The sequence below is a fragment of the Bidens hawaiensis genome, unplaced genomic scaffold, assembly GCF_021521415.1.
Source record: "Bidens hawaiensis isolate Kalapana, Puna unplaced genomic scaffold, B.hawaiensis_p1.1 tig00005028_1, whole genome shotgun sequence".
Taxonomy (NCBI): domain Eukaryota; kingdom Viridiplantae; phylum Streptophyta; class Magnoliopsida; order Asterales; family Asteraceae; genus Bidens; species Bidens hawaiensis.
In genome coordinates this window covers 1-55,771 of record NW_027491319.1, presented here as the reverse complement: position 1 = coordinate 55,771, position 55,771 = coordinate 1, and the positions used below count along the sequence as shown (strand labels likewise).

Below are 55,771 nucleotides of genomic sequence, written 5' to 3'. Positions count from 1 at the left end.
TTAATTGTTTAGCTCACGTAGGGTGGGATCAGTTCGTTTAATATTATCAATCTTTTATTACCGATTACAGAGTCGTTCACTATCCTTTATATTATTTTTATAATTGTTCGATCGTTTGTTTATACCGCACCCGTCTCTATCATTTATCAAGAACAAAATCCGTTCGTTTGTCCGATTTCAGGACCTACAACAACTTATTGACTTATTGCTTAAAAGTTAATCCAAACACTTTTTTTGAAAACTCATTTTCAAAAAGTCATACATTAAAAGTTCTTTTTACAAGAAGACCTTTTGGACTTGAATAAGGAATCTCAAACACACCCTAAATATTTTTTATTAAATACTTTCCTTACTTTTCTTGTTATTATATATGATCCTTGTGTTATTCATTGTTCCATTCTTCCATTCGTCTGGTCTTCTATTGTTCCATTGTTACCCTATGCTATTCATTAGACATGGAATTTAATAATGTCGTGGGTTAGTTATGGAATTGAACAATGTACTCGGTTCCAAAAGTAAAATGTTGTCGTCGTAACAGAAACCAATGAACCCAGGACCCATATCAATAACCTACACATGATCGCCCCTCTTAAACTTCAATTATTTTTTATGTAAAACAAAAGGATTACGAAGAGATTGAAGATCAAAGAACAATGAGAAGGAACATTCAACATATATATCTTATAAAAACATAGGATTTGGACTGACCAGGAAGGAAAAACATAAATGTCGTATCCTTGGAACAAATTGTCTCAAATGTGTCTGTACAACGGAATTTAAAAAGGAACAATCTTCAAAAATTTGATAATTTATACGGATCAGGTAGGAAACATTAAAAATCATATGAAAAAACTGCTTTTGAGAAGATTTAGTTAAAAAATATGGACAGCTCCCTCAACATTTTCAAAAATTTAGCCGGCTTGTCAGATTATTTTACACGTGTCAATATATAATTGGTGTAGAAATCTCGTCGGAACTTTTTCCAAAGCGACGTCCCAGTCCATATTTTTGGTTCATTTTGAGAATTTTAAGGATTTGTGAGGGCAAATACAATTTTCTCTCTTCAAAAGGATTATACTGGGAATTCTCCCATAAAAACTAGGTGGAGGGGCAGAAAGAAAAGTTTGTATCATCATGGACTAATAGAAACCTCAACTTTGGTTCGCATATAACCAACATAGTCGAGAGCTAACATGTTAACTTAAAGAGAGACATTAGAAATGGTAACAACTCGTTGGATGGTTGGATAGACTTGTGGAGATACACTCAAAGGAAAGTTTCAAACAAGCCCGTCCAAGACAATGACGCTTCACATAATGTTGGTAATTTTAATAAATATAGGCTCATCACGTGCAGGTGACCACGTTGGATATATTGGGTTCATGGAATTTATTAATGGTGTAATTGGTTTATGGGGTTGCAATTGAGCTTTATATTTGGTAATTACTTTTAGCCAAGTTTGGGTCACCTTATAAATACATAGTCATGGTTAGGATTGTTGTATTGTGAGAGAGATTATTGTATTCAAGTTTTGAGCTAGTTTATTATAATAATACGAGAGGTCTACCCTAAATATCATGTGCTCGTTTGTGTTTCATTTATCAATTCGTTCTTGAATTGATATTAGAGCCTTGTGCTCTTCGTGTTTATTAATCAATCAAAGTCGTGATTGATTATATCATCCAAATTCATCTCGCCGTTGTGGAGTTCATTATTGCAAGAAAAGGAAATTTATGTATTGAATATAGAAGAGAGGGAATTCGTTGATTGGCTGTGTGGTAATAAAAGTCAAAACAATAAAAGGTTGGATAACAGGATATTTGTTTTCCAATTCCTAGCAGGTGCCGACAACGAGTTCAAGGAAAATAATAATAATATTAATAATAAAAATAAAGGTTGGTTTTATTATTTTCTCTTAGGTTCAAAAGGATTTGATCGATTTCTTTTCACGGTTGGATCGAGTTTGACGAAGAACGACGGGTGATAAAGAAACAATGAGTACTACAAAGTTTTGATATCACAAGTTAAGGGGTGGTTGTAAGGATAATAATTTGTGACTTGCGACATCAAAATGTGAAACTCGTTAAATGTATTATGGTCAAGAAAATCATTAATGTGGGCGAGAAATCCGGATACGAGACAAGAGCTTCGGTTCACGAGTTTAACTTCAACGGGAAGGAGATCTTCTAGAACGTTTGGTTTTAGATATAAATAGAACTTCATTATTAATTTTTATGTGTGTGTTTTGTATGGTGAAATCACTATGGGAGCTCACGTTGGGGGGGTCGATTCATTTATTAATATATCAAATCTTTAATCGATAACGAGATCGTTCACTATCCTTTAATTATCTTTATATTATATGCTCGGTTATTTGATTTACCGCACCCGTCTCACACGTTTATCGAGAATAAATCCGTTCGTTGTCGGATTCAATTTCGGGACCTACATCCAGCAAATTGGATACCAAGTTTGTTCCACCCAAACTTTAGGTTGCGGATTTTTTTACAAAGAGCGTTTCTCGAATGTAAGTTGAATTATATTGCTCCATGCTTGGTCTAGGTCCGTCACATACCGTTCTTCTTGAAGGGTTATTAGACACTAGTATTTATTTAATTCTGCATGTACACATTTTGTCATTTGCTTAAATTTTTATGTATGTGTAAATTGATTTTGTAAAAATATATAGCACCCTTCTACTTAATATAGAGTTATAAATTTTTAACAGTAGCCTTCCAAATAGATAGACCTAGAACAATTAATAACTTGTGCTATAAACTTGTTTTCATTAAATTCTTCCAGTAACAAGGAAATTAACAAAACTACCCGAAACACGTACAATTCCATTAACCCACTATTCTTTCTTATAAACCATAATTCTAATCAGGTGACACAGAATGTGGTTCGGGTATTGTTGGTTCATAGGGGTACGAGAATTGGATATCTTCACTGGTACCAAAATTAGGTAGTGTTGTTGGTCGGTATGCGGCAAAGGAAAAGTAGTTGGGTTTCAAAATTGACAGCAATGATATTATTGAACTCAGGTCTAAAGGAGGCTTATTAATCGGTTGAGAAGGATATTCAGATATGGAAGTTGACCGTGATTTAGGTTGCGTGGGTGGGGAAAAAGCAAAAGAGATTTTTGGACCTAGCCAATGTCTCTTCGATTGTCGGTATTTTATCGCGGGAAGAAAATTGGATCGGGAATAAAGCACCATTGATTGAGAGTCGATCGAGATAGCTAGTCTCATAAAGAAAGGGTGCTATTATCTTATTTTGACACCCTTCATACGCCACGTATAACGTATAGACCAATACGCGATTTATATCTTTCCAATTTTCAAACATATTGTATAGGATATGCGACGTATACGTTCAATTTTCATGTTATTAAACTTCATATGAGATTGCTTATTCTTTAATATATTACTGTTCAATTGATCGAAGATGTCTTCACTCGTTCAAATAACTCTTGGGCATTTTCAAGGAACAACTCTTGGGCATTTTCAATTTCCATAAGGATCGAATTCAATTTTTTATTTTCTGTATTCCAATTTTCGTTAACAATGTCATTTTTGACAACTATGTCTTCGGTGAATATTCTAACAAATAGGTGTTGCCAGTAAGAAATAGGTTTTAACAATTTTTCACTTATTTGTTGCTTTGTGTTCCTTTTTACCGTGCCATTGTTTCAGGAGGGGTCCGGCGTACAATCTTCTTATAGGGACATGACTGCTAGATTTGGAAAAGGCAAAGCATCACTTTATTTGTTTGTTTGTTTGTTAGCTTTATTAAAGGCCAACCATTAGGCTATGTGAGCGGAGCTCTACCAACTAAGCTATATCCCCCCGAGCCAAGTGTAGCATGCATGAAGGAGTCAGACGCTTCTTCTATTCTTTTCCCTGGCGCAGCTGGGCCATCCAACTCCTATCTTCCTTTCATTACGGTATTTCTGAACAAGTTCCTGGATAAAAAGTTTCAAGGTTTTGACGATATTGATGCTAGTGACGATATCCTTGATATGGAGCCGGAACTGCTAACTAGCATGAATGCGCTAACTATGAATATGATGCCTGAAGATGAAGACCTACTTTATATCACCCTTCATTTCGAATTAGCAAAAGCAATGTCTCCTTGCATAATCCCTACGGTAGTTCGTCTTGGGCCATATTTAGAATCGTTCTCAACAGTTTGTGTAGCCATAAATCCTATTTTATTCATTGAAATCTGTTGACTTTGTATACCATCCCATTGTAAATAAACGATCTTATCATAGATCCATTGTGGTCTTGAAATTATATAATAATGGAAACAGCAACCCTAGTCGCCATCTTTATATCTGGTTTACTTGTAAGTTTTACTAGGTACGCCTTATATACCGCTTTTGGGCAACCTTCTCAACAACTAAGAGATCCATTCGAGGAACATGGGGACTAATTGAAGTAATGAGCGTTCATAACTGTTTAGTTAAAGTAAGAATTGCTTTTGGTCCAACCATCTAGTTTCCTTTTACGGGGCGTGGTTCCTTTCAAGATTCATCGATTAGAATCCTATTTTTAGTACATCACTTTTGCTTTTTTTTTAGTTATAGTTAAAACTTAAAACTAACTATTGCTCTTATCCAAATTCTCTTGTTTTCATTTCAATCTTACCGAGAATTCTCTCTAAAGAAAAGGGATTCTAAATAGAATTCTCATTTTTTTTTTCGAATTTTGAATTCTATTTATTAGTTATTATAAATTGGAAGAAATTGAAGGGGCAAACGCTTACGAAAAGATCGCTTGGATTTAAGAAAAGTTCGCTTGGATTTATCCATGGTTTGGTTAGTTTATTTCTTATCCCTAAAATTCTATTTCAGCTGGATATATTGAGGGGCTAAAATTGGGCGAATTACGACACGTGGCGCCCAGTCAGTAAAGGGTAGGAATTTGTTTTTGGGGTGTAATAGTGTTGTAGCCCCCTTCAGTGCCACATCACCATTTTTTATTATTTTCTTTTAATAATTAAACTAAACAAATAAAAACCCATTAAATTAAATAATTAAATAAAAATACATTAAAATTAAAAAAGAAACATTAAAAAAATACATAACAAAAAAAAACTAATATCCATAATATTTGTGCATTTTTTCAACTCGTCGTCGTTGCAATAATACGGCCTCTTCGTGTACCCGTTCGCTCTGAATGATTCATAGTCTTCTTACATTTGTTTTAGTTTAAGCGTCTGAGCTACCATTCCCTGATATTTGGTGGTTTCTTTCATGTCGCTTCCCATACTCACAACATTTGTTTCGAAACGACCAAACACCTCGTTTAGATGTTCGAATTCTTCACTGCCCGCGGGGTTGAATCGTGACGACGACGAACCCTTCCCTTTTTTTGTATTATTTTTTTCTTGCTCTGTCGCAGGATCGAGCCAACTCAGGTACTTGGTCGTCTACGTCGTCTAAATTAACAGTGTCGTGTTCGTCAACAAGGCTAAAGTTACGAGCATCGGAGGGTGTGTGTATATATATATATTGTTTAAATTAAATTTTTTTAAAAATTTGACCGTTTCAACGGTCTTATTATTATTATATTATTATTTTCCATTATCAAACGGCGACAAAAGGTTTGCCCCCCCCCCCCCCTATCGCCCCACATTTCGCTGGGGGTGGGGGGTGTGCTCGCCTCTATCACCCAAGGTCTGTGCCCACTACGGGTGGCCTTACATTTTTTAGGAGTGATGTGCTAAAAGCAGTTATAAAAATATTAACTAATTAACATATTCTAAGCACTAAGTAATACTATAGACTCTCTAAAACTCGACTAAATTACTAACCGAAAAGTGAACCGATCGACTCTAGTAAGCTAAGTAAGTTCGTATACCGAACCCACGGGACTCTTTAAATTATGTAAATTAATTAATTAGACTCGACAAACTGACACGACTATTTATTTTTATATTTGTTTAAGGGGGAGTTTTAAAATTACTAATATTAAACTAATAAATTAACATAATTTAGAATAGACAAGTAAATAAAACGAAAGATAATTTAATTCTACTGACTCAAATGATGATGAAAAACCACATACGCTAAAATCCCCTAAATTGCAGTTATCTTTTGATTTTGAAAATACTTGTTATTAAAGTGGAATCATACTAAAAAGAAAACCCGATCGAACATGACCCATGACCCTTCTAAGAATACACCTACGGGTTCTAATGAGTTTTTAAGACACACCAGTTTAATATATTAGACTCCCTTACGGTTATCTAATTAATTATGAACGGGTACCTTCAATAAACTCAATTGACATGATAAACAATGTTAACCAATCAAACCTTGACGGACTCCTTACGAAGAACTAAATCTAGCAATCTTAATCAACAAAGATTTAACAAATAACCTATCACTTTACATCTCTTTAGGTTAGCAGCACACTTTTATTTGTTTAATTAATAATATCGTTCTTATGATCTTATTATAATTCAATCATAAACTAGTCAAAAGCACACAGTAAATGACCTAACAAAATCCTATTCTATGAAACAATCACCAAGGATAATATGAAACAATAAAATTAATCAATAAAAACCAAGCTCACATATGCATTAATTAAATAAAACAAAACCGTTTGCTAATTCATGAAACCATAATAAAAAAGCATAATCCAAATAAAATCAAACATTAACAAAGGTTCAGTGATAGCCTATGTAATCTATAAAGTTTAGCCTAGAATCGGAAAATCAAACAAATAATCATAAAAGAAATCATGGTGAAAAATATGAGAAACGAAATATTAAAGGCGATAAAACCCGTAGTCTTCAATTTTGATCAAATAGCACTTCACCGGATGATTCATGGCCTTCAAAACAGCCAAATTATGCAATCCTAAGCTCCAAGAAACTCCAAATTCGTCTTTGGTTCATAGGGTATTCTTCAGGTTAAGGTTAATGGTGTTTATATAATGCAACTAGGCCTTAAACCTGACAAATTGGCGAACATTATGGAAATATTAAATGTAGGCATCGCGCGACCAGGAAACCATATGCTGGTCGCGCGCCAAGATTTACTCCTTGTTTGGACGCCGGCTGAGGGAGAACCAATTATGTTTTCTGTTGGGTGTGACCGATGAATGGCCAATTGAAGAATGTCTTCCACTTGAGTGACTGGCCCCACTTGAGATCGACTGTCAGGCTCTCAGCGGGATGGAATATGCGTGGAGCATTAATCAGAACATCAGTGGTCGTCTGAACAATGTCAGGTTGATCAACCACAAATTCTTGAGCAATGGGGCCATCCCAAACATTTTCAACAAATGGAAAAACAACTACAGGAACAAGAGTAGAGGTAGTGTTGTCAGAATCACCAGCAACGGGTTCTTTAGCAGTAGCAACTTGTACATTGTCATTTGAAGAGGGAGGTGTGGGAACATATTCAACCACACTTGGTGCTGCTTAAACATTTGTCACATGCTCAGTCTAAACTGGTTCCACATTGTCAGCTGACTTAAACGAGTCATCTGAGTTTGAATTAGATGCTTCTTCAATGGCTACCAGATCAGTTGTATCAGCGGGTTCAGGAGCAGGATTAACAATAGCTAGAGTAGGGACTGTTGGCTGTATATTTCTGTTGAAGGGACCAACAGAAAAGTTTACATCATTCAGCCTTTCGACAAGAGTTTGCATCAACACTGGTTCAGGTACAGTATTTGGAACTTGGGTAAGTTGTTGAGGGTCGGATAGTCATGCCACGAAACTGATTGAGCATGTAGTCATAGTCAAACAAACATTTGGGTCCCGAGTGAGCATTAGAAGGGTTAAGTGCTTGCCACTCCACATTGAAGGACTCCACGATCAACTTTGTCTTCTTGTTGTAGACACGATAAGCGGTTTTGTTGGCTACATATCCGACAAAATAACACCCATGCGCCCTTTCAGCAAATTTGGGATATTGGTGAGCACATGTATGGAGAAAGGTTCATGGGCATCCAAAGGTTTTAAAATACTTGACTTGCAATTAGTCTTATAGTTGACTTCAAAGGAGTCTTCTTTAAGCGCTTGTTGATGATCACACGGTTTTGTATGAAGCATGCAACATTGATTGCTTCACCCCAAAAGAATAATGGAAGTTTTGAGTCTGACAACATGGTTCTTGCAGCTTCGATCAGCGTTCTGTTGCGACGCTCAGCAACCCCATTCTGCTGTGGAGTGTACGGGAAACTGAACTGGCGATCTATCCCATTTGAATGACAAAAGTCATTCACAGCTCTGTTGCATAATTCAGTTCCGTTGTCGCTTCAAATACACTTCACCTTCTTGTCAGTCTTTTTCTCCATAAGATTTATGAATCTGGTAAAACAACTATGTGGTTTCAACCTTGTGCCCTAGAAGGAAAGTCCAACTGAAACGCGAGAAATCGTCAGTAATAACAAGACAATGGGCTTTTCGGCGGATTGCAAAAGGATGAATGGGACCAAATAAGTCCATATGTAATAGCTGAAGAATGGAGTCTATAGTATTGACAGTCTTGGGTCTATGAGGTTGCTTGTGATGCTTGCATTTGGAGCATGAAATACATTTTTCAATGCAAGAGAAAATTTTAATACGCAAGCCCCTCTCATGTTCACATTTGACAAGTTTGTTTAAGTTTTTAAAGTTTACATGGCCAAGACATATATGCCATAGTGATGAGTCGTTCTCCGAGGCCTTAGAAATCAAACATGAGGCAGTTCGACATGAGTATGAACTGTTCTTGTCCAATATGTAAGCATCGTTATGCCTTGGAGTATGCATCAAAATCCATTTCTCTACGACTTTCAAACCAAGTTTTAAAAATCAAACATTCATTTTCTGTGAATAGCGTGGAGAACTATCGATCATAGATTTGTGAGGCACTGAGCAGATTGTGGTTGAGTTGCTCCACCAAATTGACATAATCAAACGTTAAGATACCATTTGATACCTTACCTCTCTTCGTGATATTTCCTCCCATGTAAACAGCAAAGGAAACGTGTCCACCATCGAACGGTTGAACGTCAAATAGTAAGGACTCGGCTGCAGTCATGTGTCGGGTACAGCCACTGTCTAGGTACCAAATACTATTGACAGGCCTTCTTGACTGACCCTATACACATTAGGAGTTAATTAGACTTGGATGTCTCGGGAATATCAACCATGAAGTCACCAAATTTAATCTTATTTTCTCAAAAAAAGAAAAGAAAATAAAACTTTGCGGTGAATCAGAATCAGAAGAACAGTCCTTAGGAACCCATGCAGAATCATGTTTCCTGTTTTTTAAAGATCATTTGGACCGTCTTCTTCTTGTTTTTAACAAAATCCTCCTCTCTCTCAATATTTGGACTTCTTTTCTAATTTGTTTTTGGTGGGTTAATAGATATCTCAATTTTAGAACCCCTTTTAGATCCTTTCTTCTTTGTTAACCAAAAATATTTTCTGGTTTCACACAGTCTTTGTCACGTCCATTTCACCGGCATAACTTTTAGATCGGTCAGTCCTTGTTCCTATGTTGGGTGCAGCTTTATAACGGGCTGATTAAACTGATTGTTCATTTACTTTTGTTGTTTATGCCAGTGTTTGCAATGTCTTGCAATGTGAGATGGATTACCACACACATAACAACATTTTCTTCTAGAGTCTCTATAGAACTCATTTGAACTATGATATATATTATGTAGAGGGAAAAGGTGATGCTTGGAAAGGAACATGAAAGTTGTCTGATCTGTAACCTCTATCATCAAAAGCATTTAAGTAAAATGAATCAACATAAACTTATTGATGAGGACCATAGTAGTTATTATCAAAGTGATTGTATAGTTGAAGATTTTTCCCAATGATTACCTTTTTGATAGAAAGTGTTTTTGTGAGGTGGAATATATTTACTCAAAGTACTAGCCTCTTCAGTTTCAGAAACCTTTCTTTTTTTAGTCACCTTCAATTTTACAATCCTTTAATGAGCAACTAGTTATGTTCGTCTCATCAACCACATTTGTATTCACATTATATTTAATGAAAGTTCATCATAAATAGTTTCACAATCACTATTTGAAACAATCTATCATTTTCATTTGAAGAATTTTGAGAAGTGCCAACATCAACACTCTAACAAATTACATGTTCATTCATAGATGATATCAATGTATTTTTCATGGATCTAAAAATATTATTATTACAGACCGAGTTAACAAATGATTGTTTTAGATTCACATTGGAATCAAAAAGTGAATTTAAAACTCTTTTCTTTCCAAAACATATATATCATTGAACTAAGATATATGTGATGTAGAGGGAAAAGGTGATGCTTGGAAAGGAACATGAAAGTTGTCTGATCTGTAACCTCTATCATCAAAAGCATTTAAGTAAAATGAATCAACATAAACTTGTTGATGAGGACCATAGTAGTTATTATCAAAGTGATTGTATAGTTGAAGATTTTTCCCAATGATTACCTTTTTGATAGAAAGTGTTTTTGTGAGATGGAATATATTTACTTAAAGTACAAGCCTCTTCAGTTTCAGAAACCTTTCTTTTTTTTAGTCACCTTCAGTTTTACAATCCTTTAATGAGCAACTAGTTATGTTCGTCTCATCAACCACATTTGTATTCACATTATATTTAATGAAATTTCATCATAAATAGTTTCACAATCACTATCTGAAACAAACTATCATTTTCATTTGAAGAATTTTGAGAAGTTCCAACATCAACACTCTCACAAATTACATGATCATTCATAGATGATATCAATGTATTTTTCATGGATCTAAAAGTATTATTATTATTACAGACCGAGTTAACAAATGATTGTTTTAGATTCACATTGGAATCAAAAAGTGAATTTAAAACTCTTTTCTTCCCATAACTCATGTCCTTTTTCATACACCCACTTTCTTCTACATGACCTGCTGAAGAAGATAAATCACCATTAGAACTAGCTGATATAGGAATGGGATAAACAGTTTTGAAGACAGGAGGAATGAATGTCTTAGGTTTTGGTATATGACCAATTCCGTAGACCATTTCGTCCTCGGGTGGGGTATTGAAACTAAAGTGAGGTAGGCTAGTGTAGTTCTCATTAAATGGAGGTGGAACTACTTTGTTATTAAAGCCTAAACCTATCTTTTGTTTCACCCCAATATGTGCCCCAATAATCCCATTCAGTTTATCAAACACCCATTTAATGCTTAAATTTTCATCTATTAAAGCAGCATTATGAGTTCTATAATTCTCTATTTTATTAATACAAGCTTGCGAGCAAAGTTTGTGTACCTCGGGAATGTTAGGAACGGTTTGGTATGCTTCGGAAACAGAGTTTGATGAGGGTTGATCTTCATTTACAAACGCCATCCCAGCAAAAGTTAGTGTATTGATCAGCTCACATAATTGGTCATCCTCCCAATCTGGTTTAGTTGAATTAGTTGACATGGTGATCATGGCCTTTGATGTCGATCTAGAGTTCCCTTTTGATGAATTACCTTGACTGATTCGAGGAACTCTCTGTTTTGAGGAGGTACTCTGATTAACTTGTCGTTTGTCACTTCTTCTTCCACCTTCGTTATCAGATACTGTAGTAATCTTAATGTCGTTGGCAGGCTTGGAAGGGTTTGTGCATTCCCTTGAGAAGTGCCATGTCACATTACAGTTGTAACACCTCAAAACCAATCCCATAAAGGCATGTCCTTATCAAAACTGAAGCTTGTCCTTATCAAAACCAATCCTGAAGTTTGGATGGGTTTGTGCAATCCCATCAGAATCCCTGAAGCTATTTCTTCCATACTTCTTAATGACGTTTGATGCATGATGAACAACCATGGCCATCTGGTACTTGATGTCCAGTTTCTTGAGATCCTTTTTGTTGATTTTGAGTATGCCTCCTTGTTAAAGAAGGAAGTAGAAGCTTTCCCTACAAAAACTCTTCATGACTTGCCATAAAGGCATGAAACAGTGCAACGTGTGATTCATAAACTTGAGGAGGGAGTAGGATGAACTACTAGAAGACTCTTTAACCCCATGAGCTTTCAATGCTTACTCAACAGCCTTGTCAACTGCTTTCTTGAAAAGAGTTAGAGCTGGATGGTGCTTGCTGACTTGTAGAAGTTTTGAAAGCAGAGTTTTGTGATGGTTGAGCAGAATGCATCTTCACCCCCCCCATCAACTGGATGAGTAGTGGGATGAGCATGACTGAGGGAAGCTGCTGACTCCTGACCAGGTAGATATTCCCGCATGATTCAGAGAACTGATATGGTTACGCAATCTGAGCTTATCATCCATTTCAAATGACTTTATAGTGGAAGTCAAGTCAGATAGAGATGTTATTTGCAAGTTCGGTGTTCTCTTGATGATGATCACACTACTATTCCAGGTGTAGGGTAAGGAATTCAACAGCTTCTCATTAATTTCAATCTAATTATAATCAATTCCATCACTCTTCATCTTGGTGATCAATGTTTCAAATATGTAGATGAGAGATCCAACAATTTCTCCTTGTATATGGTGGAACATATTGACTTCACCCTTCAACATAGCCTTCTTATTGTTTCTCATTTCCATAGTCCCTTCATATTTGTTAGCCAATGCATCTCATAGACATTTAGTAGTGGTGTGATCTCTTAAAGTTTGAGCAATTTCAAGTGAAAGGCACACACTCAAGACACCATAGGCCTTTTGGTCATCACTCAGCATCTTTTTGTCATCATCGTTATAGGCCGATACATGTTCAGAAACAGGTCTATTAGCAGTATCATTGGTGGGAATGTGAGGACCAATCACAATTGTCCTGAGAAGAGCATAATCAGTGAATCTTATATAGTTCTTGAAACGCCACTTAAATTCCTCAAAAATATTATCCCACTTGAGTAGTTTTGGGGGTTTGTTAGTGGTCCCGGCCTCGTTTTTAAAGATAATGAAGTTCTTTAATGCTTCAGTATCAGTCGTTATCATGCAAATTAGTAATTAGATCAAATAGTCCACTTAACAGTTTCTACCAAAAGTTCCAAGTACAAACGGATCGAGTTGAAAAGGAATCGAATCGAATGGTTAAACGAATCAAATAGGATTTGAATTGAATTGAATCAAATTGTAAAAGCAATCAAATCAAATAAATTCTCGATTCGATTAGTTTTGAATTCGATTCGATTGGTTTCTAAACTCGATTTGAATGGTTTTGTAATTCGATTCGATTCGCTTGATACTCGATTCGAATGGTTTGTAACTCGATTAGATATGGTTTCCAAAAGGTACGGAATGTACTTTTCACACGTATATTCACACAATTATACTTTTATCTACTTATAGAAACTTGATTGGAACCGGATGAGAACTTGTAGATCTAGAAACACGAATTTTTAAGATTAAACCACACACTTTTCTTAAATCTAACCACTTTTAACAACACAAGAACACACAAACACTCTTCGTTCAAACCCGAATACTTCAAACAAACTTATTTCAAGCCTTCAAACACACTTTTAACAAACAAGTGAACCCGTAGACGCACTATATCACTTGAATACAAGTCTTCAGCACACAAACAAGAGCAAAATCCAAGGTTGTGACCCAAGAACCACAACTAGTATAGCTGAAAGCTCTGACACCAATTGTAGGTCCTATGAACGGATCAAACAACTAAGAGTTCTTTAATCAATCTCTAACTATAAGCTAGCGGATTCACTAGTAGCCAACCGAGATCTCGGATCTTGTTTGTGATTGGTTATTACCCGAAATGGTAATATGAGAGGGAGCAGAGAGGAGTTGGTGAATGGATAAGATTGTAGTTTTTGAAAAAGGTTAGTTTAGCATGTTCATGCTTCACCTTTTATAGGTGAAGCAATCCCACGCTTCCATATATTATTTACGACCCATTGGGCTCAACATTCATCTTAGGCCTAAACATATTAAAAGAAACCAACAAACTAACTAGTTTATATTGTGAATAGTTCAAACAAATACAAATTAAAGACTAACTAATAAAATGGGGCCCTACAACAAATATGTAGATTTAGGAGTAAAATTAACGAACACTTAATTTAGCTATTTAAAAAAATGTGGTATTCATAATATCGTCTAATGCATATCAAATAACCATATCTCAATCTGATGATACGACAACAACAGCAGCAACAACAACAACATTAATAATAATAATAATAATAATAATAATAATAATAATAATAATAATAATGTAAATTGGATTTTAATAATCTCAAATTTGTGTGGTTAGCTAGTAGTCCCAACTACAAATATTTCTGTCGGATGTTCCATCTTTTGAAAAAAAAAATATCATTAGACCTCCGTTAAGAAAAAAACTTAATGTCGTTAAGTTTTATCTTAATTTCAAACTGATGTTTTAAGACTTTTAATCGGAAGGATGATACGAATCGATTAATGTAAAATTTATCAGTAGGATTAAGGGTCTTAAATTTTGAGGTAAATTACAACTTTGTCCTAAAAAGATGCTTAATAAGGGTAATAATATTACCATAGATATAGATTAATTGGTTATTGTTTTATATAAAGTTACTCTGGTTTATATATTAATTGATATTTTCTTTAGGATCTGAGAGAAAAATGGATGGATGGCAGAGAAGAATGATTAGGATTATATTTTGGCATTAGGTTTAGGTCTGTCAAGAAGAAGAAGTTGCCACTTTCTTTTTCTGTTAATTTGATCTACCTTCACCAATCAACCATTGTTTAAAACAAAAGGTATGGTTTCTAATTGTATTTTGATTAACATTATTTTTTGTTTTGAATTGGAATCCTAAATTAATTTCGTTTAGGTTTTAGTTTCTACAAACACATGCAACCCACCCGGCCATCCCATTCAATTCCTCTCGGTTCTATCTTTTTAGGTATTCAAGTTAGATTTTGTTTACTTGTATTTAGAATTAGATTTTCTAGGTGTTTAATTAGCATGTGTAAGTTGTTGGTGTTTGTGTTCATGACGTTAATATGGATTTGATAAATTTGTGACGTAAATTCGTGCGTCAAACTTTCTTCATTTTATTGCTAAGAGGAAACAAATATGGATCACGTCGATTTGCATGCAAAGTTTCCAAAACCATAAACCCCTTTTTAGTGGTGGAGAGGAAGAAACGGAGGAAAATGACTGGCTTACGATTAAAATAAAACACATACTTATAACAACAAGATCTTTTGCTGCCAAGATGTAACAACAAAAACATTAAAGTTTTTCTTTTTTTGTTGATACCACGTGTTTGATACGGTTCCCTTAAAAAAATTCACATGTTCTTCCATAGTAAAATAGCAAGAAACAGTTTGTCATGCTGGAAAATAACTACAAGTTACATAACGAGTGAATATATCAAAATTGCTAGAAACACCCTGTCAGGTAGTTCAGAATGTAGGTTTCGTACTTTCGTGTATTCTTTCACTACTAGAAAATAAGCCATTTTCCCACAAAAATTTCCTACATCAAGTAATTCCAACAGATTTTCAACAAAAAAAAAATAAGCTTCAACTTTGCTACAATATTATGTAATAAACATTAATACATTATGTTGATAGTTTTTGTAGGAAAGTTGTAATAAGTTTACAACCACATGTTTTTGTAGCAATTTTGTAAAAAAATTGTTGAAAAACAATTGTAAACGATTTTTCAAGCATGTGTTTTTCCAACATAACTTTTTGTTGGAAAACTGTTAGAAGCTGGATTTTTCTATGAATTCAGTTATAGAAAGACATCTCTTTTTCTAATAGTGTTTCACACGTCTACCCAAAATCATTTAACTACACTAAGCGAGGGAAATTAAATTAATCGGGTTAATGACTAGGTTTATGAACGACAAACTAACCTGCTCCGAATCTACTCCTGTTAAGCACTAATGCCTGCATTTCGTCATGAACATGCATGGCAATTTGTTTGCATTGGTTAAGGTGGAAGGAGCACTCATTTCAAGTACCCTCCAGTACATCAATTTGCACTAGCTAGCTGGTTATAGTTACTGTTTGAATAGCATTTAAAACAATACAAATAAAAAATAAAAAAAACGTGGTTGCTTAAAATGTCAAAAGGTGAAAATGGTTGATTTTCCAACAAGTAGACCTTATATAAGAACACGAGTTAAGCATATGTATCAGTTCCTTAGATATAACAAGTGTGTTTGTGTGTGAAAATAACAGAGTTATAATGAAGGATCAAAAGCAGCAGGAAGACTACTGTGTGAAAATACCTCTATTGTTCGAAGGTGGTGATGTGGGAACAAAGGCAGATGAGGTGCAATATACCAACATAGTCGGCAATGCCTCGTTCATGAATACTTGTTTCAATGGCCTCAATGCTCTCTCAGGTTAGTTTGTTCGTTCGTTTGTTTTATGATCAAAACCTTCAAAATACAGCCTAAATCCGGAGATTTCTGTTCTTTTATAAATCTTATATTTGAACAACGTATTATGATTTGTGAACAACAATGTTTAGTAAAGTTTTAAACCCAAAACGATAAAAACACAAACGATGGCAAGGAGGAAGACCGGAAACCGCCATGACTAAGGTGGACTTGGGCATTAGTGAGGAGGTCCCTTTTTTTATTCATTGGGAGTAGGAGGTTGAAACATTGGCTTGTTTAAGACTCCTTGGTCCCCGCTAAAGCTAAGAAATCTTTTGGAAGCAATCAAAGAGATAACGAAATTTAATGTTTTTATACTGTCTAGGCAAATTAATGTCCATGGCGGTATTGTTTCTTACCTGTAAGGATCATATTTGTGGGGGCAAACACCATATCATACCGCTAGATTAATAGATTATGGGTCGCTATCGTGTTATTTAAATTCAGACTTGGCCTTGGGGGGATACAAGTTTTACTATTTATTAATTTATTCATAACGTGAAACTCGTTTAGACAGCTCTACTATTTTGATAAAAGAAAATTTGTTTTGAGAAGTGCGTTAAAAATATAAAATACTAATTCTGTAATTTTATAAATTTATAGTCAAATAGTCAAAGACGCACCAAAAAACAATTGCAAAGTTAAAGTTTAAAGTTAAACTTGCCATTATTCTTTGGTGACTTTGGTTGTGTTTAGACTGTAAACTTTATAAAATGTATCTTGAATTTCATGTCAATTTAGTGATTTACACTTGCCCCTTTTCTGTTTTATTCTAATAAAGTAGCTGGTGTGCATACAGTATGCACATCTAGTCTCTGTCATAGTCACCATTGGCGCAAACACTGTAGATGTTGGCTCGTTGCTACCACCACCAACCGGGTCACTAACCACGATTAAAAAAAAATCAAATATACCGAGTGAACTAGCTTTAACCTGATCGCATTAACCTGCTTTTTATGTTCATTTTGACCAGGACCCATATGTTCCGATTTTTGAGTTGATGGTTTTGATTCAAATCCCATTTAGCATGGTACACAAACCAACTGAACAGTTGGTTTTGCCACCCATAATTAAATTCTGTATGACACGTTTTATACATCTTCGTCTCTAAGGAGGCTTCAACCTAAAGGGATGACACCCCAACTACATTCCGGTATACAAACTTCGGACCAAAACCATCCACCTCAAGAGCTCGAGCTCCAGACAGAACAAGTAAACATAGGTTTTGTTCCAGGCACGTAATGCCTCAGTACTTATAGCATACCACTGACGTCAGTAGTTAGAACTAGTGATGGTTCAAAACCATGTATATTATTCAAAACCGTATTATTAGCTGCACAATTTGGACTTCAACCTAAAGGTTTAATACACCATATAAGAGTATAAGACCATGTAGCATGTATATTCATGGCATGGTTCAAAATTATGAACTTGAACAATGGTCTTCTTGCATTTTTATGAGATAATTGCACTATATCTATCTGACTTGTTCATTTTGATTGATTTCTTAGGAGTTGGTATACTCTCAATCCCATACGCATTGGCATCAGGAGGCTGGTTAAGCTTAATACTACTTTTCCTAATCGCCAGCTCCACTTTCTACACCGGATTATTAATCAAAAGATGCGTGGATATCGATCCAACAATAAGAAGTTACCCTGATATCGGGGACCGTGCATTTGGAAAAACAGGAGGAACGATAGTATCAATCACTGTAAACATAGAGCTCTACATGGTTGCAACCGGTTTCCTGATCCTAGAAGGTGATAATATGAGTAACTTATTCCCGGGCATGGACTTTTACATTTATGGCACACATATTGCTGCAAAAACCGGATTTGTAATCCTTGTTGCCATCATTATACTTCCCACAAGTTGGTTAAATAGCCTAAGCATCCTTTCTTATATATCAGCCAGTGGTGTTCTAGCCACTGTGATCATCCTAAGCTCAATCTTCTGGGCTGGTGCATTTGATGGCGTCGATTTTGAAGAAAAGGGTAAGCTTGTAAATTGGAATGGAATCCCCTCCGCTATTAGCTTATACGCGTTCTGCTATTGTGCTCATCCAGTTTTCCCTACCTTATATACTTCTATGAAAAAACAGCATCAATTCTCAAAGGTATATATAACTATATAAGGATTTGAATGATTGAATTACTTGAAAACATGTTACTAAATAACTGTTTTTGTACTACATTGCAGGTTTTGTTCCTTTGTTTTGCCTTCTGTACAATTACTTACTCACTAATGGCGGTTCTTGGTTACCTAATGTTTGGTTCAAATGCGGAGTCACAGATAACCTTAAACCTTCCAACGCACCATATAAGTTCACAGGTGGCCATATGCACCACTCTCGTCACTCCAATAGCTAAATATGCACTAATGCTAACACCGTGTGTTAATGCTATCGAAGCACGGTTTCAGTCTTCTTACAATAAAAGGAGGTGTAGCTTCTTAATTAGAACAATGTTGATGACTAGCATGTAATTGTAGCCCTAGCCCTTCCCTTTTTCGGGTACCTGATGTCACTCGTGGGGGCCCTCTTAAGTGCCACGACTTCTATAACAATACCGTGTTTGTGCTACTTGAAGATCTCGGGTATTTACAGGAGATTTGGAGTTGAGGTGGTGGTTGTTGGGTTTGTTGTGTTGAGCGGGTTAGTAGTTGCAGTTGTGGGTACTTATGTATCATTGGTAGATATAATAAACCATTTATGAGCTGTTATACTTAAGATGATATGTTAAATTTTGATGGGAACCAACTGTATTGTAAGTTAAGTTCCTGAGGATAAGCATATGCAACTTCTTTACGTTTCTATAATTAACGTTAAGTTCTTCCAGTTTTTACATTATAAATTGTTAATCTTCATGTTTAAACTTAAACCGTCAAGTAACGAGTAAATATCAACACAAGTAGCATGAGAATCATGACCAGATAATAATCTAAAAGTGGACCCGTTGACCTCAATGCAGCTCTCTCCGGCTATCTTTTTCAGTCGTTTAAACCGCATACTCTTTCTCAGTCGGGCTGCATCTTCCCACTTGCATACTTCTGCATACTTATTCGCAACCATAACCAAGTTAGGGCTCCATCTTGGCTCCAATTCAAGCAATTTCTTTTGCACTTTCTCCCCAATCCCATCAAAATCACTAGCACTGTGAACACTGCAAGCACTGAGCAAAGCTCTCCACACGGTCGGATCAGGCTCAATAGGCATTTTCAAAATGAAATTGTGCGCTTCTATGAGATGACCGGTTCGGCCCAAAACATCCACCATTGCACCATAGTGAGTTAACCGCGGCTTAATCCCATAAACATGTTTCATCTCTTTAAAAAACCGGTACCCGTCCTCCACATATCCAGCATGACTACACGCACAAATAACACCAAGAAACGTCACGTGGTTCGGTTGGATTGAAGTGTTTTTCATTTCGTTGAAAAGTGCAATGGCGTGTTTAGCGACACCGTGTTGAGCTAAACCTTGAATCATCGCACTCCAAGTCCACACGTTCCGTTCAGGCATTTTGTCGAAAACTAACCTCGCATAATTCAAAGCCCCACATTTCGCATACATGTTAACAAGCGCTGTCCCTAACCGACAATCGAGTTCCAGTCGTTTCAAAATTATCCGGCTATGAACACATTTCCCGAATGTTAAGTTCCCTAGCTCGGCACACACCGAGAGCATCACCACCAATGTAGTACCGTTCGGCTCGATATTAACATCCCGCATCTTCATAAAATACTCTACGGATTCGTAAAACCACGAAACACGAAAGAAAGTGGAAATAATAGTGTTCCAAGAAACAACATTTGTGTGCGGCATTTCATCGAACACCTTGCGTGCATCAATAATCTTTTTACAAGAGCCATAGAAATGAATCATGGTGTTACGAACGTATACGTCAGGATCCAGCCCATGCTTAAAGCAGTCAACGTGGATTTGTCGGCCTTCTTCAAGGGCTAATAATGAGGCACAAGCTTTGAATAGAGAAGCGTAAGTAAGCTCGACGGACTTGATACCTGAACAGCGTGTCTGTTTGAAGATTAAAATGGTTTGTCTCTCCGAGTCCCTGTTATTATTTATTTTTGTTGTGTTCCATGAGGATGGGTTAGAGTGTTCAGAATGTCTGATCACATAAGTTAAGCAACTGTAATGGATTGTAGTACAGAATCGGGATGGTTTCATGAATATCTATTATTGGGATGTAGTCCACATATTCCGTACATCATCTCCACCTAGCACTCACTTTTTCTTTACCCGAATGCGTTATTGGTTGGTGAGTTCCCAATTTTTAAAACTTATATTTTGAAAAAAAAAGAAGTTTTCTTGGTTTTATAAATATCACTACGCCCATACGGCCCAAAGTCAACGTTTATTGAAATTGCAAAAATAGCATTAACGACTTACGGTCGTAACAATATTTAAAAGCAAAGTTCATTTGTTAAAATATTTATTCGTCCTTATTGGCATGAAACCAAAAGTCACCTTGAAACCATTCTTTGTCCCACAAATCCACTATACCTCTTTTGCTTAACGAAAGTGTCGTTTTAATACCATTTTTCGTTGTTAAAACAAAGCCAATAATTACACAAAGTCCCACTTTATTTATCTCAAAATTACTTTGTACATACTGGACCAAAGTTAACACAATACCTTGTCTATATAAGACCCATGTCTACTTTTGTTCCATACTTAGAAAGTTAATTTAAAATTATCCTCGGTCCTCGTTTACTACGACAGACGAATTGACCCCCCCCCCCCTCACTATACTAACGAAAGTGTCGAAACTTCAACATTTTATTTTCTAACAAATGTGATAGTTATAAACTAGCTAGGAATATAACAAATGTATGACTCCCTAAAACTTATAATCAAAGCGTACAATAATTCGAATTATTTATCATTGTGTGGAGCCATACGACCCGTGTTATATGGGGCCCCAAGTTTTTTTTAATTCACATATAAAAATAAAACTTATTTTAAGTTTTGGGTTGGGTCAAGAATGAACTAAATATTTTGACGAAATGTATTTGAAAATTATAACGTCACTTGAAGTAGCGGGATCGTTGAAGCGAGAGACCGAAACGCAATCGTACGTAAAACTCATTTCAAAGCGCACATGTATAAGGTGGGTCACCCCACTTTACATTCATTTAACATCATATTTTCTGCATTTTAGAGAGATAAAGGTAGAGAGAGGTTAGAGGATTCTGACAATGCGAGCCATATAAGGTTATATTGCTTGTATAATTTAACTAAAAAAGGCATGGTGATTTAAGTTGTCAGTTGCTTATAAATAGTACGTTTGCAGTGTACGTATGGCTACTACCGAATTGTACGATATATGGAACCAAGTAAACGTTGTAGATCATTTATATATGTACATTTTTAATGCGGTTGAACTTTATACTTTTTTATTTTACTTGGATGGATTTAGAAAATGGTGTGTAGTAAATACGCATACACCAAATGTCTACAATACTAAAATAGCATCATGACATGATAAACCAAACTTGAGGTCCGGACGACGAGGGTTTTAGCTTGGTTCAACTAGCCAATGTGAGGTTTTTTAATATAAATAGCAGGACGTATAATATTTAATTTTTGAACAATATACCACCTTTGAAATTTTAGAGAAAAACCAGATCAGTCTAACAAGAACATTAATAACGTCTTTGACAAAGCCTTTAATCCCATGGTAAATAAGCAACTAATCAAACAAAAAATGGGGAACCAAGAGTCACCGACGTTGTATGAATAGACTTATTACCACAGAATAAATATCCAAAATGTTACCAAAATCTGTGTAAAACCAGCCTCAGTCAGACTTTTGCTTGCTACCATCTACTAACTTTGCCTTTTTGATGGTCGGCATTTTACCAGGAAAAGCCCACCTCAAGAACCTTTCCCACGTATAGCACGTCAAGAACATCAACGCTGCCCATATCAAAAGCTTGTCACGCAACTCCGTTGGCAAAGGCACCAGTTTCAACCAATCGTTTAAATCCCGAAACATATCAGAAGTAATCACGGTAAAGAACGCAACCGCACCAAAAAGTGCAATCTTAAACGGCTTGTTTTCTGATATACTCTGGTTAAAAGGATGACCCATGTAGTTAACCGCAAAGGTAGCTACTTGGATCATCATACTGACCATGTAGGACACCGTGTTCACCAGATTACTCTCAAATTCGGAATCAGGTTCGATGCATTCGTCTGGCATGTGTTTCTCTGCTTCTTTCACTGATGAAATCAAGAAAAGGATGTGGATAGCAAACTGGCCGAGTAGAGATAAAAATACGTAAAAGCAGAAGACGTTCAGGTGGGGCCGCTCGGCAGAGAGTGTCGGCAGTGGCCGGGCGTGTGAGATGAATAAGAAAAAGGCAGCGGTGAATACGCCACTAATGGTGGCCTGAACGTCTCCTAGTTTAACACCGTCTAAGTACATGACACTCAACACGTACGCAGTTGCAAGGCAGTTAAGTCCAAGAATCTTGAACATTTGCAGGGTGGTGACCAGAGTGCTCCTACCTTGGCGGATAATGTCGATGGTTGGGGAGACGGATGCGTGCTTGGCAGTGAAAGGTGACGCCATTGATGCATCACCAAGTTTGACTATAGGAGCACGACCATCATCGCCTTCCTTTAAATCATCCATCATTTTCTTTAGCTTCTGCCTTTGAGCCTCTGCTGGTGTGAGGTGGCGGTTATTGGCAGCAGGGGTGATGCTGCTTGAACTTGGTTCAGTAACGGACTTGGGCTTCTTCGGCTTAGAGGGCTTTGTTTCTGACGAAGACTTTGTTTCTGACGACGGCTTGTCACCAGGACTTGGTGGCGGTATTGCATTCAGTAAAGCTACCCCTACATGCGCCTGAAAATACATTAACGTGTTAATTATCATATTATTACATTAAGAGAATAAAAACTTTGAACAAAAATGATTAAGAGAATGTGTACGCGTTACCTGCTTCAAAGCTCCAACATCATTAGTGCCATCACCACACATCAATGTTACCCTTCCAGATGATTTAAGAGTGGTCATTATAAGTTCTTTTTGTTCTGGTGCCACCCTAGCAAATACCTAATAATTTAATTTTGTTAGTGTGACACTGTTAAAAATCATGTTTATAATGTTAGAAGAGTTGCAACCTTAACATATGGAATCACACTGGCAACAGCAGAGGTCTGAAGCAACATTTCAAAGCAATCACCTCCAATACAAAGATCATGGCTTTCAGCTAAAGCCTCAACCACTTCTTCACTGCAAATAACACGATCAACAAACATCTTAGAAATATTTAAAAATATATACATTATTTTAGAGGCGGCATAAATAACCTGTAGGTCAGGATCTCCTTTTCATCAGGTGAAACCCACTCAAATTGTTTCTTGTTCTTCGTTGGGACAAGAATCAATGCCGGTTTTGATATTATATTAACTTGGCGTGCAACATGGCAAGCCGTCAATGCTTGATCACCAGTAATCATCACCTAAAACACAGAAAATTAACATCAATATTGTAATAATAAGCATTATGCAAACTTAATAGTTCTGTAGTAGAGCTAAAATTCTGTTACACAATTAAAATAATAAATAAAGAAAACTAAATCCGTGCCACTCACCAGATCGTGTGACGACTTTTTTAACTCAAGCAAAACACTGGCAGAATCTCCTCTGATGGGGCAATTAAATACCTAAAGTTTGTCCAATAATGGCAAATATGTTAACGAAAGCATATTGCTAATACATATAGGAAAATGCAAAGTATAAAACATTTTAGTGAATGAATACTAGATGTATATTTTCATACCGCAAAACCTGCAAAGGTGAGCCCAGTTTCCACTACCTCCCTGTCCAAGTTTCTAGCTTCACTTACCTATAACCATTTAACAAAAAGCAAACAATTTTGTGAAACAAGCATAATGCTGATCCATATGTGTATATATAATTATGTGACATGTATGTATATTAGTGTATATGAATGTATACATGTGTGTGTGTGTGCATACCGTCATATCAGGAAGAGGTTTATAAGCTAAAGCCAGAACACGGGACCCTTGACGTGTGTATCTCTTATAGGTGCTTACAAAAAACGAAGGTACATCATTTAATCTTTCTTGAATGGTTTCTGGTGCGCCCTGAAATTATAACAAGTCGCATGAGATATAACCAAATGAGTGAAATGGTTGCACACAATGGGAAGTACAACTTGGTCAATGTTGACCTTTGACATATACCTTTACAAATGCATAAAATTGCTCTTCTGTACGAACCACAACTGCCATTCTTTTCAAGTGAGACGCGAAGTGATGCCTCTGAACAATTTGGACAGCACTGCCACCTCCCCTGCAAATAATAGAAAAAAATGTGTCACAAGTTTCTAGAAGTTCCTTGAAAAAAATGTGTAAAAAGTTTCTACAAACTAAATGAATGACTTACTTCTTAGGCATGGCTTTCTCATCAGATTTATAAGTCCAATCTATCCCCTTTATTGCAGCCTTCTCAAGAGGATCACCAACCTATAAGCAATAATATCATTATATAAGTATGTTTTAATTAAGTTTCATGTTAGTATATTCCAGTTTCAGTAAAACCAGAAACAAGAAAATCTATAGAACAAAGATAAACAACAAAAAGTAAATACCAGCTTATTGTCTACAAAAACCAATGCATGACATGTAGCAAGAATTTCCAAAGTGCGAGTTGGCACTTTTTTAGTATCTGTTTCTAAACCAATATCATCACTCAACCCACCAACTCCAGAGAACTCCATGTCATCAGATGTCAGTGTTCCCGTCTTGTCAAAACAGCATATATCAACCTGCAGAATAACCATATATGAAATGATAAAATTCTAAAAGAGATCAAACATTTAAACTCAAATAACACATAACTAAAGTAGATTTGCACACCTTTCCAGCAAACGGTATTCGAAATGGTTCTGTACAAAATATACCGCGCCGTGCTAATGCAATCAAAGATGTATTAACAGCTATAGACAACTCCATTGGCAGCTCAGGCGGGATCACGGAAGTTATAATTAAAGAACAGCTCAAAAGAAGCTTGTATCTACTCCGGTTAGGATCCTCAAGCCCCTATATCAATTAAAACTTTATTATACATGATTAACTTATGAACAACAAAATATTGAAAAAGAAATAGTAACCACAAGTTTAGTTTACCTTTTTAAGTACGTAACCAGCTGCTATAATGGCAAAAACAACTAAAAACAAAATAAAAAGTGCACTCTCCCAGCTGTTAGCAGTAACCTGAAAAACATATTATCTATTAAACAATAGTGAAAGAGAAACAACAGGAAAATGTAAAGTGTCGATAATGACGGACTTACCCTCTCGGTTGAAAACAAAATGGTTCTCATTAGTTTCCCTTGTGTTGTTTCAAAGCCAGTTCTTAAAACAATTGCTAAACAGCCACCATCAGGAGTTTTCATATGAAAGGTCTGAATCAATGAACAAAAGAAATACATTTAACTATTAACTGCATAATAAAACTTTTTAACAGAATGAATGTAACATTGGGACATTATGTACAACCTTATCAGGAGTATGCTGCAATATCTTTGTTCCACCGAAAAGAATATGGTTTTTATCCCGTTTAGAAGACAGGCGCTCTTCTGGTCCTCTGCCCGTGATTGACACCTGCCGAACAACCATATTTTTGTACGTTTATTTTAAAAGGGTAAACCAAGTAACGAATACTAAAGTTCAAAAAAAAGAAGTAAAATGTAGACCTGTAAACGAACCGAACGTCCAGTGAACAGTTCGTGAACCCTCAGTGGAAAGTTCGTTTATTTAAAAAATGAACAAGCATGAACAAAAAAATTTGTTCATTTAGTTAAAGAACGAACATGAACACACGTCTTCTTCGTAACGTTCGTTTGTTTACATTCTTTTGGGCTCGTTAGTTTACGTTTGTTAAAGTCCGTTCATTTACGTTTAGTTTTGATAACTTTTTAGGTCCAACATATGGTTCTTCACATTACTTTTAGCCAGTTTTAACACAATTATGTCGTTCATGTATGTTCAGTTATGTTCATTCGTTTAAAATGTTAACAAACATAAACGAACATAAACATGTTCAATCGTTTGTTCAGTTAAAGTTAATGGAACAAACACGAACATGCTCCGTTCAGTTCGTTTACAAGTCTAGTAAACTGAGAGAAAAAAAAAAGTAACCACCTTCCATTGGGGAGTTGACTCGCCTGTGAGAATAGCCTCGTTTACAATAGCAGTCCCTGCTAAAATAAGCATATCTGCAGGAACAGACTTTTCCTCACCATCTTGACCAGCAGCACGACCAACTGACACAACATCACCAGGCAGAAGATCAGTCCCTGCTACCTTTGTCCACCTGCAATAGAAAAAAGACACAGCAAGGCAACAGCTTATAGACGTGAATCCAAAGTTCAGGCCCAGCCCAAAGGGAGGGCTAGGAGAGCGACGGACCCAGGCCCACTCTCCCAAGGGGCCCATAATTGTCAAAAAAAAAATTAGTTATAATTTATATGTAATTTTGTTATAAAACAAAAGCATACAAAATGACTCAATGGTTGAATGGAAAGAGTGCTAGACTATGGAATCAAAGGTTATGGGTTCAATTCCCACAAGTGGTATTCTTTTTTATAGAAAAAAAACTTTCATTTGTATTTTATATGAGTCATTTTAGTAAGTCGTTTATTATTATTTCTTTGTTTTGGTCTGTTTTGGGCTTTTGAAAGACACCCCTATTGGTAAAATTGCCAAACTATTCATCTTATAATTGAGAACGCGATTTTAGGAGCCCTTTTATTACTCGTCCCAGGCCCAAAATTTTAAAGGATTCTCGGAGACGGCCCTGCCAATGTTAACAACAAAAGATAGCATAATATACTTACTTTCCACAACGATACGCCATTAGCATCTGGGAATCTACTCTAACACGCCTCAACTCTGATAAAGTCTTTAACCGATTTTTTGCCATTGTTGACTCAAACATAAACAGCATAAAGAGTGTGAACAGACTGTAATACCAATATTCATCTAGACACCAAAGTCCCACACAGAAGACCTACAGATCAAAGAGAAGAATAACTGGTTATTGAAAAAAGAAGACGAGCACATAAATCTATGTTCTTTAAAATCTGTTTCTTAATATTGAACCTGAAAGACAAAGAAAGGCTCCATGCAGTTCTCTTTCATCAATTTCTGGAATGTTGGCTGGGGATACTCGAATCTACATAGATGTCAAAAATTTTGAATAAGGTAACAGTAATACAAGTGAGTTAAAACTAGACTGCAAAATCAAATGATAAAAGTGGACTTGCAGTAAGTAATGAAACTTACACATTGCGACCCCACTTCTCAGAAGCAACTTGAACTTTAGCTTCAGTACCATATCCAGTGCTTTTGAGATAGTACCCAAAAGTTTCCTTGGATGGATACGGAAGCTTAAAGAAAGTTTTCTTCTCATTTGAATAAATGAAACACTGCTTTCGGAAATCAAAATATATCTCATCTGTCGAAGAGCCTGCCAGCTGGCAAATAAAAAAAATGATATCAAACACATGGGGCATTTAAATTCAACCAAAAACACGAATTTGACATATAAAATGTTCCAACATCTAAGAAAATAAGATGAGTTTATGACCTTCCGGAAATGTAATGGTATAACTTCTTTGGAGCCACAAAATTTAGCTGGAGTGATTTTGCAAGCATTAGCATGCTGAATATCTTTAACCTAGACAAATGAATTACAATAACACACTACATCAAACCAATACCATGATTAAATATGTCATATAACAATATAAACAATCAGTTCAGAATACAACCAACCTTTGAATACTGAACGAAGCATTTAAAATCGACCGACCATACTGTAAAAAGAAACACCAATATATGAACAGCTACCAGCCCACCAAGAATAATAAAAGCATCCAGAAAATCAAAACTCGGTAAAACAACAATCATCCATGTGGCATAAAGTATTGCAAACGGCCACGTATCAAGTCGCCACGCCCAGTGTCTCTTCTTCAGCAAATCAACAGTATCCACCACTTTCCCATTAACATTAAACCTAGTCATATCTATCCCCTTCTAACTCAAAACTCAAATCAATTGCCCCCTGAACAAGTAAATAAGTAAATAAAAAGCCCTAACACAGCCATAAATTATCCTTATAATAAATATATATATATATATATAAACAGTTTTGAGTTCAATTTCAAATCTGCTAACAATCAATTGCCCCTTGAACAAGTAAACAATTAAACAAGTCAATCAAAACCCTAACACGTGTATAAACAGTTTGAGTTCAATTAACTATCGGCAAAATAAGTTCTCAAAACCTAAAAATCGGAACACTGTAAATGAGCATGTAATAACCACAATTAACATCGTTTGACGGTATAATCAGTTATAAATTGAATTAAAATTAAAGATTGAAACTGAAAGCTGATCGGAACTGGCTTACTGAAGGCGGAGATCTGGTGGAAGACGCGATCGGAGGGAAAATAACAAAGAAAGAAGCGTTGCAAAATAACACAACACAAGTTAAGCTTTATTGTTGGATGTTACGGGAACAGTCCCTCTGCTATGTATTTCATCACTTCCTTATTTGGTAACCATTCGCGACTCACGAGACGGTGCCGATATTCAGCTAACCAATAAGGTCTGGTAAATTCTAGTTCGTTTTAACATGTGGTTATGATAAAAAAAAATATTTTTGTTAGATTTGTTGGTATCTAGACGTGTTAAAACGAATTTTAGTTGTTGATAAATTCTTGTATTATTAATTGTCGAGTTTTTGTAAAAATGAAGTTATTTATTATGTTATATTGAACTCAATTTTGTGAAATTGGAACATGGTTGCTACATTTTTAGTTTCTTACGAGTCTTTCAAACTTGCTAAAGCATTTTGTGTGTTTATAAAAATTCATTTTATCAATTCAGGTCTTGTCGTGTTTAATATGTTAGAAAATGATGTGTTTAACACATTATCAGACATGAATGTGGCTCATTTAACTAGTTTATATTTCATGGCTATAAGACAGTTTTATTGAGTTTCATATAAGGAAAAATGATAGAGTCTAGTCTTCTAATTTAAATTAATTAAAAAAAAGTAAAAAAATCACATAACGCATTTTTTTTATTAACAAGTCATATCGCGTTTTATACATAATTGACAACTCTATTTGCATATAGCAATTTTACCAAAAATGTTTTTTTTTCTTTTCAATCCTACGTTATCAACACAATCACAATTCACCAAGCTTTAAATGCTTAAAATGGTGTTTTGTGACCAGTCTAGCGACAAATATATCCAAAAGCTTGATTCTTGATTTGTGCATGAACCCCCCCCCCCCCTGCACCAACACTCATTTGTAGGCAAAAGAAACCCATGCTGGACTCCATGTTGAACCTCATTTAAACTCCATGTTTAACCTCTCATTTTGTAATACATTTTCTACAAGATAACTTATGTTATTATATAAAAGAAAAAAAATGCTGCTTTGAAACTAAAATTATACATACCCAAATAAATGAATATTACAACCATATTGAACATCCAACTCAATCAAAACAATGTCTTGACACATAGCATCACCTTAAGTATCAAGTAGCTATATGAGTGATGGAGTTTGAGAATGCATCATCCATGTAGTAAGCCATTTAACTCATGGCGACATGACTACTAACATGAAAAATATCATCTTTCAACTAGTTTATAAACTTGCAATATATTTTATAAACTTTATAAACATTATGTTTTATATATAAAATAATTAATATTTAAATAAGATAAATTTAGTTGCAAGAATATATAGACAGGTTCAAAATAGAATTCCAAAAAAAGGTGGGGAAATCGCATTCTCTCTCATATAATTTCTGAACCATAATATGAGCTTAACTACGAAATTTGCTCAAGCGTTAAAAGCATCCCTCATAGTTAAGAGCATCCCTCATAGTTGTCGTATGGCATTTGCTCAAGCGTTAACTGCGGCTCTGGGTAAGGTGGTTGCTATGCCAGACTCTGTTGAGACATGGGTGAAACTTTTCTTGTTACCGCGGTGCACGCTGCGTGTTTTCAGACCTTCTAAACGTCAAGAGCGCAGGTCCGGTAATAGAAAGTCTTTGCAATGTCAAAGTATTCAACAAGCACTAGCAAGTTGGGGTGCTAATGATGGTTTTGATGCGCTTATTTTATCCTTTTTTGCCACACCTATAGGGGTGAACTCGAGTCATGGGGAGCCTATCGCTAAGCACGATGATGTTGCGGTATGCGCCAATGTGAAACAATGTTTACGAAAAGTGACGGACGGGCATTTTACTGCCGCCATTAAAGTATTATGCTCTTCAGGGGTTGCAACTTTCGGCAATGACACTTTGAAAGCGTTAGTGGCTAAGCATCCCAATTTGCCCCCGCCGGTTATGCCTGCTTCATTGCTTTCTGAGCCTCCTCTTGTTGTTGATGAGGATTGTGTGCTTTGATGCATTAAATCCTTCCCTAAAGGGACGTCATGCGGACGAGATGGATTGAGGGCACAACATATTTTGGATGCATTTTGTGGAGAGGGGTCGCCGATCGCTGTTGGGTTACTAAAGGCTACTACTGCAATGGTTAATTTATGTTTGGGGGGAAGATGCCCAAGGGTTTTGGCAGAGTTCATTGCGTCGGCTCCTCTCACACCGTTGCTCAAACCGGACAATGGGATTAGACCCATTGTCGTAGGTGCCATTTGGAGAAGATTGATCTCTAAGGTGGCTATGAGGGGTGTTGGGAAAGACATTACTAAATACCTGTGCGACTTTCAGTTTGGGGTGGGAGTCCCTAGTGGTGCAGAGGCCGTTCTTCATAGCGCGAACAGGTTTTTAAGTAAGTTCCATTCTGATGGGTCATTGGCTATGCTTACTATTGATTTTTGTAATGCCTTCAACTTGGTGGATAGGACTGCCCTTCTGAATGAGGTTCGGGCCCGATGTCCATCTATTTCCTTATGGGTGAACTTTTTATATGGGCAACCGGCCAGGCTATATGTGGGGGATGACCACATTTGGTCCACCACTGGGGTTCAGCAGGGGGACCTTTGGGACCTCTTCTTTTCGCCTTAGTTCTGCACCCACTTATTCATCTAGTCCAGAGTTCCTGTAAGCTTCTATTTCATGCTTGGTAGCTAGATGATGGTACAATTATTGGGGACTCTAAAGAGGTTGCCAAAGCTTTAGATATTATCAGATCGGAGGGTCCCCGCCTGGGCCTTGAACTTAATATTAAGAAAACCGAAGTATTTTGGCCGTCGTGCAATAGGGTTAAGGTGCAGGAGGGGGTGTTTCCCTGTGAGATTGGAAGACCGGTGCTAGGTGTGAAACTCCTCGGGGGAGCCGTTAGCCGGGATGTGGGGTTCATCAGTGAACTTGCTATGAAAAGGGCTTCGCAAGCTGTGGAGTTGATGAGCTATCTCTCGCATTTGCGGGACCCTCAATGCGAGCTCCTTTTGCTCCGCTCATGTATGGGAGTTGGAAAGTTGTTGTTTGGTCTTAGAATATGCCAACCTGTGTATGTAGGGGAAGCAGTTTATGTGTTTGACAATGGCCTTCGGGGGGCGATTGAGGACAACTTGGTTTGTGGTGGTCCCTTATTTGGAGATTTTCAATGAAGGTTGGCATCACTTCCGACTCGTTTTGGAGGTTTGGGTTTATGTTCAGCTTCAGACGTTTCTACTTATGCGTTTGTGGCCTCGAGGGCGCAATCTTGGGAATTACAAGACCACATTCTTCGAGGTTGTGGTATTGATGGGTTTGACTCCGATTATGGGAGTGCGATAGATCGGTTGCACATTTCACTTCTCGATTTTGACATTAGCGGTTTCTCTAATAAAGACACCCCCCCCCTCCCCTAAAGCCCAACATGCTTTGGCGAGTGCCCTTTATAGTGGAATCATCAAGAGTTTGGAAATGAAGTTTGATTTATCCTCTCGTCAAAAAGCGGTGTGTGAGTGTCTTCGGGCTCCTCGGGCTCAAGATTTCTTAAGTGTTCTCCCTATTGAAGGATTGGGCCAACATATGTCGGCTTTGGAGTATCGGGCCATCCTGAAGTATCAGTTAATGATCCCTTTGTTTCCGGTAGATGAGCCGTGCCCGGTTTGCCGTAAGGTTTGTTTGGATTCTTTTGGCGAGCATGCGGTTCACTGCAAAGAGTTGCCTGGGTTTAAGTACAGGCATGATTTGGTGAGGGATGTTCTATGCGATGTTCTTAAACGAGCCGGAATTTCGGCTCAAGAAGGAAGATCTACATTATGACTGGCCGATATACTTGTTTTTGGGTGGGTAGGGGGAAAACACGCTTGTGTCGACCTCACAGTAGTGTCCCCTCTTGTTGGGATTAGGGACACTGGATTTTTAGCAGGCCAGGCAGCATTGAAGGCGGCATCGAGCAAGGTTGCTAAACACGAGAGAGCTTGTTTGGAGAATCAACACGTGTTTATCCCCTTCGCCTTTGACACTTTTGGTTTCTTAGCTCCGGATGCCGTGGACCTTTTGAATAGGGTTCAGAAAGTTGTGTATAGTAACGTATCAGCCCATAAGAATCAAAACTTTGTTTTTAGTCGGATTGGGTTTGCTATCCAAAAGGGGGTTGCGGCGCAGCTTGTTGCCCGCTTACCTGCCACTTTATTGTAAATCGTTTGGATGTTTCTATGAAATATAAAAATCTATGATTGTCATGTAAAAAAAAACTACGAAATCTCCAAAAGTCAAAACCAAAATCAAAATAAAACGTCGTTGAATATCAAGAATCTTCAGATCGTTTGAAAATTGATGATTTAATGAATAAACTGATGTATATGGGGCTGTAGAATCATAAATCGATTATGAAATTGGAGTTAAATACACCAATTTTCTGCATTTAATCTTGAACCATTAGCAAATTTACAAAAATACCTATTCTACAATAGTCTATACATTCTACATAAACACTTGTACTTTTAGCATATAAAACTATTTCAGCATATAAAACTACAGTAGCCTATACATTCTACAAATACTCCCTTATTAAACATCTCATGTAGTTGTAATCTTTGATTTGAAACAACCAAACAGAAAAAATTATAGATTCAGGATTTCGGGAGAAGTCCTGTTTAGTTATTAGTTATTTGGGCTTTAATAAAGTCTAAAGCTAGTTATTAATTGAGCATTTGATATGGCCCAACTCAATAAGTGCAAAACCCATTAATATATTTATGAAGTGTTGCTAAAGTAATAAATAGCAAATGACTCAATTTATCTATACTATATATAAAGCATGAGTTAGGTACCTCTTAAATTTTAAGAGTACTAAATTCATTGCTTTATATACAACACATAATGCATCACAAATTTAAAAACTATGGGTAATTAAGTCTTTACTCACAAATCTTACATAACTTATCATTTTTTTCAAAATATACTTACAACTTTGGTCCCTCAACTTCACTACCTTTTTTGTAAAGTTTAATCATAGTTACACATATGTCCTCCTAATTCAAAACTAACTACCCCACGACTTTTTAACGACCATAACTTTTTCACTCGTTAATATTTTTTAAAAAAAATTACATCATAAAAACGAGCATTTTATTCTCTTTAATTTGATTATGATATTGCTATAGTTTTTTAGTTTCAAAAGTTAGCATGTTACGCTTACCATAATAAAACCGTGTAACATGTCGAGTCGGGCGAGCTCGGGTTATTTGCAAAAGTACATTATGGTCAGAATGAGTCAATACAAAAAAATGTTAATTTGGTTCGGGTTCGAGTAGAAAGGGCTTAGGTCAGAATGTTGACGAGTCGGAACGGGTTTGAGGCCAAACGGGTTGGTTTAAAAAAATGATTTGTTTTGAATTACTGTATATTTCAAGTTTGCCTTTTGATTTTCGTTACATGTTACGCAGATACCGTTGTTTACCTGTACCGGGGCCGATAAGCACGTGTCCATCACCACGTAACGCACATAACCCAATCTTGCTAAGGGCTCAACCGAACACCCTACACCGTTAATCGGCATGAATTAAACGTGTGGTGTTGGTTAAGCATGTTTTAATGTTCGTAACGTACATTCCCGTCCGGTTACGCGTGTTCAATCTTCGATTACACGCAACTGGCTTTGCACGAGTTACATGTCCAATTTTAGACTGCGTGCGCACTGTCATCAGGTGACGTATGTACCGACACGAACTGTGCATTCAATCTAAAGTTGTGTGCACGCCCCGCTACATCGCGCGGACACACGGCTAGTTTTTAAGTAGGTGGGTGTATAGTTGTACACGACTTGTACTAAAAACATTTTATCAAGATATGTTCGAATCTGGACATGTGGACATGCAAAGCACGAGTCAACTTCAGAAAGCAAACAAAAACATTAAAATTGGCCATTTCATGCACGTGTAATTTATGAAGTATCGTACAATCATTTGCACCAACTATTGGTGGACAAATTGGTGGTCGATATAAAATGTCATCTTTCTTGTGAATAATAGGAGTTAAAGATCATTCTTAACCTATCATTTATCCTGAATTTTTTATCTCTGTAATTACAATAAAAAAAATATTACATTTCTCTCTACTTTTTAATAAGTCTGGTGTAAATTTAACTATTATCATTAATCCTTTATGGCTTGGTTGGTTATTTGTTTTTGTTTCTTCATTTTACTTGTAAGTTCGGGTCTCTTGCGGCTTGTAAGGTTTTCTTTTTCATTTGTAGTATGTTTGGCCTTTTCAAAAAGAAATATAAAAAAAAAAAGAAAAAAATCATTTGTTATAGTAATTTGAATATTATTAATATTGTTTTGTATACATAAGAATGATTAAGTTTATTTACTCATTCAATCTCAACTAAATACGATCTCAACTAGATACATATTGACGTAAAAACATTATTTACCATACAAAGAATTTATTATACGTTGTTGTAAATACTATTGTTATTTCTCCGGATAACAAGAAACATAACATGATACTTATGTTAAACTTCTATATTATTATTATTATTATATTCAAATAGCAAGCAATAATACATTGTTGCTTTGGTTATTTAATTAAACATTTTCTTGATAATTTATGACCCTATAATCATGTCACTAGTAACGTCATCACAAATTGTGTCTTTGGAACCCAACATTAGCATATACAACAATCTAGTTCGAACTCTTAGTGTGAAAAGTACAAATTCTAGTGTGGAAAGTTAAAACTGTAGTGAGAAAAGTTCAAAATCTTTGAGCGAAAATCAGCGTCCATAGATTTCTATGTGTGCAAATCAAATGTCACCCGTTCATTGATTTGTTTGTGCGAGATGCACACAAATTTTCAAGTTCAATATCTTTTCACGCACAGGATACTCCTAGAGAGTTTTTAGCGGATTCATAAAAAGTGTGTTTTCACAAAGAAATTTGAATAATTTGAAAATTTAATAATTTGTATAAATAAAGGGCATAGTATAAATCATCGTTACTAAACACTTAACCTGTAATGAATACGTGTAATGTAGGTCCGACTATCTTCAACGAGCACCACCCATTTGATCAAATTTGGAGTTTTTGATTTTGTGCTCGTGTTCCATATTCCCTCATTCCGTGGGACCCACTTGATCCAATAGGATTCTTAGTTTCAAGATACCGATTAGTTTTCTACATATTCAACTTATTACTTCTAGCTACTCTTTAACCTTAATTCCCTGCAAAAGTCTCTTGACACATTTGATAATTGATCCAACACCTTAATGGCAACCATGTGTTCCATGCCGTTTGTGATCGATCACAATTCAATCGAAAGAACGGTTGTTTTAAATAATCGTCGTCCATTCCAGAACCCCTTGTTCGCACATAAGAAGCCCAGAAAATCACTAACTGGGTTCACATTTGTATCTAATGCACGGAGGATCATGGCAACCGGAAAAAATAGCTCCAAGATTGATGGCAGTGGTGATACGAAGGTTCAAGTTACAACTGAGGAAACTATGAAGGAATTTGCAAGGCTAACAGATGTACAGGTATATTATGCACCGTGTGATCCTAGTTTTTGCTAGTAGTAATAAATATGATAAAAATTGTTCATGTAAATTTTATAAATACATACATATAACTTGATATCCGATAAATAAAAATTTAACTTTGGCCAAAGCTTATAATCTCAAACCGGCTAAATAGATTGATTTGCCTCAGTTAGGAATCTATCTATCAACTTGGTTACATGTTTTTCGGTTTGGTTCGGGTAAGACTATTTTTGAAAACTCATTACCAAATTTAAGTTAAGATGCTAATGGTTCTATGAAAACTTATAAGTTTAGTTTATAGTTTTATAACGGTATTTGGAAACTACTTTAGTTGGTCTCGTATTTGTAATATTTCTAAAGCATGTCATTATAAACGTATGAAAAGTAGAGTGTTTTCAATATGAATTTGTAAAACCACGATAAATTATATTAACATATGAACTAATTCGAAAATTTCAAACATTAATGTTATATTATAATAATTTGAATTTCTAATAATTTGGATCATTTATAAAAAAAATAATGATAAATAAGAGTATATAACCGAAAGAAAATTAAGTTGATAATAGTGTTCAAATAAAAATAAATAATTAAAATAAGAGGTTATATTATATTTAGAAAAGTCTAAAGCAATTTAAAATTTGGATTTGAAAGAATAAATACATAGCATTTCAAAGAATAAAACTAAGCTGAATTTAAGACTTGGCCTCATTTGCAGTGAATGTTAAAGAAAGACTTAACTACTTTAGCATATCAGTTCTGTTTATATTTTCTGCTAAACAACCTGAAATTACAATTACTTTTTCTTTGTAGAGTATAGTTGAAACAACAGAAGGCTTTCTCAATGAACGCCACACTGCTAGCAAGCTATCTAATATCGCTGTTGATGCGGTTGAAGATGACACCCTACAACCCGTGGTTAATAGACACAATGATGAAGATAAAAACGAGACCGACGTGACAAGCGAACCAACATCAGATGAAGCAGATGTTCCTGCAAGTGATGATGTTGAATCCCTTCCTTTAGCGGGCCCAAATGTAATGAATGTCATATTGGTTGCAGCCGAATGCGCTCCCTGGTCTAAAACAGGTACCAAATTTAAGTCGTTACAACCAAATCTCGATTCAATATTCTACCACACCTGTATTTGAATAATTTATAATTATGTATTTATGTATGCATCTATAGGCGGTCTTGGTGATGTTGCTGGTGCTTTACCGAAGGCTTTGGCTCAGCGCGGGCACAGAGTAATGGTAACGTTTGACCTATTAATACATGCTATCCTTATAAAGTGTGCTAAAACGTACACTCGGGAGTCTTGATGTTTGGTTTTCTGTAAGTATTTAGGTAGTCGTACCGATGTATGGTGATTATGGTGACGTTCAAGATACCGGGGTTAGGAGACGTTATAAAGTCGGTTGGGAGGTATGCAATGAAGTACACGTCATTTTAATTGCTTGAATCGAGTTGAGCTTAAATATTGTTACAAGTAGGTAACTGATTGTACTTTTATTTTCAGGATGTGGATGTGCAGTACCTTCAAACATTCATTGATGGTGTAGATTTTGTTTTTATCAGATGTCACATGTTTAACAACTTGGGAAGTAATATATATGGAGGGGATCGCGAGGTACTCGAGTCGCATAAGTTCTAATTAGAGAAGATAAACAAAAACGACTCTTTCTTTTCTAATGATATTCGGTTGATGTTTATTATTGTAGGGCATTCTAAGACGCATGGTTTTGTTCTGCAAAGCAGCTGTTGAGGTACAACTCAAAAAACAAGATGTCAATCACATTGCCATTGAATCATAACTATAATAATTATAATTCATATATAAACTCTCGTCGAACTAACAACTCGTTACCTATAGGTTCCATGGTACATCCCGTGCGGGGGCGTATGCTATGGAGACGGAAATTTGGTTTTCATTGCAAACGATTGGCATACCGCATTGTTACCGGTTTATCTCAAAGCATATTATCGTGACAACAGATTGATGCGATATACAAGATCCGTCCTTGTGATCCATAACATAGCTCATCAGGTTGGCTACCTTCATTCGGATTTATTCATAAACGAGTCGAAATTGTTTTTAATTTTTTAACTTTCAGGGGCGCGGTCCAGTTGATGATTTTAGTCATGTGGATCTACCACCACACTACTTGGATCTTTTCAGATTGTATGATCCTGTCGGAGGTGAACACTTCAACATCTTTGCTTCGGGTCTCAAAACAGCTGACCGTGTCGTAACCGTGAGTCACGGATATGCGTGGGAACTAAAGACCAGCGAGGGCGGTTGGGGTTTACACAACATAATAAACGAAAACAATTGGAAACTAAAAGGTATTGTCAACGGAATCGACACGACAGATTGGAACCCTGAAGTCGACACCCACTTAGCATCATCAGATGGTTACACTAATTACTCTATAAACACACTCGAAACCGGCAAGCCACAATGCAAAACCGCCCTGCAAAAAGAGCTTGGGTTACCGGTTCGAGACGATGTTCCGCTAATTGGGTTCATTGGAAGACTTGATGTTCAAAAGGGTGTTGACTTAATAGCCGAGAGTGTTCCATGGATAGTTGACCAAGATGCACAACTGGTCATGTTGGGTACAGGAAGACCCGACCTTGAACAAATGCTTAGAGAAATGGAAAACCGGTACCCAGAAAAGGTCCGAGGATGGGTCGGGTTCTCGGTCAAAATGGCTCACCGGATCACTGCAGGTGTGGATATATTGTTAATGCCATCAAGGTTCGAGCCGTGTGGGCTTAATCAATTATATGCTATGAGTTATGGAACCGTGCCTGTTGTACACGCGGTGGGTGGTTTGAGAGACACGGTTGAGCCGTTTGACCCTTTCAATGAGTCAGGAGTAGGATGGACATTTAGCAGAGCCGAGGCCGGTCAACTGATCCACGCACTCGGGAATTGTTTGTTGACTTATAGAGAGTATAAGCAGAGCTGGAAGGGGATCCAAAAACGGGGGATGGCACGGGATCTTAGTTGGAACAATGCTGCTCAACATTATGAGGATGTTTTTGTTGCTGCTAAGTATCAGTGGTAAATTTGGTTCTAACTAAAATGTATGTATAACTAATGGATTCATAAAACACATACATATAATGATAGCTACAAAAGACATTGAATTATTTTGTATATAGAGCACATAATACACCATGAAATACTCAACAATGATGAATGTAATGTGAGACTCAATAAGAAGATGAAAAATGGATGGTTATGGTTTAAAAAGCCCCTCACATACATAAACATAAAATTCTCTATGTAAATGACACTCTATTTTCATGATCAAATTTCAAACAAGAATGATTTGAAAAAAGTTTTGCAAAACCTTTTGAAAGACCGCCCTCAACCGCACACGGGCTGTTATGTTTCACATGGTCCACAGTGTGCCTTCTCTTGGAGATGATGATGCCATCCATGGATTCTAATTCTTGGCCTTCCAACTTTCTCTTTGCCCCGGGGTACACTTTCAATCCTGCAAGTTTAAGAACAGATTATCAGGATGTTTCTACTTTTTAGTTTCTTATTATTTTTTTGTTGCTAGTGATGATATACCAGGTAGAGTCTCATGAATCGGTTGGTCTTCTAAATCACCACATGTGCAACCTAACTTATGAGTATCTTCTGATCCACTAACCCTGCACCAAATATATGTAAATAGGTTTTATATGATCATATGAACTTCAAGGGGGTAAAGATTGTGTATACCTATACATGTGCTCAACAAACTCATCAATCAGAACAGGCCAAGCCCCTAACAAAACCATATATAAATATTAGATACTGTTGCATATATGACAGGGGCAAGTATTTATGTTATTACCTTCGGGATCATATCCTTCGAGATTTTCATGTACACAGCGACTAAATGCCAACACTTGCCTCCATGTATCCTCAGAGATATTGTGCCTCTGATTATCCTATATGTCAAATTCCAAAATATTCGTTTGGTTCAATTGATAAACTATGCAACATCTCAAATGTAATTTGAAATATCCTTATGAGTACCTCAATGAAGCTGCACCATTGATTAAGTAATCTGAATCTTCCAGACAAAACTAATTTCCAAGCCATAATTGCCCTACTTACAGCTGAAAATATTATTCAGAAAAATCAGATTAATGTTATATGTTTGTAAGACGATCATAAACTTTTATTTGATATCCCACTTACTGATGCTTCTTTGACCGTTTTCACGGCAAATAAAGAATACAAAATTATAGAATCTTGAGAACTCATGGGAGTCTACCTGCACAGATAGTACATTGGTGTATTAATAATAATACATAGTTACTAGTACATTGGTGCTTTAATAATAATACATATATTTTGTACACACATTATAAGATTGAAATGATCATCATCTCACCATCAAATTAAGCCTTGACATAAGTACAGAAAGCTCTTCAAAGATTGACATCCTGTCATGAGCAATAACGCAGTGTTCATCAATATCAACCAATTTTAAGTGATGCCACATTCTCAAGTACGAATAAAAATAATAATAATCTATGCAGTCAACATTGCCGATATCAGTAAATGGTTCTCATGAGAAATACTGGTTAGAATATCGGTACAGATAATATCGGCAATATTGACCAATATTGAACCGATATTTGACTGATATATCATCGATATATCTTATATCAATATTTTAAGCCTTAATTCTCAGTTTTTAGTGTTTAATGTTAGTGTTTTAAGTCTTAATCAGTTCCTACTTGCTACAATTAATAGTGTTTTGCAAGTTGCAAAAGGTTAATTTGTTAATGGTAGGATAGTATACTGAATTGTTAGTGTTAAATTGCTCTATATATATAATTCTACATGATATTAAAATTACCGATATCCCACTGCGATAACCGATATCTCAAATGTTGGTCCTAGACCGATATCCGATATTTATCGGCATTAACTGCATAGATAATAATAATAATAATAATAATAATAATGTTTCTGCATCTAAGTTGAAACTTTGATAGACAGATACCTTTTATACACCCTCGACTCAACCAATTCTAGAAGCCGGGACAATCCCTCCCTGGCCAATTTAGTTTTCATCGACTCGTTAGCGTGCCTGTAACCATCCCCCTCAGAAGCATACACGTCCAACGCGATTTCTGCAAAAATATTGTGAAGAAAACAAGATTTAGCTTTGGTATACAAACACATATATTCAAACAGTATGATCATGACTGTTATATTTTGTCTACAAACATATATACATGCGTCTAACTTCCTACTCGAACTAATACCTCTTCTTTATTCACATAATAATATTTAACAGTTCACTTAAGTTACAATTAACGTATGGATAGCCAGACATATGAAATTGAACCCTAATTGAACATATTGATCTAATAAACAGAAAATAATGGATGATTATAATAATAAAGAGAAAGGAATAATTAGGGATTTAGGTATTATACCGCAATAGCGTCTGTAAATCTGAAAGATATCGAGTTGATTTGAAAGCGATGGAGAATCCATGAATAATAAGAAATTGAAAACCCTGGATTATTATTATTTATTAGATGAGGAGGTTCATGGATTATTCATTCCACAGTGTCACTCTCTCCCCAAAACCATTTCTTTTCTTTTGTCAACGTCATTATCATTTTTTTATGATAGACCATCAACATTTAAGTTTATATTTGTTTATTATCTTTCAAATTTCGAAATTACTTTGATTTTCATTATCTACAAAAGTAAAGATCATATTTACCAAATTAATTTTCTAATTAAACTAGGGTATTAATCCTATTAGACTGTTCTCTATAGTGGAGGGCATCGAAGCCCCTTCGCAATGCAACATTAGAGTTACGTGAGTACCGGGGGGCATCGAAGCCCCAACCTATAATGCCTCGTTGTGGTTTAAACTTTAAAGTCTTTAGGACGCCCCATTATATATATATACACATATACATATGCATGTGTGTGTAAGAGAGATGGAGAGAGGGAGGGCCCATCAAAATTCACCCATCCGCGCACATCGTTGTGAAGCCCCCCCCCCCCCCCCCCAAAGTGTCCATCTGCGGTGTGCAGGGGCATCGAAGCTCCAATGACACCCATAGAGGATGGTCTTATAACAAATGAAACGAAAACCCAAAATATATAGTTGTTTAAGTGAAATGAATCTTGCGGGCTACAACGGATGTTAATTCGGTTAGTTTTAGTGCGACTATTGTAGCAAACAAAATAAAATAAGTTGGTGCCTCAAGAATGAAATTAGAGATTGATTTTTGTAAAACTTCTCCAACCAATATTAGGGTATCTTCCGGTGTAGAAGTAATTTCAAAATCAAAACCAGTCAAACCATTTTAATTTTAAGCAAAATAGGTAGTGATCTTTGACGTTATTTTACTAATCTCGTGAAAATAACGTTAAAAGCGGCGGAAGGTTAATCAGGTATCATGTGGTGGCGTTGATAGCCGAAAGACAAGGGCACATGCACCAATCAGCTGGTGTCCCGATGATTGAGTGCTATGTGCCTTATGTCCAAGGCTTGATGCAAAACTACTATCGAGCCGGGGGTCTCACCGGAAGCAGCCTCTCTATCCCTATGGGATAGAGGTAAGGATGTCTACATCTTTTCCTCCTCAGACCCTACCATAGCATTGCTATTGGTGGGATATACTGAGTACGATGATGATGATGATGATGATCTTTGAGGTGGAAATAGCCAAATGGCTAGTTGGGTGATTCAAAAAGATATAGTTAACATTTGAAGTATTTGTTTCTCTTCCTTGCTTAAGATAACAAATAAAGATCCTTGATTTTGTGGTAATTAAAGAATGCTTAAAGAGTCGACACCACTGTTTGGGATATTCATCAACGGATTCGTTTTTGAGATATAAAAACAAAGAAAGGATACGGTAGATACATGGTTGACTATCCAGCCTCTAAATTGTTTTTGTTATCTCTCTCCTTTTTGGTTGTTTAAGCAACACATTGTCATACTCAAACCTTTTAGCTTACCTCTCAAAAATCAAAATAAAATACAAAGAACAGTTGTACTTTTGAGTTAATTAACTAATTCATTGATCCATATCAAAGCTTAAGATTAACAAGCAAAGAAAGTGAATAGCTAAAAGTTTTTAAAATTTTTTTGATTTTAATCTTATTCCTTACACATATAAACACAAGCCGAACTACATCTAGATAATGGGTAAGCGAGCAACAAGCTGTGCCGCTTCTAAAAGTAGTTTAGCTTTAACACCACTCTACTTGTAATCTTCATGTTTTGGTGATTACTTTTGAGTTTAATATAATGAAGAGGTTAAGGTTCTCTATCCCTATAAAGAAGAAAGGGACTTTAGGTGATCAATACATTTGCTATGGAGAAGCTTGTAATGATCTCTACCGAATTTAGATAAACGTTTGATAGTAAAGATAACTTTTTATTGGTGATTGAGGAGTAGACGTACATTGGAGTGGTCAACCTTCATCAAAACCATCATACATCATGGTGCCCTTATCTCGATATATTTATATTGCACACTCTTTGTTAGAGCATCTCCAATGGTAGAGGTATTTTTTTTTTCAAACACCTCAACATCATCACCATCTTTTCACTTTTCTTTCATTTCTCTCTCCCCTCTCTTAGAGCACCTTCAATGGGTTTGACATAAGGACCGTCACCTCACCCAGCTCCACCTTCTCTCTCTTCATTATCTCTGCTCTTCTCTCTCCTTTACAACCCCACCTCTGATATAGATGGTTTGTAGGAGCACCATTGGAGATGCCCTTACTTTTATCTTACAAACACCCACTTTGAAAATAAAAACTCTTTTCTTCTCCACATAAGGCTAAGGGTAATGGGGCTTGGTTGAGCCCCAAGTGATCCAATCAAAACCCGACACGTAGGTGATGACATGGCCCTGGATCAAACCCCCTCGTCCGCGCCACTGATCACATGAAGGGTGTAGAGGTGTTCGCGAGCCCCAAGTGATCCAGCGGCTACTTTAAACTTAAACTAGCCAAAGGCTATTTGATCGCCCTGCGGTCCTGGCCACGGGGCTCGTCCGCGCCCCTGATCACCTGAAGGGTGTAGCGGTGTTCGCGAGCCACCTAGGCCGTCACCTGGACCACGCCGGCTCCTTCACCCCCACTACCCTTTGGCCTAACACTCTCTCCGCCACATGATTTTAAACGTCTTTTAGGTTAACCATTGGAGATGCCCTTATATGCATTTAACATTGTTACTTTCTCCGATAAAGATATCCTTTAGCTCCTTTAATAATAAAAAGTGACATAGGTTTCAACAACTTTCAAACATTCTTAGAGTGATTATATCCTATCCCAGGTCTCAAGATCATCAAGCAAGAAGAATATGAAAATCTTTCAATCCATCAACCCCCTTAAGATGCTTGTAATCTTTTTTAGATTTGTGATTCCTTCTAAACATCAATAAGGGAGAAGGATAAATATATGTGTTCACTTGATGATCACCACCATGTTAGTGAAATGATAAAATACACATATTTTGGATTTTATATATATGTTCACTTCATAAAGAATACATTTTGTGGAGGATCAAGGGAATTGAATGGCACACGTTTAAGTTATTGTGTTTCACTAAAACCACTATACACCATCGTATTTGTGGTAGTTATTTCCTCTTCCTTATCTCATATTTTCTTTATTAGTTTTTGTTGTGTGTTCATAAAATAACAAAAAATGGTAGTTATTTCGCTGCTTATCCTTTTAAATCAGTTTTAATTGTTTACCAAGGTGGCAAGGTTGTTCAAGCTCACAGTGAAAAACGTCGGTGGACAATTAGAAGACTACAAATAGTCCCTATAGTATGATTTTGTAGAATGTTAGTTACGTGACTTCTATTGAATGTAGTTGTTACATTGTTGTAGTAAACTCTAATATTATTTCAAAATCTTCGTATTTTTGTGATATTTCCGTTATCAGAATTTGGGTGTAGCGCATAAAAAACACATCGTGACTATCCAAATGCATTCATATGTTTGTTTGGATTTTTAATTCACAATACAACAAATAAATAGAATGGACACATATAAACACCAAGCAGTTTATCTCTACTATATATAATACATGAGTTAGGGACCTCTTAAATTTAAGAGGTACATAACTCATTGCAACAAATACAAGTGTTGAAGCATCCATTTTTGAATTTTAAGGACTAAAAGTGTCTTTTCAACAACACATCCTACGCAACAATTAATTTGGTATTATATAATTACACTATTTCTCCTTTATCTTTGCATTTTTTTTTGTAAATTTAGCCAGTATTTATATTTCAATCCATTCATCTTTCTCCACACATTCCTCAAATCTATTTCTTTTATATCCTTGAGTATATTGTATACTAGTTTGAGTCTTGTGTATTACACGGATAATTGTTGAAAATTTTAAATTTTGATCATTAAGTGAAATACAGTCAACAAATTGATCATATATTGTTAATACAATTACAATTAAATTAAAATTACCTAACTAAGATTACAAAAAAATGATACAAATAGGTTAAAACTTCCTTTTACACTACATTTGTCATTGCGTTAGCAGATATACATTGTTTATCAAAAATCAAAATCTTTAGTTCATGTCTTCTTGTAACTCTTAATAAAGTAACATATTGGCTTGCTTATAACTCATGATATAGCCATATATAGTTGTCCGTGTGACAAAAAATGTTCTCCAAGTACATACCAACTCTAGATAAATGATAATATACATCCAAGATACTAATAAAAAAAATATTCATACACATAAAATATCATAGTTTTTAATCAATTAATATGATGTCATTTAAGAACATCTGCTCATGTTTATCCAAAGAAAAAAAAACATGATTATCCCAAACTCCATATACCTGAACTTTGATGATATAATCATCCTTAGAATCTTTACAATTTGAAATTGATTGATCATGATAAATTTGTAGTCATTAATATTCCGTGTAGGACAAATTTTTAATTGACTTTATATTTTACAATTAAAAATTGTATAATCAAGCAATATAAAAACCACAAATTTAAATATAACAAAATGATTTGTTTATTTCATATGAATGTAATTGCCAGAAAAATGAAAAATACATACTAACATTAAAACCATGTTTGATTATTTTGAGTTAAAAGAATATTAGAGTATTTAAAGTTGCATAAAGTGAAGGTAGTGATTCTTATTTATAATTGTTGAAAGTAGGGTTGTTACTTTTACCCGTAACATGAAACCCAACCCAAGAAAACCCGTACCTCAACCCAAACCAACCCGACCCGAGAAACTCGAACCCAAGAAAATACTAACCCGAACCTTAACCGAAGTAATTCGGGTTGGTTCTTGGGTCAGAATTCTAGGTTTCGGGTCAACCCAAAAACTTTTAGTTTTAAAATCATACGTAATTTTAGGTATTAAAGGTTAAGCCTTAGTCACTGACGTTATCAGGATTTAGTTCAAGTCGATTGTTCTTAGTTCACATATTATGAATCGAATGTTTATTGTTTATTATTTTGAATATAAACCATAATAAACACTTTAATTAACACTTCAAAATTCCCTATTCGTCTCTTGTCAATCCATATGGAGAATACTTATTATATGTAGTAATGGATTTAGTTGGAAATGGAATAAATCTATAATTTTAATGTTATATATTGAAATGACTTAAAAGATAAAGACCATATATGAAAATTGGTTGGAAAAAAAAAGGTGAGGAGGGCTATGGTATTGACAAGTGACAAAAATTGTAGGCGTTTATTATAATAGATAGATTTTAAAAATATTCAAACATACAGTTGCAAAGTTCTTATTTTTATCTACACTTTGATATAAATTTTATTCAAAACCGAGGTGCGAATTATAAAGTACAAGTCAAAGTTGCATCAATTTACAAGTATTTAAAGATTAAAAGTTTTAACTTAAATTTATCTGATTTTGACAGTTCTAATTTTAATATAATTACAGTTTGTCCACTTAACTTTACTTAACTTTAGTAAATATATGAATTAATTTCAACTTTGGTCATTTATCCATCCATGTAGTTGGCAAGTTTACTTTTTTTTCATTCTATATGTTAAAATATATATATATATATTAAAAAACAAACTTATCATTGCGACATGTTTATTTTTATTGATGTTCGTTATAATTTTTATTGATGTTTCGTTACGAGGATAATATAGCATATGCATATCGGGTTGCTCACATTTAGGTATTGTGTGATGCGCTTATTGACACCTATTACACGCATGATGCCACGTTAAACGCATGCCAACTATATAGAATGTATAAATTGTTTCCAACTATATAATCAAGGTAACATATGCTTTTCTCTCTTTTATTTAAACTCGTCTGTTAATTGAATTCACAACATAAAATGATGTACTTTTAAGCATGTCTCCCAGGGAACCGTTAGGAGGTAAGGACCAAAGCTCGAGGATTTCCTTATGACCTTCAAGATTTAACTTTTAAATTCTTGTTATTTCCTTTTAACCATCGTACTTGGAAGTATTTAAAGATAACTAGGCGTAGAGGAACCACCCCGATTAATATATTTTCGCTACATAGTCCAGCATCAAACGGGCACAATAAACCCTTTGAAAAGAGAGGTGCGACAATACTTATAATAGATCATATATTCAGTGATATATTATATGTAATCCGACTAAATATTTTATGTAACACTATGGTTAACCTTATGATTTGTCCACAAACCATAATCTAATCATCCACAGAATCAACCATAAAAGCAAAAGTTAAGGATAATATCAAAAAAAGGCAAACCACACATGACAGGAACATCAAAGCTTAAATCTTTATATCAAAATCTCAACACAAAGTATATACCAAGGTTTGTATATGCACCACCATTCATATATCCGGACAACTTATTTTAATCATGTTTTATAATCACAGAATCATCTTTTACCTACTTTTTAATCCTTTTGTGATTCTTCTTTGGACCAGGAACTTCCAACCTTCCTACAGAACAACCACACCGGGCTCGAAACACAAGAACCGCACACCCATTAATCGGTGCCATCTTCTTGAGCTCAGCCTCTAACTCCTTATTATAATCTCTTGGCAATTCAAACAGACCTTTCTTTAACCCAAACTTCCCCAAATTACCACCACCATGTGAACAACTTGATTTACTAGAACTGCTCAAACTACTACGCGTTTCGAGCTGGATATCGAATTCAGCCGCCTTATGCAGCCCGCGACAGCCCGGTTTACCACATTTATGAGACGTGCATATTGTAACAGCCACAACAGCCATTGATGCACTGAAAATACTAAGGCCTAGACACCCGTATATCATGGGTGCTTCAAGAACCTCATCTTTGATTAAAAATGATATCTTTTCAAGAAATTCAAAAGTTTGAAAAAATAAAAGATTTGCATAGGGATAAATCAGGAAGCCACAAGCACCAATTACAGCAATTAATATGATCAAATCAATCAAAGCAGATGGAGACTGTTCACATGTTGAAATTGGAGTTCTTTTTGATAATTTATGTGAATTATTATTAACCGGGATTGGATTATGAAAACAGACCATTTGGGTAAACAAAATCAAATTCTGATCAAAACCCGATTATCTTATCCGGATTAGAAACAAACCCACAAATTAAATCAAAATCAAATCAAGAACGATTCAAAACATAAAAAAAAAAAATCACCTGTGAGGATCAAGATTCGGAATCAAAACCCAGAAATTGAATCGAATCAATTGAAGGAATTTGATCGGATTGATAAGAGTTAGATAAATTGCCGGCTGAAAAGGGTATGAAGAGGCAAGCAAGCAAATGAAAAAGGATTAAAGAGTCATGTTTGTTTATGTGTCATCCATCATCTGTGTGAGTGAAGGCTTTGGGCTGAAGATGAAGAGTTTAATTGTAGATTGGGGCCTTTTATCTAAACAATTATGAAACACAAGATTCAATAATTTGTTAATGATAGGTACTTTTTATATTATGGGCCTACTTAGGGCTCACATATGAATCAAACATATACTTTTTAGTATTTTATATACATCATATATTCGACAATCATGGTTTATTGATTCGTGCAAATATAAATTGTGATTAGTTTTTTTTTTTTTTTTAGTTTCTCAAGCTAGGAAACAAACTGGATAATTGTTATGAAACTTATATATTGAGTTACATGGTTCTAATAGGTTATCATCGTTCATAAATATTGTCATCTCCATCACCTACTTGTTGTCACCGACGCCACCGCCGTCGTACCACTCTTTGTTATCGCCTTCAACACCATCTTGTAGTTGACCTTACTGCCACTAACATTGCCACCGCTCCTAGCCACTATAAAAAAAATAACGAGTGAACCTATTTTGGTATTTTTTTTAATCTAAAATGACTCATTTCAACTCAACTCTATTTTGGCATAACCAATTTTGACATGAATCCATGTTATGACCAAACTCATTTTGCTTAGAACCGATACGGACCCAAGCATGTTCCAACCAGTGACCCGAACCCGTGCCGACCGACCCAATTTGCTAGACCTAAAAAACATGTGTCGTGTTATTTTAAACAGTCGTGTTCAATATGGTGGTTTAACACAAATATAAAACATGAACACAAATTAAACGCTTGACTAAATGTGTCATTTACACGACACTGGACGTTTAACTCGATTAAATATTGATATCACGAATGGCACTACATAGTTAACACGCTTATATTATAACTCACTTAACAAAAGTAACAAATAATAAGGAACTAGCACGACATAATAAAAACTATCAGAAGTTACAATGTATATAACTATAATAAAGATACTCCGTAACACAATCAGCTAAATGGGACTTAAATGTGTCAGGTCCATCTATCAAAATAGATTTATACACATTAATTATGATCAATAAACGTTTAAAAAACTATCAAACTTCATAATAAATAACAGAAGCTACAACAACCATAAAGAGCGAAGTATGTGTGAGGTGAGGACTAAACATACGAGTATCAAATGCAATCTCACTTGTATTCTGTTTATAAGTTTATAATTTACCAATGGGTTGAAAAATGAAGAAATACTACTAATATCGTGGTACAATATCTAACGACCAGGACCCGAATGTGAGTGATGTAATAGTTAGTTCTCTTTAAAGTTTATCAATTTTTTGCTTGCCTTTCATCACGAAGCTTCTCAAATGTTTTCTGATCCCTTCTATCACCTACATGAATACATTGTTAAACCGGGAGCTCAAGAATAGAATAATACGCAAAGATTGATCAAGGTCGACTCGTAGAATTGAAAAAAAATATTGGGCCGAAGGCGAAATATTTTGGGTCTTAAATACAATGAGTATTTTGTTGGGTTTAAAAAAAGATGATTTTTAAATTTGTTTCCTTGATTATGATTTAGGTTGTGTAAAAACTTATGTATAATATCAGCAACCATGGATATACACACGAAATACCCAAACCAATTTTATTAAACCCCAATCGTTTATACAGATTCAACAACAAACCATATAAAGAACACTTAAGATCAGTAAATACCAGTTGATCTTAAGATTACATCTGTATAAGCAAAACGAACCCTAACTTTTCCTAAGAAATATGGAAACAACGAACCGGTAAAAAAAATCAATGACGAATCAAACCTTATGAGATATACACAACTCTTTAACCAGTTAGCAGCTCCTTATCTTTTTTCAATATTGCACAGTAGTCCTCCAATTTTGAACTTCCTTGCAGTCCAGTAACATAATCACATACACTAGACCGAAACTCCGGAAGATACCTCGTTAACACGTTTAACCAGTTATTAGAACATGAAACTATAAAATTATCACAAATGAATTGATCATAAAGTCATACTTTTAACATATAAAAAGAAACTTAAACATGTCTCAAATGAGTCTATAACTCACAACCTTTTGGTTAGGAGTCATACTGTGACATTCGTCAATTTCGGGTCACTTTTGTTATGTAAACCCGACCCGTTTGTAACCCAAACATTTCAAATATATAAAATATTGGATCTTGTCATTTAAAATATATAAAATATTGGTTTTTTTATATATTATGCATTGTTTGACCATTGAAACATACCCATTTTTATGCAAACCATAAAAGAATCTTTATACCCAACCCTTCACTCCTTCCCTATATAGACACACCCATCTTCTTCATTTTACTCTTGCTACATCTCCAAAAACTCTCTCAAAACTTCATAGATTCAAGGCTGTTATTTCTTATGTATTCTTGAAGTTTTGACTTCTCAAGTCAAACTAACAGTCTTTCATTCTAACTTGTTCATCTAACATTACTAACTCTTGAATATGGTGGTACAACATATATATAATACACACCCCTTGTTTCCTTTATTTGTTACTTCACCGACTTTGGTTGGTTAAGTTTCGAATGTCATAAGGCAAGGCTTCATGGAGGACTTCGTGTTCTTGATATATATTTACACACACATAACTTATTATACATATCACTTATGGCTAACTTCTAACCCTTTAGTTTCTTCATCTTATTTACAAGTTCCATGGTGTGGGTTTGTATAAGACTAACCTCGGTTTAACCGAAACTAGTCCAAACCGGAAACCGAACTTTTGTTTACTAGTTTTGTTAAAATAGTTGTTTAAACATGTTTATTGCTAGATTTGAGTTTCAAAAACCATTTTTACAAGTTCTTTGATATTAAGCATATGGAATCCATCTATGAACTCGTTGGGAGATGGAAACCGAACTAAACCGAAACTTTTGCTTGAAAGACTTGTAGTTAACTTTTTTTGTTGTAAAATTTAAGTTTTCTTCATTTATAAACCAATATACAAGTTCTATGATATTTGGGCATGTAGAAACCATCTATGAACTATTTGTGAGATGGAGACCGAACCAAACTGAACTATACCGACTTTTACTCTCTTAAGACACACAAGTGTGTTTTTAGCTATCAAGACTTGTATATTTATTTAAAAAATAGTTTACAAACTGATTTTAATTATTTTCCTAAGTACTTGGAATAGTTGGATCCAACTTGATCTCATAACATAGTTTGGACCGACAAAACCGAACACTCGCTTAACGTGCGTTGTTAGTTCTAAACAATAGATCTACATACTTGGTTAAGTGTTAGTATGTTTTAATGAGTTATCTCATAACAATTAATATTTTGGAAAGTTGACTTTGGTTTTGACCATTTGTCAAGACCCGAACCGACAACCCGAACACTCGTTAAAAATCCGTTTTAGTATCTTTTACCTAATGGAATTTGCATTTTAGCATTTTCCCCACCTTATTACTTAACATTGGTTAAGTAAATATTAAGGTTAGATACTTTAACCCGGTTTTGAGCAAACTTACATTTTTTGAAAAGGGTTATTATTATAAATTCTTAAATAGTTACATTTTAAACCTTGAACTTTAATTGATTAGTTTTTGCAACAATTATTTTATTTAAAGATCTTCAAGACAACCTTTCTAAATCCAAGACTTTCTTTTATTTAGGCTTCATACGTTAAACTCGTCGTTCCGGCAAATCTCCAAATAATCAATCTTTCAAGTTTATTACTTGAACGTGAGTAACTTCATACCCCGTTTTCTATCTTTTATTTTGGGGGTGACATTTCAACTTATCTAAACTAAATGTTTTATACTTGGGTCTTAAACCACAAACGTTGTTGTATACCTTACTTGAATAATTGCTCGATTTGGTGTTCTATGCTTATTTGACTATGTGTTTATCGCTTTTGGATGGTGGAACTATAAATCCTAGACCATTTGGCAACCCCTCATGACAAGGTGTCGTTAACGTAATGCAATTAACGATAACTATAAAATCATAAACTATTTTGCAACCCCTTATAGTTGGGTGTCGCTAACTTGTTAGCGATAACTATTTATCCAAGTTTATAGCTATTATTTATGGTTTTGTATACTAGTTTTGTGGCTTTTCATACTATATATCTATTGTTCAAACTTATGAATTGCTCACCAACCTTTGTGTTGTTAAACTTTATTTTATGAAATGTTACAGGTTTGCATCTAGGTTGATTATGGAGTTCGGTGAAGAAAACGTCACAAATAACGTTAGGATATTAGCAAAAATGAACAATATTTGATTTGCTATATTTTGTTATATTTTGTTGTATTTGAGTTATGAATATTTGGTTATCTGACATCTTCGATGTTGTGAAATGAAATGAGTTTGTTAAATATTGTCGCTTTAAATAGTGCCATGCGCTTATGAGCAATCGTTGCACCCCGGCATGTTCCGCCGCCTTTGGTCGGGGTGTGACACATACCCCTTTGTCACTAGACCAAAATAATTGTTGTATAATTGAGTTTAAACATTAAATACACATATCGTTTTTTCATAAAAATACATATAATTTAAAAAAAAGATTGAGCCTAGCGAGTATCGTGCTGAGGGTCGTCGACCACCCAGCCCCACCCTAAGGCCGACCATGAGATTGATCAACTGATTGACTCTTTTCTTATTGATTGACTTAATAAAATAAACAAAGAAACAAGAGTTTAAATAGGCTAACAACTTGCCCTACAATAAATTGAAAACCGACTCAAAATCATAATCAAAATAAACAAAAATAAAAGATAAATATAAACTAAAACTTGACTACTAAGTTTAAACAAATTTATCTTTTCAGCTATTGTTTTACGATCTACTCCAAACCGTCCTTTTAAGATCAACCGAACCACCCTTATTGTACCGACTAATTAACCGGTATTGATAATTTCACATACATGATATCACATGGTTATATGCATCAACATCAATGGAATGTCAATTAAAAAAAAGTATACAAATCAGGTCCTATGCCTAAATCAATTCAGGTTGAAAGTGGGTCGGGTTGTTTCATCAAAAGTCAAAACCACTTATGAAGCTCATATAGGTCGTGTTTATAAAATAAATACCCGAAGTATAAATATTATTCACTAAGATTTAGAAGAAAGAGACTTTTCCAAAATAGATGGCTCATAAGAAAGTTGTGTATGGAAGCGAGTAATAAATTTAAAAATTAAAGAGAAAAATACAAACCTAAACCGGTTCATTTTGAAACCGAGTTGGTTTGTGTTGTCAATATTACATTGTTACCTAAAAAAGGCTAAGTAAAAATAAATAAACTAATAGCTAGAGTAAAATTGAGAAACTTTCAATTTACAAATCATAGCCTCATTGACTATTTTAGAGTCGACGGTTTCAAATTGTTTCATTTTGAATGGGTCGGTATTGGTTTGTTACGAACAATGCAGCACGCAGCGGAAACAACACGCTAGCACAAATGATTAAACAACCAGAAAAAACCGAAACTATAAACAATACATATGACACAAGAATTTTACGTGATTCGGTCCTAGGCGGGGACCTACATCCACGGGCTGCAGCTATGTTATTTTATTGATAAGGTGCAAATATTACAATTACATAGCAAGGGTAGAAATAGATATAAAACTAGGGTTGAAAGCTTAATTAACAAGAAACAGTAACGAACTCGAGCCCTTGTTCTCGTTGTCACCAATTAGAGTCTAAGCCCATAACTGACCCAAATCCTTCACAAACCTAACAATCTCCCACTCTAAGGCTTTACACAAACCGCAAAGAGCCATCCAAACAAACCTTGTACCAAGTAACTCTAGTAGATTTTGGTATTGAATAATAAAGTTTACACTGGCCAATATATTTTGGTATTAAAGAATAAAGTTTGCATTGACCAATAGATTTGGTACTGAAGAAGAAAGTTGGAAATGATCAACTATTTTGGTATAGAAGAAATAAGTTGATACGTACCGACCATCTGTTTTAGTATCGAAGAACAAAGTTGGCAGTCGGTAATAACCGACACTTTGGTGCTGAAGACCACAATTGGTACTGGCCGAGCCATTTCCATACGGAAGACCATTTTTAACCCCAGCCAAGGGGGTTTGCCTCTTGGACCCCATTATTGGGTGTGTGGCCCCTTGATCCCCGTTGCTTGATGAGTTTCGTCGATTTTAACTATCAAGGTGCATTAACATTAGAAAAAATAGAATAGGTTTTATCAAGTGTGTACTTTGAAATTTCTAACTTGTATTAATGTATATTTTATATTATATATCTCATTTGGTATTCTCAATCAGTAGACCCAAATTTATATATGACACTGATAAATAAAATAAATTATATTTTTGTAACCTATTATTTATTATTATTATTATTATTATTATTATTATTATTATTATTATTATTGGTTGCACGCTTAATGATCATCGATCGATTTTCAGGAGAATTTAATTTAACATAATGTCAACTGATGATTAATTTGTTTGAAAATGATAAATTAAAGTTATCTGCTATTATTCTATGATCACTCTTTTTTAACGGTATTAAATAATCATCTAAAAATATAT

At 35.4% G+C, this 55,771-nt stretch overlaps 5 protein-coding genes and 1 pseudogene across 6 annotated transcripts; 2 read left to right on the top strand and 4 right to left on the bottom strand.

The window, feature by feature from the left end:
* The first annotated feature begins 15,963 nt into the window (after nt 1–15,963).
* On the top strand, nt 15,964–19,105 carry LOC143628545 (amino acid transporter AVT1I-like; annotated as a pseudogene). The gene is made up of 3 exons (XR_013152766.1): nt 15,964–16,310; nt 17,858–18,465; nt 18,549–19,105. The product of XR_013152766.1 is annotated as an amino acid transporter AVT1I-like (transcript).
* Nucleotides 19,106–19,194: 89 nt separating this feature from the next.
* Nucleotides 19,195–20,563, bottom strand: LOC143628576 (pentatricopeptide repeat-containing protein At2g36730-like). Its single transcript, XM_077098131.1, has one exon. The coding sequence runs from the start codon at nt 20,533–20,535 to the stop codon at nt 19,195–19,197; it is 1,341 nt and encodes a 446-aa protein (XP_076954246.1). The 5' UTR covers nt 20,536–20,563.
* Nucleotides 20,564–21,922: 1,359 nt separating this feature from the next.
* LOC143628594 (putative manganese-transporting ATPase PDR2) lies at nt 21,923–28,925 on the bottom strand. Its single transcript, XM_077098144.1, has 21 exons — nt 28,822–28,925; nt 28,185–28,473; nt 27,997–28,086; nt 27,693–27,883; nt 27,510–27,582; nt 27,245–27,417; nt 26,550–26,721; nt 25,905–26,009; nt 25,700–25,810; nt 25,533–25,619; nt 25,263–25,445; nt 24,995–25,171; nt 24,790–24,869; nt 24,588–24,696; nt 24,360–24,488; nt 24,161–24,226; nt 23,973–24,044; nt 23,689–23,840; nt 23,500–23,611; nt 23,315–23,431; nt 21,923–23,221 (listed from the first exon to the last, which is right to left on the bottom strand). Exons 2-21 carry the CDS (start codon nt 28,431–28,433, stop codon nt 22,169–22,171), a joined length of 3,501 nt encoding a protein of 1,166 aa, XP_076954259.1. The 5' UTR covers nt 28,434–28,473; nt 28,822–28,925; the 3' UTR covers nt 21,923–22,168.
* A 7,114-nt stretch (nt 28,926–36,039) lies between these two features.
* Nucleotides 36,040–39,532, top strand: LOC143628592 (granule-bound starch synthase 2, chloroplastic/amyloplastic-like). Its single transcript, XM_077098142.1, has 8 exons — nt 36,040–36,369; nt 37,186–37,462; nt 37,562–37,626; nt 37,721–37,798; nt 37,893–38,003; nt 38,095–38,139; nt 38,247–38,420; nt 38,488–39,532. Exons 1-8 carry the CDS (start codon nt 36,100–36,102, stop codon nt 39,445–39,447), a joined length of 1,980 nt encoding a protein of 659 aa, XP_076954257.1. The 5' UTR covers nt 36,040–36,099; the 3' UTR covers nt 39,448–39,532.
* Nucleotides 39,524–41,984, bottom strand: LOC143628593 (defective in cullin neddylation protein AAR3-like). Its single transcript, XM_077098143.1, has 9 exons — nt 41,834–41,984; nt 41,395–41,524; nt 40,777–40,828; nt 40,581–40,656; nt 40,416–40,498; nt 40,231–40,327; nt 40,116–40,161; nt 39,963–40,045; nt 39,524–39,882 (listed from the first exon to the last, which is right to left on the bottom strand). The coding sequence occupies exons 1-9, from the start codon at nt 41,892–41,894 to the stop codon at nt 39,665–39,667; spliced, it is 846 nt and encodes a 281-aa protein (XP_076954258.1). The 5' UTR covers nt 41,895–41,984; the 3' UTR covers nt 39,524–39,664.
* Nucleotides 41,985–48,027: 6,043 nt separating this feature from the next.
* On the bottom strand, nt 48,028–49,284 carry LOC143628544 (uncharacterized protein At5g19025-like). Its single transcript, XM_077098106.1, has one exon. It carries the CDS (start codon nt 48,940–48,942, stop codon nt 48,310–48,312), a length of 633 nt encoding a protein of 210 aa, XP_076954221.1. The 5' UTR covers nt 48,943–49,284; the 3' UTR covers nt 48,028–48,309.
* Nucleotides 49,285–55,771: the final 6,487 nt, after the last annotated feature.

Coding starts and splice junctions, on each gene's coding strand:
- LOC143628593 (XM_077098143.1), bottom strand. CDS start 41,894: ATGGATTCTCCATCGCTTTCAAATCAACTCGATATCTTTCAGATTTAC. Junction 40,499..40,580: donor AAACGGTCAAAGAAGCATCA/GTAAGTGGGATA, acceptor TAATATTTTCAG/CTGTAAGTAGGGCAATTATG. Junction 40,162..40,230: donor CGAAGGATATGATCCCGAAG/GTAATAACATAA, acceptor TGGTTTTGTTAG/GGGCTTGGCCTGTTCTGATT.
- LOC143628594 (XM_077098144.1), bottom strand. CDS start 28,433: ATGACTAGGTTTAATGTTAATGGGAAAGTGGTGGATACTGTTGATTTG. Junction 24,045..24,160: donor TCACCTTTGCAGGTTTTGCG/GTATGAAAATAT, acceptor GACAAACTTTAG/GTATTTAATTGCCCCATCAG. Junction 23,432..23,499: donor GTGTGATTCCATATGTTAAG/GTTGCAACTCTT, acceptor TTAAATTATTAG/GTATTTGCTAGGGTGGCACC.
- LOC143628544 (XM_077098106.1), bottom strand. CDS start 48,942: ATGGTCTGTTTTCATAATCCAATCCCGGTTAATAATAATTCACATAAA.
- LOC143628592 (XM_077098142.1), top strand. CDS start 36,100: ATGGCAACCATGTGTTCCATGCCGTTTGTGATCGATCACAATTCAATC. Junction 36,370..37,185: donor CAAGGCTAACAGATGTACAG/GTATATTATGCA, acceptor TTTTCTTTGTAG/AGTATAGTTGAAACAACAGA. Junction 38,004..38,094: donor TATATGGAGGGGATCGCGAG/GTACTCGAGTCG, acceptor TTATTATTGTAG/GGCATTCTAAGACGCATGGT.
- LOC143628576 (XM_077098131.1), bottom strand. CDS start 20,535: ATGAAACCATCCCGATTCTGTACTACAATCCATTACAGTTGCTTAACT.